The sequence below is a fragment of the Pocillopora verrucosa genome, chromosome 14 (genome assembly GCF_036669915.1).
Source record: "Pocillopora verrucosa isolate sample1 chromosome 14, ASM3666991v2, whole genome shotgun sequence".
Taxonomy (NCBI): domain Eukaryota; kingdom Metazoa; phylum Cnidaria; class Anthozoa; order Scleractinia; family Pocilloporidae; genus Pocillopora; species Pocillopora verrucosa.
The window spans coordinates 17,936,935-18,009,023 of NC_089325.1; the positions used below are offsets into that span (position 1 = coordinate 17,936,935).

Consider the following 72,089-nt stretch of genomic DNA (forward strand, 5'->3'; position numbering starts at 1 on the left):
AATTGTCAGATCTTTGGACCGGGCAGTTAAGTGAAAACATCGAGTGCCTCATGACGAATACATCAGTAAGGAATTTCCCTGATTAAAGAGAGATGTACCTCTCCTTAGAATACATTTTGACATAAAAACAACAACAGAGAAATGCGAGCAATTAGTCGTCATTTACACTCTTACTGGCAGCCACTTGTACCCGACGTCCGCGCTACAAAATGGTTACGTGACTCTGATACGAATTAAAAAATTTCCTTTCAGCGGTAAAAGTAGTCTTCCAGCTGGGTTAAAAATGGTCAATTAAAATTTTAAGACCCAAGAGTACAACATGGAACTCAATTAATCACAAGAAATGGCTATTTTAGTGTTTTAATTTCGCAGTTTAAATCAGTGGTGAACCTTCCAGACGAGAAAGGGCGTGATAACGTAACTTCAACTTTATCATATACAGTTATCGACTTTACTAGAAGAGAAACCATATTGTGTTTCCTCTTTAGAAGTGTGCTTTTAGCTAAAGTACGTTGTCAGGTGACCTAAACTTCCGATACTTTAGACAAGAACTTCCATACTGCTAAGCTTCATTCACGACATTAACAACTGTCTACCACAGAAGATATAAATCACGCAAATATGTCAGCTCTATTAAAATATAGAAAAGCTTTACCTCAAGACATAATAATTCTCATAAAAGTTTCTTTGGCCAAACTGAAGTGTAAACTCTAAGCTGCCTTCTATAAATGTCATTTTCTTTGCTGATAACCGGAATCTATGATTATTAAATCTATTAAGTTCCTTTCTTATCCTTGCTCAAGAACTTTAACTTCCGTCATTTTTGTATGCAAATGTCGCCCGTTGAATGGCCAGTGTCGATTTTCTATTAATTATTTCTCGGCGCTTTTGTTCAAAGGAGCAATTATGAACTCACTTTGAATAGGAAATTTTCTATAAAACCTGGCGTGCAAGGATGTAAGACGCCCTAAAATCAGTCACCGAGTGAGAGGTAATTGCAGCAGAGAGCTCCTTTATAAGTTGTGCTTTCTGATGTTCATCTCATATCGTTGATTTATTAGCTAACCACTAAGCAGAACTTTCTATTTTCTTCTCCTTGCAGGCACAAGAGCTACAGTACTGTACAATTAAGACCTCGAATTTTCTCGTCATTAAAGGTAAGTAAAATTTGAATTGTATTTGCGTCTATGACATGAGCTGTTCGTGACTCATTTCAGAAAACACATTGATATTGAACGATAGCACTGAAAATGACTGTCCGTATCCACAAGTTATTCCTAAAACCCCGATTTGTTTTTGTATCTTTTAATCGTATACAGAACCGAATGTGGCTCCACGCGTCTTTCACGTCAATTTAAACAGAAATTTCCTCGAATGCGTTTCAATCTTACTTACTTTTATATAAATGTCGTACAGTGCATATTAGATTTTAACAAAGCCTCGGGCTAGAGTCTTTGAACATATTCAAATAAACAATTGAGTACAACTTCAACATCAGTTTTGCAGTTCGCATGGTAAAACTGGCTTTAGGTAAAATGATGGTTTGTCGCTCCCAATCTTCCTCTCTCTCTCTCTATCTTTCTTTCCTTAAAAACAATGATGCGAGGAAAATGTTCATATAAATCATTTGAGACCTTTAATTGGATCTTCCTCGTGGTTTGCTAATCAATACCTATCAGCACTCACGAAAGTCTGTTTTAAAGTAGACCATCCATATTCGAATTGGTCCTTGCTTTAACTTGTGGGCTGCTATAGGCGTTTTTCTCAGTCTTTCCGGTTAAAATATACAAGGAGAAAGTGGACATAATTTTCAAGCGTTCTCTTACTGGAACATGAAAAGTGACCTTCATTAATACATTTTGGATCTTGATATCCACTGAGGTCGGCTTTCATTCTTGTTCCACGCCAAAATTACTTTTAAGTTCTAAATATTTCAAAATATTTCATCTGTTTAAAGGAGATCGATGTAGTTCTTTTTAATTCCTCCAAATTGCATGTGTATTAAAAAATGACTGACGAGCTTTTACTTGCTTTTCAACACAGTCTACAATATAAACAAGTACCCACTTCATGAGAGAAAAGTCATCAGTTGTGCAAATAGGAAATTTTTTCCTCCGGCAAAATTCAACAGCAGATTCTACCAACTGAATCTTATTGTTCTTTTACGCTTTGGTGAAACTTATCGCGGGCCCTGTTAGGGCTTTTTTTACAAGAGAGGGATATGGGATGACATTTTTCAGGATTATGAGCTTTAGTGATTAAATTCAACCAAGCAATCTCTTGATTCATCCCCGTATTTGTAAGAATCTGATGTACCGAGCAGCATTTTCCGATTGAAAATTAACGATCGAACTGTTTTGAAGTCACGTTCGAATTTTAATTCCAATCATCAGCTTGACGTAAAAATTTTAGGTTGATTTATTTGTTTGTTGAAAACCAAGCTTTTATTGGTCTCTCACGGTTATGACTGACATTTCGAGATGAAACAAATTCCACATTTAGCCTCCCAGCTGTGTCCGTCACTTTGTTAAGAAATAAAAAACAAAGTGCTCTATAGTTTCATTCGTATTAATCCTTCACTAGCTTTTCTGTCAAATTTCGATCCGTCAATTTTTTGCTCTATTGGTAGTTCAAGGTTTGCGCGTTTGTTTGAGTATTTTATCAGAGAAATTTTTGTTTAAAACTGTAGTAACGTTATCACTGCGCAGGAAATATTTCTTTTTAGTTCAAGTCATTTGCCGCGATTTATTTTTACGTTCGATTTGTTAGTAGATTCTTGTTCTGTTGAGGAAATACTTGTCTTATTGACCAGAGCTTAGTACTTGCCAAGTCAATTTCTAATCGGTTTTTCACCACTGACCTGACCTTTTGGTACAGGATCGTACGAAGCCTAATTGAGGATACAAGTTGTATCACACATTGGTATTTTTCCCATTCGGCGCTGCTAAGTGTGATATTGATAAAATACAATGAGAAAGAAAAATCACTTGAAACTGCTTGATTGAAAAAAAAACAGTTTTTCCTGCTAAAAATCATTTCTTTCCTTATACATCTGATGCCAATAAGGGTTTTATTCTTACCTGGAAGGTTTTTCTTATTCATTAAGACATCAAATAGATAGATTTTGGATATAGGGACTAAAAGACATATTTCTCGAGGGACAAGTAATGAAAAGCTACACATCCAAGTGATAATAATCCAATTCATGTATCCATTATATTTCAGATGAAATCCGAAACAATTCTTTTGGTGATGGCGTTTTTAGTGGCGGCTGCTACCTTATCATCAGCGGATGATTGTTTAGACTGCACCACTACTTTCACCATGTGTTTTGATGCGTGCCAAAATCCGACCATTTGCTCTCAGTGCATCGATGCGAAAGACAACTGTCAGAGTACATATTGCGGTAAAAAAAGGAGCTTTCGACCAAGACTTCGTTCCTTCAATGACTTTATGAAACAAAAGTGAGTTTAAGAGATACCAAAATTAAGAAGAGTACCTTCAAAAGAATCGCCCATATAGTACTGAAATCATTGTATTAGAATACTTGGAGTAGTAAGAGTATCTACTATTGTAACCCTACTCCATTCATTTAGAAAGTTGTAAAAAAAAACAATCCGCTCTCTCACAACTGTTGTAGCACTCTTCTTTCTGATGCCTTTTCTGGTAAGTCAAACGACGGAAGAAAAATCTCTCTGGTAGGGAGGTTTGTCGTTCAGGGCTTGTCTCACCTTTAGCGCCTGTAAAACCCCTTTTTTTGTTGTTTTATTTTTCGGTTTGCCTTGTATGGGGGTGGGGGTTCCTTTTCAGTTTTTTTCCCCTTTTTTTCAGTGCAGTCTCAAAACAGTGCACCCGAGTCGGATACACTGTTTTTAGAGTACACCTTTAACTGCTCTTTAGCATAAGCAATAAAATTCAATGGCATTAAAAGACAAGTATCTATATCATTTGACATTTATTATGATAATCAACTTCATTATAAGTGAATGTATAAACAATTCGGTACGGTTTCGCATGAAGAGCCACATTCAATTGCAATCATGCGTAGACACAATTGTTTTCATAAACGCGTTAGATGGACGCCATGATAAATCTTCATTTGGAACATCCCCTAGAAACCATATCAAGATTCGGGTGTGAAGAGAAATAAGTAATTTTAAATTGACATATCTTGGCAATAATTTTTGAAAATGATCTACAAACGAACAGCACATCCCTAGACACAAACTTTTCGCGCAGTACCTTTCCCATTCCGATTGAGTTACACTACTGGAGATAAAGCAACCACGCAGCTTAAAGAGGTTTCGTTTCTTGGTGCTATTTTGACAATCTTAGGATGGAGAATTGTTATTTGCGGAGTCGAGGCTAACATTTGATCGGTTCACACTGTGCAGTAAGTAATCAGTTTGTGCAGCTCGGCTAGAAGGAGAGTGATACTTAAAATTAACAAACCGTGGAGCGAATTTTGAAAAGCTGACGTTTGGGGTGTTAGTCCTTGATTAGGGCCTTTCGTGCCTGTGTCACTTTTCGAGATTCGCCAAGGTGATTTATCTTCATTTATCTACTTCAGTTGATAATCAACCAGGTATTTAACTCGCCCTCTGAAGCGGTATGACTTTTTCCCCAGAGCCTCATAACCGCCGCGTTCATCGGAAAAAAGCCTCTAGAAGAAATGGCTGTCTTGGGGAGGAGAATTTCATACCATTGTTCCCTGTACGTTTAAAAAATCAACTACGGTAGATTTGTATTTATCTTGCATCACCACGATAGGGTAGAGAATGTTGAACTTTAGTAATGGCCCAAGCTACGAATTTGACAAATTAAAGACAATTCGCCTGCACATCATAGATGACATCAAAACACCATTGACGTACGATGTGATCTATAATTATGTAACAAGGCAGAGTCATAGGGAAAAGTTTATAAGTACAGCTAATTCTTGATATGACGCAACCTCGATTTTTTTTTTCGTCTATGGCTGCAAAATCGAAGCAGAGCGTAGGCCTACGTTCTGGTCTTTGAGAAAATCTACGTAGCTGATTTAAGCTCTTTCATTAAAACATGATGAAATTGATCGAGGTTCGTTTGGCACTGCCTCAGTTGTGATGAATCTGGTAGCAATTTAAGTAAGATGTCCATTTCAAGTGCCCGAACAGAAAAAAAAGTAAAAAAGCTTTTCTGCAATACTATAGCTGCATTAAGTAATTCCAACCATCAAATGGGCTTTCTTTGAAAAAACTGTCGGAAATCAGCCAACTGAAGAGCCTGTAAATTAGTGTTCTATTTAAAGATGTGACATCTTTCTTTTTTTCGGTAATTTTTCTTTGAGTTTATTATGAGACTTTGGCCCGGAGCCTACCGAAAGCAAGCATACTCGATGTTTACTAAAGAATTGGTTAATGCTTAGCGTATAAATATCGAGTTATGGGACGAAGACAACTCGAGTCGAGAATTAGATGATTTCATCGCCGCCGAAAGCTTGTCAAACACAGTGAAAAAGACGAAATACGAGTGGATAAAGTTTGAAGGGTTTTACGAACGGCAGACTTCGATAGCAGTTTTAATGAAATGAACATACCTGCTGCTACTCTCGACAAGCTCCTTGGAAAGTTCTTTAAAGATGTCCGCATGTAAAATAGCGGCGGGTACGTACCGGAAAGTATTTCAAGCTTTCAAAAAGGAAACTCAATTTATCTTTGTCTTGTTCGTCTTCCTCTATATGCCGCTTGTCTTCCTCCAATAGCTCTGCTGAGCAGGCTCAGCTCCCAAGCAATGCCATGCACATCCTTCTTTCTTCGCATCAAGAACATTGGCTCAATTTCCAGCTGTCATAAGTCTTGTTCAGTCTACACCGAGTGATTCCATGAAAACGCCGCAAATACCAAAAATTGGATACTGCTCGTTAAGAGTATTCATAAATTCATTCATTTATTCAACGTTGACATTGAACAAAGTTAGCCGTTCGCACTTTCTAAGAAGAAACACGTTGTGCCCTGCAGATTTAGGGCATTTTGAATATGTAGAACGTTACATCACTGTTCCTTTCAGAAATCCGTTGTATGCTTGAAGTGTTCGATTCATGTAGGTTTGCATTATCTATAACTATGGATATTGAACAAATATTTTGAGCTTTTGACGACTCAAAGTCCTGTTTTTTCGGAAGCCAATAAAACGCTCACGGCGTACTTAGGATTTGACGCGCGTCAATCATGCTTTGGTGAAACTTATCGCGGGCCTTGTTAGGGCTTTTTCTATAAGGGAGGGACATGGGATATGATTAAATTCAACCCAAGCAATCTCTTGATTCATCCCCGTATTTGTAAGAATCTGATGCACCGAGTAGCATTTTCCGGTTGAAAATGAACGAATGAACTGTTCTGAAGGCACGTTCGAATTTTTCATCCATTCATCAGCTTAACGTAAAAATTTTAAACCAGCAAGTTACGTACCAGGTTGATGTATTTGTTTGTTGAAAACCAAGCTTTTTTTGGTCTCTCACGGTTATGACTGACATTTCGAGATGAAACAAATTCCACATTTAGCCTCCCAGCTGTGTCTGTCACTTTGTTAAGAAATAAAAAACAAAGTGCTCTATAGTTTCATTCGTATTAATCCTTCACTGGCTTTTCTATCAAATTTCGATCCGTCAATTTTTTGCTCTATTGGTAGTTCAAGGTTTGCGCGTTTGTTTGAGTATTTCATCAGAGAAATTTCTTTAAAACTGTAGTAACGTTATCATTGTGCAGGAAATATATCTTTTTAGTTCAAGTCATTTGCCGTGATTTATTTTTACGTTCGAATTGTTAGTAGTAGTGAAATGTTTTCCCCCTCTATTTGAACCAAGCAATAATATAGATTTAGCTAAGCCTAAAAGCGGAGCTCGCATTTTTTTCCCGCACGTCTTAGTGGCGTTGGCGTGCCCGCGGCACAGTTGACCACGCATGTTAAAAGTAGCACCTTGTACGAACGCCCGTACGGTGTCAAGTCCAAATTTTTTCGGCTTGATTGGTTACTCAATAGCTCACTCGTGAGTTATCGAGTTAAATACCAAGTATACCGAAATACTTGGTCTTTACCGACAGAAAATCTTTCAGATACATGGTCAAAATCGGTCAATGGCAAATCTTCCAGTTGTCGATTTTCGTTCTCAGCCGTGGGAAATACTATTACCAAAGCCACTGAATACGTAACTTTCGGTTTTTCTTTCCGTCTTTTGTTTTTCTTCTCCTTCTAGGGAAGTTTGAACGTAAGCGATACGGATTTTTCAGTGTTGTAGTAGCCATAATCCGATAAAAAATTCCGACAAACGAGCTTGGATTGAGAATGGTGAGGGCTTTGCTGTTCATTCATCAAGCAGACCGTGAGGCGCGAAAGGCGAGTGATGTGTCAACAGCTAAATACGATATTCCTTCACGTGTGTTGTCACGGCTTTTCGCAACTCCTCAATACTTTAACTCCATTTGTACCAATGGGCAATGTAATCAAATTAAACAATTCCTTGAAAACCACTTTCCACATTGTCGGTATTCTACTTAGGGCAAGAACGAGAAAATTCTAAGAACCTCACCGTACCCAGTAGGATACGGTGGGGTAGCGGCCTTGGTAACGCGAAGTATTGCAATAGCAACTACACCTTTTCACAACCACAACAAGGTTTATTTTCTACAACAGTTTCACGCGACAGTCACTTATAAATCAGTTATAATGCTTGTGATTTCATCGAATGATCATTTATTATTATTATTATTATTATTATTATTATTAACATTGTAAATTATCTATAATTGCAAATGCTGTAATTAAACAGAGAAGAGCCATCCCGTGGATCTGTTAAATAAACCATTGTTATCATCATTATTATTATTGTTATTATTATATCTGGTGAAATCGCAAGATATGCTCAATGCAGTTTCATATTATAAGAGAAAGTCGCAGACCGGGTATGATTCAGAGACATATAACGTCAAATTATGAGTGTTTCAAAGAGGCTATACCGTTCTGAAGGTGAACTTTTATTCCAGAGGAAATGGCAAAAGTTTGTTATAGCTAACTGGCATTTTTTCAAATCAATTTTAAGGAAGTCAAAACAAACCTGGTGGGGGCTATTAAGTAAATATATCTTATAAGACGTTTTTGTGTGTAGTAGTATCCCAGAGTATCTTTACGAGTTCTGCTGTATTTTGACGAGCCCGCAGGGCGAGTCCAAATACAAACAACGAGCAAACATGCTCAGAGATAGTACACACCAAAACGTCTAATAAGTTATTTATTATCCAACTGCTTCAGTTTTTATGCACTTCTTCAAAAGCGGGAAAAGTGAAGCAGTGGTTTGTGACAGGTCTTGCGCAATGCCCGCGTCGAATTGGCTCATGAGACGTCAACTTGTCACTTAAAGGTTTCAAAACGATTCAAGATTGACTTTTATTTTCGATCGTTATTTCAAATGCTACACATCTGAAACTACTACAAGTACCGAAGTGTTTTTCTATCAATGAACAGTGATGAATAATTTATCGCCAGTAAGAAAGCTTTAAAACTACAGGGAGACAAACTCTCAAAGACATGGATGAGCTCTAAGTACATAAAAAAGAATTTCCAAAACTATATTTCATTTCTATCATCCGACTCAATCACATGGCGACGACGCTTCGCAAGAATTGCTGGAGGAGCTGAAGGCTGTGAACTAAGAACAATGAAACAGTTGTTAAATACGGCACAGAGAAGGCAAGTGTAAGCAACTGTCCAAATAACCGTACAATATCGCAGGATATTTGTACTCAATTCGCGTGTTATTTATACTCTACTTTGTGCAGTTGGACAATGACTAGATTTTATTAATATTATGAAACCTAGTGCAATAGCGGGACTGTTAACGTTAAAAATTACGAAAAAAACAACTTCCGACTTCTCACACGCTAAAAAAAGGAAAAAAACAGACAAGTTTCCACAATTGTGTTAATATTATTGTTGTCTGAGGGATTTCATCTCAGAGCATCCAGCTGCAAGACCACTGCCTTCATAGCTACTGCTTAACGTTTAAGCCATCGACTATCATTTAATGGATGAATAGAAGAAATTAACTTGTTTGAAAATGCAACAAACTCATCACCTAACGGCTCCAGTATGGATACAGCGGGAGCCAGGTTATTATATTTCGAGTCAATCCAGATGTGTACAAACATCCGCACAAGGACGAGGTGAGAAAGAGGAAAGACTGCCACCAACTTTGTGTGAACAGACATCCTACTATGAACAGGCTAAAATAGCGCGCAAATCAAATCCAAAAGCTCGCACAAATCTGACGACTTTCCGCGCGATAGTTGAACCGTTATACTAACGCATTTACAATTGCGCGCTGAACTTGAACTTCACTAAAAAGGCATGTTTAAGAAACTGCAATTTGTGTTGCTGTTAGCCTTATAGCTTTTAACGGCAAAACATGGCAAAGCGACGTAGAGAAGAGATGGGAAAACTACAGCAGGAACAAAGGCTTCGGAAATCGGAAAGTTGTGTCTCAGGTAATAACGTGAAACATCAACACTCAGATGAGCCTTACGCATATGACACAGATATGCGTGAAGATAGCAGCAGGTATGTTCAAATAACTGTATAGAGGAAGAAAATATCTCCTTTTTGGGTTATTTTCAGAATTTGAACGCCCGTGTGTAACACAAGTCACTTAGATGTCTTCGTGCGAGTTGGTCACAAGGAACAAAGCGAGGAGCAACAGGGTGGAGACATTTCGCTCCCTCCCACCTCCTCACACACAGCGTTTGCGATTTTATTTGGGCACCTGTATGTTAACAGTCCTTTTTTATTAAAACGAACATGCGTTTTATTGTAGAGGCTCTTGTTCTTAAGTTAACCCACCAGCAGACCACAAAAGTTCACTATCAGCAATTCAAGTGCTAATTCCAATTTTTCTAGCTCACGTCCAGTCTCCATCTACGACTTTAAACAATTCTTCTGGTCTTATCCTAAAGGGAAAATGAAGATGACTGGCTTATGCAGACATTGTATGGATGCAATTATGAGTTACAATATGAACATGACACCTGCATACATAGCTGGGAACACAACACACAGACTCAGAAAGAGGAAAGCAATATACTGGAGGGAACCAAGTTAACTGAGGGAATAGTTGAAGAGGGTAAACTGAGTGATACCAAAACCCAGACAAGAGAGGAGCGAATAAAGAGTCTGAAAGCTCTCCTTTTCAAGCACAAGGAAGATATTGAGAAGTTATGGCCTGATGCAAACAACGACAAGCAGAAAAAATGTTCTGTGATTGCCAGAAATAGGAAAATGATTGCAACAAGAAGCAATGTCTTCACTGAAGCAAAGGATTACTCCATAAAAAGAAGAATTTGTAGAAGAAAAAGAAAGAGAGCTGAGCCTCATACAAGTGGGGTAGTTAATACCAGAGATGTTGATATTTTGATGAGTAAAGGAAACCTTATGACTAAGGATGAGTTCCTAGCTGTGCTAGGCCTGGTCCGAGTCACAAAACTTTATTCATTATGACTAACTTCAACATATTCATTTATTTATATTTAATCTGACTGTAGAACTTGGCTTTACAGAAAATAGATTGTCTAGCTAGTGCATAATGGTGAGGAGTTTATCCACTTCAATAAAGGTTTTATGGCTATTTCAAATCATTTTCAGAAATAAAATTAACAACATAGATTTCCCTCCTGTTATGGTAAGGCTTTTTTTTATTAATAAAGTGCTTTGAGGGCCATTCTTAATCATTTTCAATCAGCTGTTAAATTGAATTCAAACCATTTGCATATCATTATAGACTTAAATACATCATGATCAATACATAAGAAAAGTCAATATCATCATGACAACTGAAACACACGCATACCAAAAAAAAACTTCAAAACAATTAAATTTTATGTGATTCAGATGTCATTCATTGAAGGTATTTTTATACACATAGTAAACTGTAGTATATGATATATAAAATGTCAACTCTACTGAAAAAGATACGTTTTATTTGAAATGAAATGGAAGGAAAATTTTCAAATAATTCAATATCTAAAACATTTTAGTTATGATTAATCTACACAATTTCCACATTATGTTACCCTAGAATTTTCCATGTTACCTACTGATGTGCTTGTCTGTATATAAGGCCTGTTTTTTCCCTTGCAAACATCAATCAATGTGAAAATAATGTGAATATGTGACTTAATGGCCATGCGGGATGCTCCTGACTAATCCTGTTTCAGTGACAAATACTGGTATGGACCCCTTTGCATGACTCTGCAAGGTGGCTTTATATTGGACCCAGTTTGAATCACCACAAAGGGTAATCGAATTATGCTTTCAAATTTTGACATATCATTTACATTAAAACAGTAGTAAAAGCTCATCAGTTACCATCCAGTTGTTACTAGGATCCCTTTTCTATTTCTTTCTAGTTGGTTTAATTGTATTGGATTTTCTCAAATTGTCTGGGCACTAGGCTTTACTTGACTGCTTTAAAAATATTAGCCAAAAGAATAGCACATACAGTATTGTCCAATTTTTCATTATCTGCCTTCTTAAAAATTAACATATACCAAATTACATAATGTAGAGGTTTAAGGATAAGTAGACTATGTGCTTGCATTAGAAAATTAATTTGTCTGTTGATTGATACAAAAACTCACAATTCATTTATCTACAGAAATGGTACCTTTAGTGTATGCAAGGGTGCCAAATCCAGTTGCTGTACAGTTCCATGCAAACTTAAATGAATTACCTGTGAATTACAGGGAAAATAATAGTTTTCAAACTACATTGTTTTCAAAACATATGGCTGTATACCCAAATATTTTTGTCATCTAAAGATAGAACTGGCAGTTATTGGCAGATCATTAATTTGATTGACAGGTCAATTGTGAACTGAGTAATCAGAGCTATGAATCCATAGATAGTGAAGTTTTCAATAGAAACAATGGCAAACTTCAAAACAGCAAACTTAAATTACAGTTTTTACCCTTTGGTTCTTTTATGTCTTTAAAATAGCTATTTCTATTAAAAAAAAAAAAACATTCAATCAATATTTTATGTCTACTCAATCATGTGAGTTTCACAGCAAGCTAACAGCTGCTCCATATGTGGCCCTGTAGAAAGACAGTACTTTGTCATGAAATTAGTGTTTTGCTGCCAACCTTATGAGATAGAGGTTCCTTTCTCTTTGTGTCTGGGTACTAACACGAATACAAAAAGACAAAAAGATCTTTCATATTGGTTTCTGTTAAATGAGTTCAAGACTCAACGAGAATTCCCTCGTGAAAAGGTCAGAAAGAGGGTTCCCATATACTATTTTGTAAAACTCAGTCACATTAAGATATTTGGCCCTTTTGCGCATCACAGATGATATCATTTGAGACTTTTCTTAAAATTAACAACCAGGATTCACAAACTTCACAAATTTAATTTTTTCTTTGTCTAGTCTTGACCAGTCTTATGAGACAAATGGTGACATGATGTCTCATCTTATCTGTTCAAAGACCATAGGTTAAGTCTATTTTATGACTTTTATCGATCTATATGAAGTTCATATCCTGTCAAAACGCTTGTAAATTCTTACATTTTCAAAACCATTATAAAGCCGCGAATTCGTCACGCAAAACAAAATGGTTCCCGGATCCCGTGTAATTCAGATCTTCATTTACGAGTCACATTTGAGTAAAACAAGTTCACTTCCACGCGGAAAGATCTTACAATCTTTAATCACGATTCACGAATGAGGAAAAAAATTAAATCATGATTCACGGGGGAAAATATCGTCCAATCACGTTTCATCTAAAAAGTATAGGGGACGGGGCGGAAGGAGGTCCTGGTACATCGTGATACAAATTTTTATTTATTTAATGTAATTTCGCGGAAAGCGAGGCATGTTGCTGCGATGGCCGAGTGGTTAAGGCGTTGGACTCGAAATCCAATGGGATCTTCCCGCGCAGGTTCGAATCCTGCTCGCAGCGGGTTTACTTTTTCCTTTTTACTTTTTACACAAAGTTTTACGTCTTTACGTCAAAGTTTTAATACGTACGATGAGAGGGATTTTTGCTCAATTCCAGAAAAAGATGCTGTAAATGCTGCTTTTTTTTAAGCTGTGTTCTTCGCAAAATTTTAACCTAGTGCCCACGGACCGCACAGGTATCCAAACGCGAAACCCAGTTAAGTGCTGAAAAATTCTTCTTATTAACCATGAAAAGTTGACAATACGAGATAATTGTGTAAATTATATTTGTGTAAAAACTATATGGGGGAAAAAAAGGATGACTAATGCTTTGAGCAAAATGAATCCTGCGTTGGCCGGGAATCGAACCCGGGTCAACTGCTTGGAAGGCAGCTATGCTCACCACTATACCACCAACGCGCTTATGGTAAAGCATGGGTAAATTTGTGTAATTATTATATGGTACAAAAGCCCGCCTCCGACATAATAGAAATTCGGAAGCAAAACGCTTTTCAACATGCTATCTTATTTCTGAAACAATCCAGTTACATTGACATTGACATATTATTGTTAGATTATGACTAGCGCGCTCATTGGGATTAGTTCATGAGTACAAGTGTATGTTCGTAGCTTGTATATAGAGCCTGCATACTTTCAACAGTATTTCGTCACAAAAGAGATTGCACAAACCACATTACAATCATACTGACATGTTGAACTGTGATGATAATTACCTACCATCTTCAGTTGTAAGATAAATGATCCAAACAATGTTGCAATAGGATAGATAATAGATAAAAAAAGAATGGAAATTAGATAGATATGATGTGAAATACGTTAAAAAGGAAGGTGATACCAAAAAAATATTTCAGTGGAAACTAAATCAGGAAAAAAAACCCCGAAATGACAATATTTAATTTACATATTAAATCGAGGTTCACATGGTTGATTGAAGAACATAAAAGACCCTGAAAGCAATCTCTAGGGAAGGGAACCATTTTCGAAACTCATGGGGCGTTGAAGAGTGTTTGCGCAAAAAGATAGATATTCGCGAACGTAGGCAAGTTGTGTTTTGAGGTCTTTTGATGTCACCAACATAGGGATAACAAGAACTGCGGCTTCAGCGAGTGAAGTTAAGACTTTTCAAGAATATCAGCTTGTCTTTTGTGCTGCCGAAAGCTCCATTGACTGAGTTACAGTAAACGCCTTGGATAGTATGCCACAGACACGGTTCTCATTCGGCAAACTTCTTACAGAGATGCCATTGCAAACTTTCGAGGAATGTGAATTTATACAGACTCAACAAGTTCGTACAGGCCTTGTGTCGGAATAGGCGGTAGAGTTCCCTCGCATTTCTATTTTTAATTTTCAATTAATTTAATTTTTTTTGTTGTTTTTTTGCTTCATTTGTATTCCATTTGAATTTGTTTACAATTCTTGAGATGAAAATATACTAGAGCAGCTTATATGAATAAATTTACATTCAAAACAGTGAGCGGGGTATAAAAGGCAGAAGCCCACTTCTAGCAGTTTTTCTTTTATTTTATTTTTTTTTTGTTCAGTATTTCCGCTAATTGAGGCCCTAATTTGAAGCTCTTCGATAATGTTTTAAATTCTGGCTTGCGCATTGCTCCCATACCGTTATAAACTACCCAGGATATTAGCTTGCAACTCAGTTGGTATTACACTGAGCTATCCCTCAATCAATATCATTTCAGGCTGAGAATACTAACTATGTTTCTCCGTTTCTCCGATGAAAAAAAATAAGATAGCAGAGATAGGATCGGTTATTAACAAACTGAATATCACGGCATACGTAATCAGTTCATGTCATCTAACCCAGGACCTTCAGTATAAATACTTGGAATTTGACTTAACTGTATCTGTAACTACTTTTCCTTACGCAAAGCATCGTTCTATTTTTATTAAAGTAAATAGTAAAAATTAAAGTATTATATTTTATTGTAGTAATGCTTTATCCCTAACCAAAGTTCATCAGACGAGAACGATTTAGAATTCTTTATTGAACCCGACGACCGATAAAACCCTATTGAGGAACTTGTTTACTAGCACCTGCGCTAAGCAAACATTTATCTCGGCCAATCCGTAAACACGGTGCTGGCTCTGTCCGTTTGTATTATCTATCCGGCACATCCAACAGATCACCTAGCGACAGGGGCGGTGGAAGCGAACCATAAGTTATGAACTGAACGGTTTTGTCAAAGCTCTCGTATTTCAAACCACCGTCTAGTTTCATCTGCCTTGAAAAGTCATCTTCCAGCCTTCTGTGGCGATGCATTACAGGTTCTGGATAGTACGTTCTTTCACGCAGTTCAATGTCTAAATATTTTTCAAGCGATAGAAGTTCTTGCCGTTCTTTTTCAAGCATTTCTAGTATTTCATCCATCTCGGCCAAAAGCTGTAGCTCTTCACTAGATAATGACGAATCTTCCATAAACGATTTTATATCGGAGCTTGTAAAGCTTTTAATGTCTGTTTGCAGGATTTGTTCTAATTCTGACACACGTCTGCTGAGAATAACCCTACCAATTTGTAGTCGTTCGTGTTGTCGCTTTATTTCCGAAAGTTCCTTAAGGAATATATCATGCATTTCGTCCATCTTAGAATCGAAACCTTCCATTTCTTCTTTATTGGAGAATTTAACTCCATGAGAAACAAGCTGACAATCAATCACATCGTCAGTTTTTCGTTCGGCGCCCAGATATTCCCTCCTTGCACCTTTCAGCTCCACTTGTCGGTCGCTGATATCATTTTTTGTTTTCTGCGATTTGCAAGAGTTCAACTTCTCTTCTTTCTGAACCCACAAACCGTTGAATAAAAGTAACCAAAACTGCTTGAATCTATAGCAAAGAGACATATCGTAGACTCCTAACCTCTCGTGTCGCTCGCACAGGAAGTGTCATAGTAGCAAAGAGAGTTTATATTCAAGCTGTTCTTCTTTAGGATGTTCTTGCCAGGCGGGCTTCGTAAGGTAGCGCGTCTTCTCGTGCATCTGTCCGTTCTTCTTGCTCTTAGGGTGGTAGAACCCCCGAATGGGCTAAAACATTCTTCTTTTCCCAAGGTCGACCTCCTAAAGTTAGGAGAGTCGCCCTAAAACGCAAACAAAAATACCCGTCAAACCACTTCTCTTGTCTTCCACCCACGCGTCGCAGACAGAACAGGTGATTCGGTGGTTTTTCCCTGTGAGCGTCGCCTGTGATGAGCTGTGTTGGTTTATTAAACTAGCCAATCAAATTACAGCATATCACTCAGGTACCTGTTAATCCTACGCTCATTATCTTTATAAACACATGACTTGAAATTCTCAGTTCTACAGTTCCCAACGACGATATTAAAACAGAGCCAAGTACAAGTATCATTATAAAAAAAATTCTAGTTTTGCAATAAAAGCATAAGAGCCGTCGAAGATTGAGTTTTTTTTCCGAAACGCCCTTGAATATTGTTTCTCGCTGTCTGGAATGGGAGACATTTTACATCTAAACGCCAAGAAAACGGGTTCTTTGTTTTAAATAAAGCTTGTCAAATTGACTATCCTATCATAAAAAGTGTTCTGTTGTCAAGAATACTTAGACGTGTAGTATTCTTAGGACTCTATGATCTAGTCAAGAAAACTCATGGTGGAAAGGGTAACGCCCATTTAACAAGGTGTATCACTTTCACTGGAATTGTAGGATTGACATCTCCATGATTGCGATGCTCACTTCTTAGCCCCCTTCAAGTGGTGAATAGACAGAAAAAGGAGGATACAAGGAAACCAGGGTTTAATTTGAGTAAAAAGATAAAAAGTGAAATTCGATGATAATAAATTCGAATTTGAAACTCCGCGTAAAAGCTCTGTAAAGTGTTCTTGACTTTAATTATATTCCTTTCCTTTAGTTCATCCTATTGGTGTACAACTGGAAACACCAATGACCTGATCTTTTTATTGTCATGTACTGATACCGTTACCGTCTGATCTGGTCACTTGCTGGTTCTAAAGCCTGAGTGAATGGTAATAGCGGGTTACTGATGGCAGCGGGGGTCAGTAGTGTGTTATGCTGAAATTACTGACTACCGAGAATTCAAAGTCTTCTCCATCTTTTTAAACGCCTTGTAGCTCAGTATATACCATAAACAGGCATAACTTTTGCTTTCAACAATCTTATAAGTTGTGAGCTGTTTGCAATACAGTTGCCTTGAGGAACTGAAAATCTCTTTTTTCAGATTTTCTCATGCCAAAGTGGTAACTAGCTTCTTATGGAGTTCGGCTGATAATATTTCGAACTTTTCATCAAACATTTCACCAACATAGCATTGTCTATGCTGTCCACATAACATTATGATAACAAATATTAATCTCTTAAACAACCCAAGAACTCCTCCACTTCGAGCAAAACCCGTTTGCTGGAGGGTCTCTGTTTATCGACTATTCTGAGCCTGTAATCTTTTAGCTCAGCGGCTCTTCGGAGTTTATAACTGATCGAATTTGGAACAAATGATCCATGAGACCTACACCTGTTGTTTTTCATTAAATCATTTTCATAACCTGCTCTTAGATTCAATAGCGCTTTGAATCACGTTCGTACAACGATTGCCTGAGCCAAGTACAAGGCTCAGTTTAATTTTAGTTTATTTCTACAGAGTTTAATGAGAAGGATAGAAGTGCATGACCAGGCATCTCAGTAACCATGGCGGACTAAGGATTTACTTGACGGGAGATGTTTTTCAAATTGTTTATCTGAAAAATGGTATCCCGTGATCTTTGAAGACAAACAAGACAGCTATCTAAACAAACCATTAGTTGTTGAAGAAATTATCGCATCTCACGCCACACAGAAATTAAGCGAGATGCGGTATCCGTGAGCAGGGCTTTGAAAGGAAAACCACATCACTTGTTCATCTCATCAAGATTTTGAATCTATAGATTTACACCCAGGTCAGCAACTTCTATTAAGATACTCTTCTGGACGGGAGATATTTATTTTTAAAGTCAACAATTCGCACAGGTGGGAGCTCAATTCCTCCACAAAGAAGCTCTTGAATGAAATTAACTTCTATTTGAAATTTTCAAATCGATCCACTTGCTTATGAGACACGTGGTAAACAAGTAACTGGTATTACAAGGTGCTCGGGTGCAGTGGTGGCTGTTACAAGGTGAAAAGAAAATGAAAGAAAACAGCAAGGAAACGGAAATTACGTTAGAGAAAAGTGCAGACTTTCCAGACTCTCCAGACACCAAACCAGACACCCAACCGGGTGAAGACAAACTTGTCTCGTCATTTGCAACTTTTTGGAACATTTGCAACACGATTCAAGGTTTACCAATCTTGGTCATACCTTACGCCGTTAGAAATGGTGGCTACTTAGCAATACTTACTCTTTTGTTAGTCGCCGCTACCTCTAATTACACCGGAAAAACAATTGTTCGGTGCCTCTATGAAATGGATCTAAAGAGCGGTAAACGAAAAAGGGTTCGTAATTCCTACGCAGATGTCGGCGACGCTTTTTTGCCGAACTTAGGAGGTCATCTTGTCCTTGCTACTCAGTTTATAGAGTTGCTGTTTGTAGCTTCATTTTACCCTCTATTAGTTGGACGATTATTGGCCAAATCGTTTCTCCATGTTGCTGTTCCTTGCTGGCTCTGGACACTCATTGGCGGTATAATTTTCGTTCCAAATGTTTTTCTCAAAAACCTTTCCCAAGTGGCATGGACCAGCATCTTGACGGTACTTTCTGCCAAAATTATCTTCATTACAGTGTTTGCGTACAGCTTATTTCGGTTTCACAAATGGGAGCTAAATTCTCTAACACATTTTGACGCCAGTACATTTCCTTCAGCTTTAGGAATCCTTGTAGCGAGTTATCTGTCGCAGCCCTTTGTATCACTCATCGAAGGCAGCATGCGCTACAAAGACAAATTCAATTTGTTGATGAACGTTGCTTACGGAGTAATGACATTGCTCAATGTTATCATTGGAGTAGTTGCTTACATCTCATTTCATCCCAACACAGCTGAAGTCATAACAAACAACCTACCAGAAGGTTCATTCCGTCGAGCGGTAAATGTAATGGCAGCTGTGTTGTCTTTCACGTCCTATACATTACCAATGTTTACTCTATTTAACATCGTTGAAAAATCTAACCTTCCATGTTTACCAGAGGATCTCGATAAATCCATTTTGAAACCATCCGTTATCTTCCTTCGTTTGTCAATGGTATCTACGAGTGTAATTTTCGCTGCTACTTTTCCTGCCTACACCTATTTATTAGCATTTGTCGGCAGTATCGCTGGCATCAGTTTGGAGTTCATATTCCCACCTTTGTTTCACCTAAAGATGTACTGCCATGACATGACATGGGGTAACATTATATTAGACGCAGTTGTTCTTGTTGTGGGTATTTCTGTGTCAGTGACCGGAGCGTTCTTTTCTGGGCGTTCAATGATTAGTACTTACAGTCAACCAATAATCGATCACTGCTTGTGACACTTGGATCCTGGCCTCTCGATAGCCCAAAATAAGTTTAAATCGATAACATAATGCTGGGGGGGGGACGTATTAAAAAGGCACTCAAAACAGAACATTTCATCTCCTCTTGTGGATCCAAAGGAAAAACTATACTGGCATGTTTGTGTCCATTCGTAGTTCCTTAGTTTCGTAGTTAAATAGTTTCTAGTTACATGTATCACTTTTGATTTGGGATTTGTTCCAGTGATTTTTCTTTTCCAACAAATGGTGCGTTTTTGCAAGAAGAGTTTTTTCGAAACAACGAAATTTGATAATTATCCAAATGAATAAATTTAAATTCAAAGAAATAAAGGATTTGCAAGTCGCTGGGTTGATGTTCTACTAGCTCTCCTCAAAACCGCAGAGATCAGCGTCAATTGCTGATAGATTGACTTCTCTGATAGAAACAAACATAATTTTCTGAATACGTCAATCAGAAGCTTTAGATAGCTTTTCCATTCAAAGCAGCGTCAAAAGAAGACTTGAGCCGAAGTGAGACCGTGAACTTCTGTCTTCTTCAAAGCGTTAAAATTATAAAAACTATCACCAGTCAGTCAATAGTTATTGCAAATGCGCCAAAGGGAACCCTGACTGGTAGTAAACCAGCTCGAATGCGACGACAGCATTAATTGTTCATAACTGGTGAGGCAGCAAATTTGAAGGTGACCTCTAAATTAGAGAAGAATGGACCAAAATTAAGTTGGGTTTCAGAAGGGGAAAGTTCAACTTTCACGCAAGGGTTTTGGATGATGAAAGATTTGCGAGCTCTTAATGCATCCTTGGTTGGAATCAGCGAGACGCAAAATCTTACTATGGATGAGTGTATTCTTAAAAGTCATGATGTTTTTACTCCTAGGGTACTTGAGGGGTTTGCAATGATGTGACATGTCCTTAGATTTTAACATTTTCAGCGAAATGTCAGCATGTAAATTTCCTTTGCAGAAAGTCAGGCGCAAACGTCCTTTTCAGGCTTTAGCGTTTTAAATAGCTGTCTTTTATATTACAACTCGCGGGTTCGGTGAGATGAAGCGAAACAAAAGCTTCCTTGGTTGAATCAGCGAGACGTAAAATCGTACTGTGGATCAGTATATTCTTAAAAGTCATAATGCTTTTAATAAAAGATATACGAGCTCTTAATGTGTCCTTGGTTGATTCAGCGAGATGCAAAATCGCATTATTCTATCTATTGTTGTGTTAAGAGGAGAATAAGAGAACAAATAATGATTGAAAAGATCTGCGGCTATGATTATGATTTAGGGAAATAGCGTACTTTCAAAAAGTAATTCTGACTCCGCTATAAACCTGCACTAACTCTCTTTTCACCGCTGCTCGATAAATACTCGTGAATTCAGGCATCTAAATCACGTTACCCGAAGCTGCGTCCTCAGCTGAAGCAAAGTCGAGGAGTGAGAGTTCGAGACTTGTCAGAGATGCTTCTCTTTTTCCCATCATATGGCTCAGAAATAAATCTGCATGGAACTTTTAAAATTTCGTCTCAATTAAAAATGGAGGAGCATTTAACTATTAACTATTTTAAGTCTGATAATTTTCTCAATTCTTTTAATGAGGTTTTGGGATGGGAGTTGGTCTGCCTGAAGCGTACTCGGACAGCTCGGTGTCTAGTAAACACCTTTCCGAACATTAGCGCATTGTTGAAGATGCTGCTATTTTTTTCATTTGCCAGAATATATGAATGCGTGATATTAGAAATGCATTCAGTATGCGGCTCTTGCCAAACACTGAAGGTGCATAACCACTTACTGATAACTAATTTACCTTGATATAGTTTTCTTCCTGCTTTGAAGCGGTAGTTTTTTTTATCATTTTATCATATATGGCAGCTTAAACTAAACGTTTAAAAAAAAGTTAGAGATCTTTCACCTCCGACGGGACTCGAACCCGCAATCTTCGGCTACACTCCGTTCTCAGGTAGATACCCGTGATTTAGGAGGCCGACGCGTTATCCATTACGCTACAGAGGCCACTGAATAGCTTTAGATTTCAAAATATTATTTGAAAGCCAGTAGTGCATTTTATTTTCGGAAAAGTTATTTCTGGCTCATTATCATTTGTTATGATCATTTGTTATGATATTAATCTGCTGGTGCTGTAATAGTACCCGCTCAACGAACTATTACAGAACATTGGTGCGATCTCTTAGCTTCTGAGGGCCAGAAATTGCCTTTGCCATTTTATTTCAACACACCTGCCTATCATGCATTTTCGTAAATTGAAAAGTTTCGTATATACAACAAAGACAGTACGAACAACAGTTACTATAGCATTTCTAAGAACGGATGGGAGCGTTAGGAAGGCGAACCCCTGAAAGACTCATTTTTAATTGTTGTGGAAATTTTTCAGTAAAGTTACGAACATTTTTCACCCGTCTAAAATGCTAAGGAAGACAGAATCAAGGTGTCTTCAAACAACTTATATTCACCATTAGACTTGCTGGTGCAACGGAGTCTCGACTTCGTCATTAATTTTTTTTCATATTGTACTGCTTTCACTTTTGACCATATCATGTTTCTGTAGATTATTAAATTTTAATCTATCGATTTAGTTTGAGTTTAATAATACTGCCCCTAGGAACAAAACAATAACGTTATTTGTTTATAGAGCTAAAAAATCAATGACTTGTAAAGAGACCACGAAATAAGCTCTGGAACAGCGGTAAAACAAATATTAAGGGGATTGGGGAATTATCACAAGTGGTAGAGCGCCCGCCGAACATACGGGAGGTACCGGGATCCATTCCCGGATTTTCCATGTTTCTTTTTTTCTTACATAAAAAAAAATTACTGAATGCTGATTGGCTTAGACAGAGGGCATTTTTTTTCTTTGCCCTTTCATGCGTGTTGCCAAGCATCATTTCTCTCTCTTTTTTTACTTAAAAAATCAATTGTAGTAAATTAAGCACAAAAGCGCTGCCAACAAAAAATTTTGGATTAAATTATTAGATCCATTAGCTTAGACGGTAGAGCGTGATGCTATTAACGCCAAGGTCGTGAGTTACACCCTCACACAGACCATAAAACTTTTTCCTTTTTTTCAAAAATTTTTTTCTTTTCTAGCATCTTCCAAATTCCGTTACAAAGCACTTCATCAGTACTTTTCTCTTCCTGCAAAAAAAGGTCGCAGGTGTTTCATCGTCGTCATCATCATCAGGTCGAGCTTGCTCGGTATCCCATGAATGACCCTCCCTCCACCTGTCTCTGTCTTTCATTGCAATTGGTAGTTCTTCAAGTCTGCTTCCTCTGTCATCCATCAATTGGTCAGTGTAGGTTTTTTTTGGGCGTCCTCTCGGCTGATGTCCATGTGTTGGCCTCCAGAGTAATACATCCCCTGCTCCTTTACTGCGCCAACAATGCCCAGCGAATCTCATCCTTTGTTGCTGTAGCGATTTACTAATTGGCGGGATGTGGCCGTAGAGCTCTTCGTTTGTGGGGTAGTCCATCCACGATCTGTTTCAGGCAATGCATAGCATTCTAGTGTATGCTCCGTCGATTTTCTTTTCCAGATGCGTTGTTAAGGTCCAGGAGACTGAAAAGACGGTCTCCACTGCTGCTCGAAAGAAGTTTCTTTTCAGGTTGTCTGGAAGGTTTGATTTCCATATCTTGTCCATTTCATTTAGAGCATCCCACGCTTTTCCTAGTCTGATGTTCACATCATGTTCAGTAGAGGCGATGTAGCTTCCCAGGTGTTTAAAATCTTCCACTTGCTTTCTTTTCTCACCATCGAGACTCTTCATCCCTTCTGACGCATCTTGATTGAAGCAGATGAACTCTGTTTTATCTGCACTGAGGTTGAGCCCTATCTCCTTTGCTGTTCTTTCAATGCTGTGTAGCAGGAATGTTGCATCTTTTAGGACGTCAGCCAGCACTGCTAAGTCGTCAGCATAGTCTGTATCTGTTACTTTCATAGTTGGGAAGCATTTGCTCTTCCGCTTTGCGAGGGTAAAGCCAAGTTCATTGTTCTTGTCTAGAGCTTTACGCAGTACATAGTCAAGACATATAATGAATATGTATGGGGCTAGTGTATTACCTTGGAGGACTCCAGCACTGATATCGAAGAAGTCTGTGTCTCCATCAGGGGAGCGAACCATAGATTGGGTGTCCTGATACATTATCATGATGGCATCTACTGTTTCCTTGGTATTCCATAGGCGGATAAGATCTCTTTCATCTCTCCGCGGTGGATCGAATCAAAGGCTTTTGAAAAGTCGATGAAAAGGAGAGTAGCTGGAAGGTTTTTAGATTTTATGCCTTCCAAGATACGTCTGATGGTGAGTATTTGTCTTGAGGTTGATCGGTTTGTGCGGAACCCGTTTTGGTTTTTTCATGCATCATGTTTCTTTGCATGCTAATTCAAAAAGGTTGTATCTTGTGTTAGTACTTTTTGTCAGAGTTGTGTCTTGTAGAGCAGCAAATCTATTTTTTACTCTGGTAATGAAGGTGTTGCGTATTTCAGAGTTGTCTTTTAGATGTGTCCAGTCGTATGGAGAAATGTTGCTGTTCTTCTTTTTGTTTGCTCGAAGACTCAGACGTATTTGGGTGGAGACGACACGATGGTCTGATGCTACGCTGACAAAGGAGTTAAATGCTCTACAATTCTTTGCACTGTTTTTCCACTTCCGATTGTTGATCACGTAGTCTAACTGTGCCTTGCTCCCATTTGGTGATATGTGTATCCATAGCTGACCTGTTCTTTTCTGGTATTTCGTGTTGAGACATAAGAGATTGTTGTCATTGATGTAGTCTTTTAGCTTGGAGCCATTTCTGTTGGTTTGAGTGTGATATGCATATTTGAAGCCATCAAGTTGCCCAAGATGTGCATTTAAGTCGCCTGCAATAATTAATATATTGTGTTTGGGAACTTGTCTGGTGACTGATATTAGGTCCTCGTAAAATGTTTCGACTTTTGTTTCGTCGCTTACGTTGGTGTGGCTGTAGCAGGAGATAATAGTGGTCTGAGGATTTCCATTGAAGGTAGCTATCATAATTCTAGGTGTTATCATTTCAGCACTGATAAGAGCATTGTAGGCTTGTGGGCTAAATAGCATTCTGATTCCTCCAGTGGCCTCATTCACACTTTTCTTCCATGCAGAGCAGGTGATAAGTCTCCAGCTGCCAAAGATGTGTTCTTTTGTTGCAAATTCCTCGTGTATAAATCTGTGTTCTTGTATACAGATGATGTCATGTTTTGTAGAATCAGCTGAGGCGATTAGTTCAGGTATCTTTCCTTCTTTCTGGAGTGTTTGGACATTGAAGGCCGCAATGAAGATGTCTTTCTTTCCCTTCATCAGTCTGGAATTGATTTTTTTTGTTTGGATCGCTTTGGTTTTAGCAGTTGATTTTTCGACTGCAACCTGAAACGTCATTGCAGGACGCGCTCCATGGTTGACCGCGCAACGAGCGATGCGGGATGAACGTCTTGGGTTTTGTGTCATTTCATACTTTCAAAGGCTGGATTGACACTTGTGGTCGCTACTCCATACAAGTGTGAGCAATACTCTGTATCAGAGCGTTTGTGCTAAGCCGAAACAATCAACATTGGTTGTAGTGAATTGCCTCGCCACAAGTAGCTTGAACCAACTTTTCAATATCTCGATCATTGCTTCATCTACTATCCAACATCCTGCCTCCCGATGTTTTCACCTTTATCACGGGTAGAGTGGCTGACATGTGTTTCACCTTGCTAAAGGGCGACCTGTGATTTTGTCCGGCACCGCTTATTGGTTATTCGCAGCTAACCTCTATATCTAGAGGCTGTTCCCCTATCTGCAACCTGGGGAGCCGGTGGATGGGAGTTCGCACCTCCACACCACTAACGCAGGTGTTTGATTCTTCTAAAAAGGTACTTAATTAACACAGGCGAGAAGAAAAGTGGAAGAAAACTAATTATGTACGTACACAACCTGTCAAAATCAATGAAATCCTAATTGCAGAAGTTATGAATGAAAGGACAAGTTTTGCATTGTGCTCGAGGGCATTCAAACTACTCAACTAGTAGTGAAAATAAGCCTCCCAGTTGGCTTGTTAGCTCAGTTGATAGAGCACTGCTCCGGTATTGCAGAGGTCATGGGTTTAAGTCCCGTAAGGGCTTGAATTTTTTCAGGCATTATTTTCGCTACTAGTTGAGTAGTATTCATAACTGCGAGGATCGTTTTCATTCGAATCGTGAAACTTATCACATCAGTTTCCTGGATCTACGTTTCCAGCTGAAGCAAACCCGAAGAGTCCTTCGGGTTCGAGTCCTGTCAGAGATGCTCCTCTTTTCTTCCATTATATTGTTGAGAAATAAATTTGCATTGAATTTTTAAATTTTTTTTCCAAGTAAAAATGGAGGAGTATTCAACTATTACTTACAAGTCTCTGATAAGTTTTTCGATTCTTTTTATGAGGTTTTGGGATGGGAGTTGGTCTGCCTGAAGCGAACTAGGACAGCTCGGTGTCTAGTAAACACCTTTCCGCAGAACAAGTACATTATTATTAGCGCACTATTGAAGATGCTCCTATTTTTTCATTTGCCAGAATATATGAATGCATGATACTAGGAATGTATTCAGTATGTGGCCTTCGCAATAAAATGAATGTATATAACCAGCAGATAAAGATAGGCAAGAGGTGATTACAGACCACTTCTTTATAACTCCTAAGTCTAAGAGAAAAGTTAAAAAGACTAACTCGAATGTGAAGGTGTGACTGGAGCCAGAAAACAGAAAGCGTCCATTGCCAACCACTTTTTAAGGTACTCGATCCATACGAAGTCGTGGTTCCAATTTTAGCCCAGTTTTCTCTACTATGATATCGTTTTCTTCCTGCTTTGAGATGATAGTTCTTTATCGTCCTATCAAATATGGCAACTTATCCTAAAAATTTTAAAAAAAGTAAGAAGCTGCACCTCCGACGGGACTCGAACCCGCAATCTTCGGCTACGCTCTGTTCACAAGTGGACACCCGTGATTTAGGAGGCCGACGCGTTATCCATTACGCTACAGAGGCCACTTAATAACAGAAGTAAAGATTTTAAAATATTATTTGAAAGTCAGTAGTGGATTTTATTTTTTAAACAGTCATTTCTGGTTAGTAATTGGCTCATTATCATTTGTTATGATATTAATCTGCTGGTGCTGCAATAGTACCCGCTCAGGTCGTGAGTTCAACCCTCGCAAGGACCGAAAAACTCTTCCTTTTTTTCTTCACCTAGAAATGCTTTTAAAAATTTTTTTTTCTTGTATCCTGTAAAATTCCATTACAAAGTACTTCATATTCTCTTCCTGCATAAGTAAATAGTCACAAAAAAGTCCGCAGGTGTTTGATTCCACTGACAAGGTGCTTAATTAACACAGGCGAGAAGAAAAGTGGAGAAAACTAATTATTAACGTACACAATCTGTCAAAATCAATGACATCCTAATTTCAGAAGTTATGAATGAAAGGACAAGTTTTACATTGTGCACGAGGGTATTGGAAAGTGCCAGGTTGGTCGTTAGTTTGTAGTGAACTTCTAAACAAAAGAGTGCCTATATTTTTTTCGGGTTTAAATGAAATAAGTTGAGGTTGCGAAAAGACAATACCAGTCTCTGAATATCTTTTAGGTAATTCAGAGTTTCTAAGTGGAGGGTAAGTTCTTTATGACGTGTAGCAGTTATCGAGAGAAAGATAACACCATTACTTTTCTCGACGCAGCAATTACAGGGAATTCAGATGGTCTTCTCACTACCACTGTCTACAGAAAGCCTACCCACACTGTTCAGTACCTAGCCTATGATTCACACCACCCTCAGTCAGTAAAGCGTGGTATTGTTGAGTGTCTATACGACCGAGGCAAACACTTCATCACAAAACCGTCAGTTATGCCTGAGGAAAGAAACACTTGTCATCAGTACTTGGTTATCCTTCTTCATTTGTACGAAAACCCGCAAAGACAACAAGGGTAACAGCCAACAAAGAATCCGCGTAGGAATTTTAATCTACTGCCGTTCTCCCTTACGTAAAAGGTGTATCAGAGGTTCTTTGCCGCTCCCTACGACATCAAGGCATACCAATCGTTTTCAAGTCGGACACAACACTTAGGTCTCACTTAGTACGACCTAAAGACGCCCTAGAACCATCAAACAAGACGGTGTCGTTTACAAGATCCCATGCGAATGCGGCAAAGTGTATATCGGTAAAACTGGGAGATCAATGCGAAAAAGGATATAAGAACACGACAGAGACATACCGTTTGCTCGTACTCTGACCTCAGCGGTTTCGGAGCACGCGAACGAAACGGGGCATATTCCTATTTGGAGCAAGGTTTAGTTTATTGATCGTGACCCTCGCTGGTACACACGTAGGGTCAAAGAGGCTATCCATGTAAAAAACAACAGCACGAACAATGACTTAGTTGCTCAACTCCGCCCTGACATGTTAATGAACAAAAGCAGAATTTTCTTTGGACGAAGGGGAACAATGTACACTAATATTGCTGAACTACAATTTTTTCGCTACTGCAAGTAAATATTGCGAGAATAACTGGCATTCTGTCCGAGGTTGTGCTAAGATAAAATATAAAAGAACATCAAAGGATTGAAAAGATCTGCATCTAAAAATATGATTTAAAGAAATAGCGTACTTTCAAACAAGTACGTCTGGCTCCAAAAAAAGCTTCTGCTATAAACCTAAACTGACTCTCTTTTCACCGCTGCTCGACGAACAGTTCATATAGTAATCGTGAAACTTGTTACATCAGTTTCCTGGATCTGTGTCCCAGCTGAAGCAAACCCGAAGAGTCCTTCGGGTTCGAGTCCTGTCAGAGATGCTCCTCTTTTTTCTATTAAATAGCTCAGAAATAAATTTGCATTGAGTTTTCAAAAGTTTTTTTCAAGTAAAAATGGATTAGCATTAAACTATTAATTATAAGTCTCTGTAAGTTTCTCAATTCTTTTTATGAGGTATTAAGATGGGAGTTGGTCCGCCTGAAGCGAACTCGGACAGCTCGGTGCCTAGTAAACACCTTTCCGCAGAACATTAGCGCACTGTTGAAGATGCTGCTTTTTTTCATTTTCCAGAATATATGAATGCGGAATACTAGGGATACATTCAGTATGCGGCTCTTGCCAAATAATGAAGGTGCATAAACAGCAGATAAAGATAAGCAAGGGGTGATTACAGACCACTTCTTTATAAGTCCTAAGTCTAAGAGAAAAGTTAAAAAGATTAACTCGGATGTGAAGGTGTGACCGGAGTCAGAAAACAGAAAGCGTCCATTGCCAACCACTTTTAAAGTACTTAATCCATACGAAGTCGTGGTTCCAATTTTAGCCCAGTTTTCTCTACTATGATATCGTTTTCTTCCTGCTTTGAGATAATAGTTCTTTATCATCCTATCAAATATGGCAACTTATCCTAAAAATTTTAAAAAAAGTAAGAAGCTACACCTACACCAACAGAAACTGTCCATTGCGAACCACCTCTAAACGTACTTAAATCCATATGAAGTCGTAGTTCCAATGTTACCATAGTGTTTTTTACCCTGATATAGTTTTCTTCCTGCTTTGAAACAGTAGTATTTTTTTAAATCATTTTATCATATATGGCAGCCTAACCTAGACATGTAAAAAAAGTAGAAAACCTATAGCAATCTTCGGCTATACTCAGTTCATAGGTAATGACCCATGATTTAGGAGGCCGACGCGTTATCCATTACGCTACAGAGGCCACGGCAAGATACAAGATTTTAAAATATTATTTGTAAGGCAGCAGTGGATTTTATGTTCTAATCTTTCATTTCTGTTTAGTAATTGGTTCATTATCATTTGTTATGAAATTAATATGCTGGTGCTCAACGAAGTGTTACGAAGCATTGGTGCGATCTCTTAGCTTCTAAGGACCGCGTGACGAAATACTGCTAGAAGTATGCAGGCATAAATTACCTGGCTCTATAGAAGTGGCGCACATGGGCACGTGCAATTGAACTTATCACAATAAGCGTGCCACTAATGATTATATAACGAGAGGCGCATTCGGAATGTAGTCAGTTATTTCTTCGGTCTTTTGAACATGTAACTGCTCGGCTTATGTTGAAGTAATAAATAGGCTTTTTAACCCAAACTTATCGTTACAGACCGGTAATTGCCTTTGCCATTTTATTTCAACACACCTTCCTATCATGCATTTTCGCAAATTGAAACATTTCATATTTACAACAAAGATATTTAAAACCTATAAATAATCGATTAACTCGTCTCTCACTTATAGGCCATTATAGAAATTAGTTGATTAAACAAAGGCGGATAGTGACAGCTGAGTTTTTCTCCAACTGCACTTTTGTTTCCCTCGATAATTAACCACCTATACAATCGTCTCGCTTTCATTTATAAAATATTACAGTCGAATACAATTATGGAGATAATTACTTGTGGAATTTTGATCGCCATTCGGATTTGGATTGACTAAAAGGTACGCAACTTTAAATTCAAATGATTATAATAACAGTTACTATAGCATTACTAAGAACGGATGGAGCGTAAGGAAAGCGAACCTCGGAGTGTCGACTTCGTCATCGCTTCTCTCATATTGTACTGCTTTCAATTTTGACCTTATCATGTTTCTGTAGATTATTAAAATTTAATCTATCGATTTAGTTTGAGATTAATAATGTTGCCCCTAGGAACAAAACGATAACGTTACTTGTTTACAAAGCTCAAAAAAATATCAATGACTTGTAAAAATCCCATCAAATATCTTCTGGAACAGTGGTAAAATAATTATTAAATGGATTGGGGAAGTAGCTCAAGTAGTAGAGCGCCCACTTGACATGTGGGAGGTACCGGGATCGATACCCAGATTCTCAACATTTACGTTTCTTTTTCTAATTGTTTGCAATAGGATGAGTCCTTCTAAAGTTGTTTGCAAATTTCCTTGGTTATTGTCGGAGATCCAACTTTTTTACTCGTTCTTTTTTTAATTTCTTGTCAGTCGTGTTGTTTTTGTTTTTCTTTAGTGAGCTCGATTTCAAATCCAGATTTATCAGAAATCGAGGCTGCTACTCTTAAAAGTAGAAATAGAAGCCATTACTATGGCCTACAGTTCAAACACTAACAATAGCTGACCAGTAGCTTACTTGGCCTCTTAACTCCCTGGGGCCCGCGGTAAAGTGGATGCGAAAACTGAAACGGAAACGATCCGACTAGTTTTATAAAAGGGACTAAATCAGATCGACCCACTATTACTGTTCGAATCTTTTTCTTGATAGAGGGGAAGTCTCATCTGCCGTTATTATCTGAGTTCTGGACCGTAAAAGGGAGGTTTGAACTTTGTACCTTTTGACAAAAAGTTGCTCTAACCAACTGAGTACCCAATATTGACAAAATAGTAGGGCAACAGATATTCCCATAGAGCACGCGTATCTTATCAGAAAAAATGACAACAACCACCTTCAATAACAAACTTGCCTAGTACGGTCTGAGAGTCTTAAGAGACAGCATTAGGAGGTAAGGTGAGGGCAGCTTTTTTGATTGTATGTAGAAAACTTCACGCTTTGCAAATGGGCAAAGCTATCTCAAGGTGATCATTTGACAACACAATTTATAAATTATAGTCATAAAAACAAGAGATTAACTTGAAGTTGGCTTGTTGGTCCAGTGGCATGATTCTCGCTTAGGGTGCGAGAGGTCCCGAGTTCGACTCACGAATAGGCCCGTTTTGGCCTGGAATATGGAAGAGTTTTGTTCCTTCACCAACCTAGTTTAAGATAAAAGAAGACCAAATCAGTCAAAATCAGTCATCTGTAGTGGCAACCCGACATGATTTCTACTCAGAGTTCAGAGTTTTTTCGGGCAGGTTTTTTCTGGCAAACGTTCTAATCGCGCGTCTATTTTGAACGGCTTCTCAGCTCCGTTAACAAGAAGATTCCAACGTTTTTGTTTTGTGCGCGTGAAAAGGTTTGTCTGTAATTTCACTGAATACAGTTCAAGAGGGTTCCCAATAGGGTTCTTCAATCCCGCGATCCCGCCAAAATTTTTAGTCAATCCCGTTATCCCAACAGTTTCTACCTGCCAATCCCGATCCCGATCATGCAATTTTGTTTTGGTCCATTTCCTAAATGTAAGAGGGCCTCTTCGTTAGATGATGATTTGCTAAACCAGCATTGGTCCGTTCAATTCTATGATCACCGTAAGGCATGAGTTTATCTCTTTTCACCAAAATGATGATATCGTTCATTTAAGAAGCTTTCAAATTTTTGCACAAATAAGGTACGCTAGTCACGGTAACGACTTCCTTCCGTTTGATCTCGATCACGGACAAACGTATCAGTAAAGACAGGTCAGTTTTATTGAAACGAAAAGCAATGTGAACAAGCATAAAAGACAGAAGGTGACGGCAATCCCATTGTTCCATAACAAGGTCAATAAAGAAAAATGAAATGAACACAATTCTGCTGTTGAAGCGACCTCTTCTTCTGAAGCGGGAACCTCTCCCGAGGAGAGAGTTAGCCTCTCGTTCCAACGATGGAATGTCTCCATCATCACTCGGGGAATTGTACTCTAATATTCCATCTTCCTCTTCGTCTTGTTTCTCGCTGTTTTCCTGCTGCTCGACAAATGGCCGACAAATGGGTTCCCCTTTTTAAGCCTTCTTTTGCATTTCCAAAGTTTCTTGCGTAATCTAACACCGTAAGAAGTTTATCTTTGTGATACGCAACCGAGTGAATATTTCCCCGTCTAGTGTCAAGCAACTACGAGTGTCATACTGGAATAATTCTGAGACTTGCTGGAGGTTTTCAAGACCGTTAAGCATTTAAATTGACGCAGCAGTCTTAGATACCACGTTACCCTGAGGGCCATTGAGTATTTTTGGTAAACTGGCAACTTCGCTTCCGATAGAATTTTCATTCCTGCGCAATAATTGAAGAGCGTCGCTGACCAACCCGACCGCCTCTTGAATGCTAGAGAGCCTGTGCGCCTGGTGCTGTTCATGGACTGATAAGATCAATTTCTTCAGACATTCTCGTCAACGTACATCCCGGTTCTCGGTTCGTTTGAAGTGATTATTTCCAGAATCCCGCTCCTCAAAATCGCGGATTCCCGCGTTCCGTTCATAATAACAATCCCACATCTCACTCCCCTCCTACTCTAAATTCCCGGATCTCGGCCTTTAAATAGGCCTATACCGGATCCCGAAAAACCTATTGGGGACCCTCTTCATAGAACTGACTGGTAAAGTTCTATGATCCCGCGATGTGCCTTTTTGCCTAGTGTAAAAGTCAGGGATTCTACGATGTTTATTGCCACGGCCCACACTGGCTGCGTATCACACGTGCTGAAATAACCCCGCTCCTGCAACGATTTCGCGACAGAACAATATTTTACGTGTCAAATTGGTTAAGTCATGCCACCTTCTGTTCGAAAAGGAAACATAGGGAACGATTTTCCCATGAAAATCGAGGAAAATGAAGTTGAAATATTTCACCTACAGGGAGGTGTTAGGAAAGTTAGAACGGGATGTGACTGACGAATAAAAAAAAAAAAAGAAAAAAAAAACCATCATTCTCTTCTTGCGACAACAGTCATTCTCCGGACTACTCTCATCTGGGAGATCAGACCACAGGATCAAATGTTGCTCCCGGGTACAAACGTCAGTCAATTGGGGAATTAGCTCAAATGGTAGAGCGCCCGCTTAGCATGCGGGAGGTACCGGGATCAATACCCAGATTCTCCATGCGTGAACTTGTTTTTTTCCTCTTAGTTTACAATGGGAGATTACGCCTGGTCACCAGCAGTGTATTATTCCAAAATGAAAAGGAAATTTGCACAGCATGTTTTCCTAAACGGAACTTTTTTAAATGATGAACTAGTGAGCAGCATTGCAGAAACTGAAATTATAACAACTTCTTTTATTCTCGTCTGACAGTAGCAGACTTCATCAGGGAGATTTTTCAAGTAGGGAAAATACGGTTGCTTATAAACATATAGTTAATTAGATGTCTGTTTCTTTCCTTTACGCACAGTGTGAAAAAAGTGGAAAGTATCCGCAAGGTGTGACAAAAGGGTTGTACAGACTCAGTGTCTCTGGAAGTGACCCTCACTTCATTACAATTAACTCTATCACTCCCATTGTGACTTTCATTGTCTCTGTTACTGTCATTGTCAGTTTATTGACACTATCTCTGCCACTTCACATGTCACTGTCTGAAAGTGACAGAGACTACAAGAGTGAAAAAAATTAAAAAAGGTGAGCGACGATAACAATGTCTCTGCCTCTGGGCACAATTTTAAAATGGATGTGACAATGTAAGGTTAATATCAGTATCTGGGGATAGGAGACACAATGTATGTAAGATTTTATGATAAATATTAACATCTGGGCACACATCCCTGATTGGTAGATTTTATGATAAATATCAACATTTGTGCACAGACTGCATGGAAGACATTTATATAAGCACATTAGAATCAGCTAAAATATGCTATCTGTGTGTTTGTTCTGGAGGTAAATAACGGAAATTTTTCCTAAAGGCCGTTACCCGAGGAGGCGCTTAAGAAACATGTGATCAACAAAAGGCGGGAAAACCTCGATTTGTCGTGAAAGAGGCGCAGCAAAAAAGGGCCGCAAAGGATCAACGAAAGAGAATTGCATAGTCAACTGGGGCTAAGGTGTTCATGCTAAGGCCATACGACGTCTCCTACAAAAGACATCCACATATAATGAGCCCCATGTTTGGTTTACGATATTTCCTAGTTAACTCTATTCCACCGCATACACCCGCATCTACCTTTACTTACCCTTGTTCTGTCATTTAAACACTCATCCCCAATTTAGCCTTGTTTAACCTTGTAGATGCCCATCTACCTTCAGCTAACCGTGATATACCATATTAACCCACACCTGACCGAAGTTAATTACCCTCGACCAAATTAACCTGCATCCATTAATGAGATTAAAAACAGGATTGTCAAGCGGCAAATTTTAGATTAAAAAACGAAGCTAAGTTAGGGTAGATGGGGGATAGCTCAGTAGATCATGGTTAACCTAGGTTAGATGAGGTTTAACGTGATAGAACTAAAGTGGCTAACTTAGGGTGGAAGTGAGTTAAAGTGGAAAAAATGGTTAGGTGATACGTCAGAAAAAATAGTAATCGAAGAATCTTATTTTAAACTTTCCTTACATGATTTTCTCCAATGTTTGCTTCGAAAAATACAATGAAAAAGACTGGTTACCGTGCTTTTTAAAGCGATATGACGGGCCACACTTACCCCACCTATGCCTGTACTGGCACTAATCACGCGCGTCATTTTATCGGTTCACGGTACATTTTGCGGTAGCTGGAAGCAAGGGGTTTTGAAAATGACATTTGGAAGAAACTTGATTGGTAGAAAGTCTCGAGCGTATGAAACAATTCGATATGTAATTTGTGGAAAAATCACGCAATTTTTGACGGCATCGATTCAGTAGATTTCTTGAGTAGTTCCTTTCAAGGTCATAATGTGCATGCTCGAGTAATGGGCTTCGTGCACGCTTTTAGCTACATCTGTTTCCCTTCGATAATTTTTTAAAATTTCTTCAATTTAAAGGGGATACTTTATACAGCAGTACTATGCAATAAAAAATATAGGGAACCGTGCTCGTTCAAGACCTAAAGACCATCGTACCTCTTTACCTGGTCCGTCGATTGAAAATAATACCGTGTTCCCGGAATGCGCGCGCTTATTCGCCAGATTCGCATTACAGGAGTTGAGGAATCACTTTAACTTAGGGAGATATGGATCAGTTTGGTAGAACACGGCATACTTTTGGTAGGTGTTGATTAACTTGGAAGAACATGGTGGTCGTGCAAGAACGTGCCCAACATTGGATTCATGAGGGTTAACGGGTAAAACAAGGGTTACTTGAAGGAAAACACGGTAGAACGTGGCGAACTTCGAGTAGATGTGGGTTAACGTGTGAGAAGAAGGTTAATTTGGTCATAAGACAATTGAATCAAATCAATCAGCCAATGAACTTTAACTGTTCGCGCGGCCCATGTGAGTCCTTTCCCTTAGACATAAAGTTTTGATCAACAAACATCATCGTATAATATCACGCAAACACAGACCAATTATTTAGGTTAAGACCAGGATTGCTTAGCAGCAACTTTTACATGGCTAAGGAGATTAAAAGCCTGAAATGTCCAGATATTTCTAACGTCGTTGTTAAGAGTCCACTGATTTGTCTCATGGTTTTCGTTGCTTTATAATGTACATTCGCTATTTGATAGGCAGAGAACATGTTTTCAAGGATTAAGAAGGTAGAAAGGGCAACGATTTTAAGAATTTCCAATTTCTTCTCTTAATAATTCGTGTGATACTATTTTAATCGTTTCGTTTACGCTTGTTTTCCTTTAATCAGGTATAAATTATTATTCAGGCCAAATCGTGATTTGTTCTCGAAGCACGCGAAACGAACATTGCTTGCACTTTTGATGTTCTCGAATAATCGTACAGAGAGTTTTTAATCGACTTCTTGTCAGTCGAGCTCTTAGGTGAATTTCGAGCTGAGGGAATTTGCAAAAGTTTTCAAAATTCAAAGGGGCAAATAGGAAAATGTGCATTTTTTTCTCATTTCTGAAAAAAAGTTCAAAAGCTAGAAAAACATAAGTCGAGTCAGAGGGACAGACAGATAAAACAGTCCGCTTTATCTTGTTATAAGTAAAAATTGAAATATTGTAAAAGAATTCAATTGGGGGGCAGTCAAAAATGCATATCATTTCAGTCGTAAAAAAATTATTTCAAAAAAATCAAATTGACAATACAATACAGCACAAATTTATTCGCCATATATTAAGAGAAGATGGTTTACAACACAAAATTCATAATACCATTAAGCTTACAATACTTGTTAAAATAATACTTTGATAGATGGTAAGGGGCCTCTAGCAAACACAAGACTGACACGAGGGAGGCCTCCTTACTAAAAAAAACAAGAAAAACAAAAAACGTTAACATCTAGGCGATACGCGTTCATTGGGAACATTTCTTTTGCCAAACCACCAACCTTTATAGTCAGTTTATATATTGAGTTAGTAAAAAGATTCGAAGACGTCTTTCAAAGGGTAAGGGATTCCAAATTTTTGCCCCTTGAAAAAATACAGAAAAATATATAACATTTGGTTTGACATCTAATAATATACATGGAAAAATTACTTAGTTCTGATTGGTTAAGATAAATGCAGTTTTCAGGTAATTCAGTGCAGAAGAGAGTTAATTCAATGCAGAAGAGGGTTAACTCTTTCAGTGCAAAGAAAGAAACAAATCAGACATTCTGATTGGTCAATAATCAAAGAAACTCATAGATAGCCAATCAAAAGCGAGCCTTGGATGTCGCAACAAAATTTGAAAATTTGAAAATTTTCGAGCGAAACAATGGCCGGCGTTTTAAGTAGGTTTTCTTTCGCCACCGCAGCTGAAAAACAGCTTAAACAATGAAAACACTGTAAAAGGCGCTGCATTTTGGTTGTCGGTTTGGAAAAAGTGATGTTTAGAGGAGGGAATTGCCGAAGAAATCGAAAATTACGAGCCGACCCGGCTTAACACTTTGCTCGAGCGATCCAACGCCGAAATTAAAAACAAACATGGTTAAACCTCGGAAACGACGATTCCATTTCACAGACTGAACAATTCCTTGAACTGTTTAGCCGGACTTTGAACTTTTTTGCACCTTAAAGATGCGAAGATATCATTGCATAGTATTGTTTTGATCGTACGCAGTTGTTTTGGCGGAACGCACGGTTTGAATAAATTATTTTTTGCACTTGATGCGCGCGCTTTGCTTATGTTTAAATGATAGACCATCTCGTATTTTTCCATGTATATTATTAACAGGTAATCACATGATTTTTCTCTTGCAATTTGGAATAAACCAGCACTTGTTAATTTTTTCAAAGACCACAAATTGCACTCGCCCTACGGGCTCGTGCAATTTTGTTAGTCTTTGAAAAAATTTACTCGTGCTTATTTATTCCAAATTTCACTCGAAATCATGTGATTACCTATACAAAGATGCACGCAAAAAAAAAAATGTTTCTGCAAGTTAAAAATTATTCCCGATGAACGCGTATCGCTTACATATTCATGTTTTTTCTCTTTTCTCTTATTAAAGAGGGCCTCCCTCGTATAAGTCCAATGGTTTCTATAGCCCCCCTGGCCATTTATCACCCCATGCGAGGTAAACGGGGAGGGGGGAGGGGGGAGGGGGGATGGTAAAGCGGCAAGGCAGAAATTTCCCCTTGCTACTTAGCCGCTTGTTATATTTGAGGATAAAAAACAAAGGGTATTCAAATAATAGCCCCAACAGTCTCTCTACTCTTAGGTACACGGGTAATTAAGATCATATTTCATCATGTTTCTTACAGCAAGGGGATAACGCAAAACAGCCGCGGCAAATAGTCTGATGGCACCCATGACACTCTTAAATCTCTCCCTTACACATAGTGTAATAAACTTTGACAAAAGATTGAAAAATAACGTAACCTCATTTTTTCTTTAGATTTAAATAAAGAACTTGAATCATAGAAATTGTCATTTCTTGTCGACATTTTCGAAGGTCTGAAAATGTAAAAAAAAAAAAAAAAAATCCCGATTGTTGTATCTAGACCTAACCTATTGGACACCTGTGCGATCTAACGTTTCGATCGAATACAAAAACACCGAATTCTTCATACAAGTCATTTCATTTCCTTTGCAATTAATCTCCTCCAAACTAGTTAAAATTCAAACTATAAAAAGAGAAACATGGGACAGTGAACAGTGATTCTCATGGGTATGCATGGGTACACATAGGTGTAGATGTCTAAAGCGACCTTTAACCTCAATCCCTGGTGATCGACAAGTTGACCCAAGTCTACAGCAATGCTGATATTTTCCCCTTCATTTACAGTTGCTGGAAGGATTGTTTGTAACGTTTCATGCGCTTTCCTATCTTTGTTTAAGTGATGCAATTCTGAAAAAAAAGAGGTTTAACGTCAGTTTTTAACATTAATTTTCGATTTTTTTCAAATCATTGAGTCATACTCACCGTCACCGTCTCTGCCACTTTCTCTAGCGCACTGGCATTCAATGTTTCTATCACTGCCACTGTCTGTCTCGATGATTGTCCATGTCACTATCAGTCACTTCTCCGTGTCTCTCACTTTTACTCTCGCTTAAGTGACACCATCAGTGTCACCCTCGCTGTCATAGCCACTCTTTCTGTCTTTGTCACTGTCACTCTCCCTGCTCCGTCACTGTCTCTGTCACGCACACCAAGGTGGTCGAGGGCATATTAATCCCTTTGAATGAAATTAATTACTACTTATATTACTGCTTACGAGCAGCACACGATATTGGGAGCTCCGCATGTTTTTGCCGATTTCTCATTAATTCTCGATCGGACTCTCCTCCATCTTCAAGCCACAGCCCTATTTACGTCCTGCTATGGCTTTTTGCTATTCTAGACAAACTTTACAGTCTATTTCGTTGCCTACCGCTCTCTTAAGACTGAACCCCGGTGTATGGCGGCGATTAATTCATTTTGGCATCTCGAGGGTGAAACTTACTCGGCACGGAACTCGTGGTGGTCGAAGGAGATCATGCACTCCTCCTTCCTCTACCACTTTTCTGCATCGTACTAATAATTTCTGCGCCACTCCTTCTCTGGAATCAACATTTTGTTCACCAACGGTTGGAAATTTACCGGAAAGACGTGTTTTGCATATTCCTCCTCCGTCTCAATTAAATATTCAACTTGATACCTTTCCCATCGGTTCGATAAACAATCAACCTGTCACGGCAATCGGATCGCAAAATCGCCATCGCACCTCAAGTACGGCACCCCGAGGCCGTAATTCGTCCAAAATCTCCGTGATAAACTGTCGAGCGCGACGAGAGGAACACGAGTTTGGCATGAACATCTTACTAGCAAACACATAGTCGTTAGCGCCTTAAATCGACGAAGTGCGATCTATGATGTTGAACGTAAAGCCTGATTTAGGTTTCTTTACAGAAACTTGGTTACGTGAAACCATCAGTGACAGCCAAGTTAATATTCCTGGTTACTCGTTTATCGCAAGAAATCGTTGTGTGGATATCCATGGTGGTGTAGGACTTTACATCCATGATTCCATCAAATTTAAACCACTCGATGAATTTTCGGACCCTGATTTTGAGTCATTTTGGGTGTGGCTTAGGCCAAGGAGGCTGCCTAGAGGATTTCCCTGCCTGGTTGCTGGTACCGTCTACCACCCACAGTTAGGCGTTAACAATAGTGGTATGCTTAACCACCTTACTACTACACTGACTGACATTGTGGGCCAGTATCCCGGTTGTGGTATATTCGTGTGCGGCGATTTTAATCGGTTGAGCCTTAGCCGCCTCACGTCGCAGTTCAAGTTGAAGCAAAGTATTGATAAGCCAACGAGAGGCGATAAGATACTGGACCTCGTTTTGACCAACTTGTCACATACGTATGACGAGAACGCTGTTTACATCCTGCCACCGTTTGGTCTTTCAGATCATAACGTGGTCATCGTCCGCACTAAAAAGAGGCCATCCCGCGCTAGGCCTAGCAGAAAGTTAATTTCGAGGCGTGACACACGTGCCAGTAGGAAAGCCGAACTAGGACGGTTCTTTTCAGCCGTTGATTGGTCCATTTTGGATTCTGCCCCTAATATTGATGATCGCTCTAGACAACTGTGTGACATCATCACCGCAGGTCTGGACGCTATCATGCCCGCAGTGAAATCTAAGGTTCATCTTAATGACCCTTCGTGGATTACACCTGAATTTAAGACTCTAATCGCCAAGCGTCAGCAAGCTTTTATGTCAGGGGATTTAGCCAGCTTCCGTCAGCTTCGAAATACTGTTAACCTGGAGCGGAAAGCTCTTCGTGAGAGGTTTTTTGCCTCTAAAGTTAAACATCTAAAGAACACCAAGCCCTCCCAATGGTGGGGGGAGGTCAAGCGTATCGCTGGGATGTCTCCTGCATCAGGTTCTGACAATCTGCGTTCGCTACTCCACGTTGAGGGACTGGATCACCAACTTCCAGACCGTGATGTTGCAAATGCCATCAATTCTGCCTTTCTGGACCAAATGAAGTCTTTCTCGTCACTCGATGCTACTCCACCCTTCGAAGCGAACTCAGCGGTGGTAACCATTTCTGAGGTCGATGTTTTGACCGCAATCAGAAAGTTGAACCCCCGCAAGGCTGCAGGTCCCGATGGGATACCTAGTTGGGTGTTTAGGGAATATGCTGACTTTATAGCTAAGTCAGTGACTTCCATCCTTAATTGTAGCTTTGCTGAGAAACAACTTCCGCCATCTTGGAAGCTGGCGGATGTGGTACCCATTCCCAAACAGAAACCTGTCGAAGACATCAACAAGCACTTACGACCCATTTCCCTCACACCAATAATTTCCAAATTAGCCGAAGACTTCGTGGTATCTGCGTTCATCGGTCCCGCTGTGTTGAAAATTATCGATCCCGACTAGTTTGGAGCCTTACCGAAATCCTCCACGGCCCTAGCTCTGACGTCCATGCTCCATCACTGGAGCATGGACGCGCAACTGATGGCACGGGATCTGCAGTCAGGGTGGTCCTGTTTGACTACCGCAAAGCTTTTGACTACATTGACCATCAACTGCTCACACACAAAATTTACAGTCTTGATATCCCTCGGGGAGTAGCACGTTGGGTAGTCGACTTCTTAGTGAATCGCTACCAACGCGTAAAATTATCTGCTGATTGTTTCTCTGAGTGGGGCCCCGTACCAGCTGGTGTACCTCAGGGGACAAAATTGGGGCCATGGCTCTTCTTGCTAATGATAAACGATCTAAGAATTTCCCAGGTTCAAACTTGGAAGTACGTTGATGATACGACGTTGGCAGAGATCGTCCCGCGTAACGCATTAGGTGACGCCCAAACCGCTGTCAAAGTGGTGGAGGATTGGTCCAAAGCACAGAAGATGCAGCTTAACGCTGACAAATGCAAAGTTATGGTCATCGACTACAAAAGGCAGAAACACCATTTCACTCCCCTCTTGGTCGATGGCAAAGTATTAGAGACGGTAGAGTCGGCTAGGATCCTAGGCGTGACTATTTCGTGTAACCTTAAGTGGAATAACCACGTCAATGATGTTATAAAAAGAGCAAACAAACTATTATACTTTTTAGTCCTCCTAAAGAGAGACCGCGTTCCAGCGGATGACATAATTAATTTTTATTGTACAACTATTCGTCCTGTTCTGGAATACTGCGCACAAATATTTCATCATACGTTACCTGCGTATCTTAGTGATGACATTGAAAGGGTCCAAAGACGCGCATTATCCATCATTTCACCAGAACTGTCATACCATGACTCCTTAGACAGGCACGGTTTAGCTTCGCTCTATGACAGACGCATGAAATTATGTACGGATCTGTTTTTGTCTGTCTCAAATCCATCTCACAAATTATATAATTTGCTGCCAGATAGGCATTTTTCAGCTTACAATACTAGACACCGGTGCGTTTTTAACATGCCGCGCTTTCGCACTGACCGTTTTAAATTTTCATTTATCCCGGCTATGTGCGCGTGTGCTAACCTAGATTCTTAGCTATTCCACTGCTGTATATTAGCTATATTAGTTATGTGAAAAGATAGAGGGGCCGCAGCCAGGATAAAACATCTTGTAAAATTTAAAAAACGATCTCTGGCTAAAACTTTTAAAATACGAGCTTTCGGCTGTTTGCGCTACAGCCTTCAACGGGTAAAATGATAAAAAGGTAAGAAATACTAGGTGTGAAGTACAAAGTAAAAAATTAAAAATGCTGATAACTAAGAATGTTTGTTAAAAAGAATGTTGTATTGTCCGGGCAAAGGACAGGAATTGTTGTCCGCATTGGGAGTTAACTTCCCAATGCGGACAACAATTCCTGTCCTTTGCCCGGACAATACAACATTCTTTTTAACAAACATTCTTAGTTATCAGCATTTTTAATTTTTTACTTTGTACTTCACACCTAGTATTTCTTACCTTTTTATCATTTTACCCGTTGAAGGCTGTAGCGCAAACAGCCGAAAGCTCGTATTTTAAAAGTTTTAGCCAGAGATCGTTTTTTAAATTTTACAAGATATATTAGTTATATTAGTAATTTTATTTAGGTCTCAGCATTTTTGTAATAGGTAGTCTTATATAGCCTTATATAATCAATGATTATGAAAAGCACACAATTCAGCCTATGGCTGCAATGTATTTTATTTGATAATAAACTATATATCTATCTACATAAACTATCTATCTGCCGAAAAACAAAACTCCTGAAGAACAATTTTGATACTTACTTAGCCTATATCAGGGAGTAACCACCTCCCTCGCCCCATAGGCCACACAGTCAACTTCGCATTTTCTGCTCAAGAGACTAAGATTTTTTCCTCTGAAGGAAAATGCCATCTCTACAGATACCGAGCACTTCTCAGAAGGTGAGAGTGTAATCAAGAAACTTACCAAGATATATTGGTCGAAGCCTGTATATAAGATAGAATTTGAGCACAAACCATCAATACATGTCATCACATTATGTGCAGCAAGCGTAGTAGCTCATGCATCTTTAGGATGTACCACGAGTCTAACAATTTCGTTATTTCAGTTTTGCGCTCAATGGATTAACGAACACATTGTTATTGCTATCATTTTAAACGAAAATGATACAATTTTTAGAATGGCTTTTTCAAATATTGCTTCCATTCTGACATTCTCCTGCTCTGGTCTTAACGGTGGTATGCTATGCCAAAGCTTACATCCGGGACATGACGGAAGAAGAAGATGATAACAAACTGACAAGAAGTAGTTTCTAATCCTGAGGAATCCAGTCATGCGCACCTTTATGAACTTTGTCAAATTTTGTTTCGATGTAGGGTGCAATTGTGAAGAGTGTAGGGTCGAAAAGGAAGAAGAAAAATGTAGCGTTTTGAATAAGGATGAAGAGAAGAGAGAAGGAAAAGAGTGAGACTTTTGTTACACCACTCTTTTTTTATTCTTCCGTTTTTCACAATGTTAATGAAACCAAAAATTCAGCAACGGTCTAGTTTCCAACTGAATGGTTCTCTGAAATAAATTGTGTAATTCTTGTGTCATTTGAAGAATGATGCGTCTGCTTCCCACGATGGTAGTGTTTTGGGGGTGTAGGTAGGGTGGGTGACATGGGACAAATCTCTGTTGAGGGTAGTCAAATTGGTACCACTGGTCTGTGTAGACGCACCCGGGTTTCTGTTGCTCCAATGCCATTTGCACGCTCCAACAGGTTCCTCCCAGTAACGTGTGGGGTTTGGTTGTGTTTCTCTGTAACAGTCCCGTCTTTAACACATTGTTGGGTAGAGGGCATTGCAACGTCTTGTTGGCGCGTAACACGTGCTGCAAACCCTCGTGCAACATGCTTTCCGTCAAAGGCGTGATACAAACGGTGCAGGAGTGAGTGGGCAGAATGATGATGCAAACGCTCATGTCATACCTTCTGGCCGATTCCTCGGCGAGAGCATCCACACCTCACAGGACACGCCCATTTGTGTATTTGATGTATAAAGCGAGAGGTAAAAGTACGGAAGATTTTCTCAAGTTATTTTCTAAGCATGATCTTGCAAGTAACGATGACAAAGTAGGGGACATCTTGGAAGATATTGTAGAGAACGAAATAAAAGCTTTTGAATAAAACACATGTGTTTCATTTGAATCATGAGTTGTGTAGAGCAAGGTTTTACGTTTAAATCTCCTTTGAGCATTTTGGTCGTGGGACCCTCCAACTGTGGAAAGACCACCTTCCTAAAACGTCTCTTTTTGGAAAATGAGGACCTTCTTGTGACGCCCCCCAGAAGGATCATCTACTGTTACGGGTCTTGGCAACCGACCTTTGACATCCTAAAAAGGAAAGGTGTGACGTTCCACGAAGGAAGTACCCACCCATGAACAATTGAAAGAATGGTTTGGGGACAAAAAAGGGGGTCTCTTGATCTTGGACGATCTCATTGCCAAAGTAGGAGACGACAAAGATATCCTAAATCTCTCCACTCAGTATTCGCATCACATGAACGTCACCATGTTTTACCTATGTCAAGACATGTTCCCTCACGGAAAATACGCCAAGACCATCTCTAGGAATGCTCAATACATAATGGCATTCAAAAATCCTAGGGACCAGGTGGCCTTGTGCATGCTCTTACCTCAAATGCATCCCATGACTTGAGTTATTTATTATTAGATGTACATCCTGCCACTCCAGACAATAGAAGATTACTGAGTCACTTATTGAAACACGAAGGTTGTATCTGTTGTTACAGATAGAGATAAATGGATTCCAGTCCCATTTGAACATCCAATGCAAATTTGTCCAATTTGGAAAAACTCTTGCATGCCAATAAAGATCAGATCAATGCCATGAGTGAATTCACCATTAACATGTTGAAGAATAACTTCCCCTTACCACCACACGTCGTGGCAAAGTACGAAAGCACAAACATAATCTCAGGGAAGTATCAAAACACAAGAATTCCTTAAAGATACGTCATCAAGTGCTCATGAATCAAAAGGGTGGTAGCCTTTGGAGTGGTCTGAATGAAGCGCTTTGTTGTTGCATAAAATGAAAAGAGGTAGAGGTTCATTCCATTTTTGAGGAGGGAACTGCGATATAGACAAATGGGGTGACATGTAACCCACATTTCAAACAGTGGTTTTTGTCGTCTGTGGAAGAAACATATCGCCGTTCCTCTTCAACGCTTAAGGAAACGTACATGATGATAAAACCCGATGAATTTCGTACCTTGATAGACTATTACAAAGGAAAGATTTTAGAAAGTACCTTACTGGACAAGGCAGAGCGAGTGGCAGCCAAAGCTCAGATTTTGATAGATGATCCTAATACCCCTGCTGCCTTGAAAGAACTTGTGTTGAAAGAGATGTTGAAGGAAAAAAATAAGTTAAATGATAAACTACGACAAGGACCATCGGTAGCCATGACTGCCCCTGGAGTCCCTCAACCCCCCCATCAACGACAACAAGATGGATGGGTTACAAGAAAGACTGTTGAAAGAATTGGTAAAATCCATAAATGCCAACACACAATCCATTGTCCCCCAAATCACCGAAACACCTTTGACGGTAAAAAAGGAGTCCCGTATCAACTGCTCTTGACAGGAATGTATTCGTACGACGCTCCCATCATTCAATACGTAAAATTACGTAATCCACATATCGAGGAGATAGAAACGGAGATAAGTGAGACGGATACGATTCAATTGGTTCAGTTCTCACAAGGTGCAACGATACTCACAGTTCACTTCAGAAAGGCTGAACGTCATGTGCAATAGAGAGGAAAGGGGTCCCGCTGAACTTAACTATGTTCTCATCCGAACTACAAGTTCTACGTAGACGAGCGTGAAAAGACCCTTTGACCATCCATTCTCTTCTTTCACATCTTGGGTTTCGAATCTGGATGTGGATTCTGCGAAGAACTAAGGCACAGGGTCGTTTCCAAGGTCAGAGAATACAAGGACATCTGGTTATTTCTAAACGTATTACAGCAGGTGTACAAAAGAAAAAAAGATATTCCCCCGCATTATTATGGGGATCCTCAAAGCACTAGCAACTACCTGATGGTTTGCGATGAGGAAATCCAAGACCCCATATCGGAGCAACTAAAACACTATGCCTCCCCAAAGGGAGCCCACAAACAACTTCATCTTTTCACTCATTGGTTCGAGTACATGGATTTGGGAAAGTAATTACAAGCCAAGGCACACACTGTAATGGACGTCATGGATACTTACACGAAGTGGAGAGAACAATACCAAAAAACTGTCCCGTTATTAGTTGGTGACATGGAGGCTTGGACGCATGGGAAATATTCTCCCACGTGGTACAGTCTAGTAGATAAAAACAGACGCATAAAACGCGATGTTCGAGATTCTTAGAGCCATGATGGAATGGGAATGTTTGGATCCTGTAGCAAGAATACATGATTTAGAGTATTTCAATGCCAAGAGCAAACATGATAGATGGAAGATTTGAATGCATCCCAAGGACCCACCTGGGACCGATTCAAGTGCATACAAGACAAATACAAAAAGAAATATCAAGCCTATCGTGAGAGATGGGGTAAGATGAATAGAAACGATTGGGCACACACTACGCACGCAACAGTAAGACCAGACCCGTGTTGCATCATGTAACTTTTATTACACTGATTTTACACGTCCATTCTTCTAATTGTATCTCGATAATGTACTCCCCCTTCTCATCGATATTGTTCAATAACCTGGTTTTTAGGAATAAAAAATTTGACATTAAAAATGGCGTTATGATTTTTGTGTAAAATTAAATAAATGATAATCACCGTTGCATCAAATCTTGCAATCTCGTTTCCATGACTTCCATGGTCGTTTTCACAATGGAATGAAGTACCACACAGAAATGATTGTTCAGGGAGTCCACAAATAACACATAAAGTGTAACCATCTGTAAAGATAAAAAACATACCTCTTTCATTTTCAATAGTTTTTTCAAGTGTCTCTTTGTCTCGCGACTACATCTCTTGTTTTCACAGACCTTTTCACGTTTCCGTTCTTCGTTCAAGAGTGTCGCCTGTCTCGCTCCTTTCTTCTTTTCCTGCAAGCGGTGTACCGGTTCCATGACGTTCGTGGTAATGGGACGTTCCAGGTGCTTTTCGCCTTCTGCCAATAATGTAAGGGTTTCTTCTACCATGTCCTGATCGTAACCCAAAAGATAGTACGTGTTCTCGTTCTCCATGATCAGTGTAAACAAATTTTGGCAAGGGGTGCACGCCATGTATTTTTTTATAATCTATGACACATCATTCTCTTAGGGGGTACCCACGTCACCAGAGAGAACAATACCCTTCCTATTTTTACATGGCGTCGTATCAAAGGTAGTTTCCCATATATGGTAAGATGTGGAGAGAACAATACCGTTCCTATTTTTATATGGCTTCATATCAAAGGTCGTTTGCCATATATGGTAGGATGCACAGAGAACAATACCCTTCCTATTTTTAGATGGCGTCATATCAAAGGTCATTTCCCATATATGGTAGGTCGATGCGTTGTTCTATCCCGTATATGGTAGGCTAGTCCGTCATATGTGCTCTTCCCATGACCATATTTGGTCATGCGTCGAAGTGTACATGATGTCCCACCCTCCCTCCCCCTCCCCTCCTACCAGTACCAGGTCTCCTCATGTCACTACTATAAAAAAGGACTATTGCACGTCCATTGGATCTCATTTGAGTCTTTCCCTTCTTCGCGTAAGGATGGTTGTCAGCTTACCGTTTCCAGTCCTTTCCAAAGTGGAGATCCGGCTACGGATGAACCTTGAAAGATGTCCATTGGAAATAAAATTGATCATCTTGCTCCAAGTCATACAAGACAAGATTAATATGTTTCAAACATGGGACAACGTGAGTGCTTTTTTATCTAAAGGTATTTTTTCCCAAGTAAATCATTGGTTTGTTTTTTTCAGTTGACCTATTTCACTGATGCGTTACCATCCAAAGAACGAAACTTCCTAATCCACAAGTGGACCAATCACATGATTGACAAAAAATCCAAGCAGTGCGAAAAAGTACACAGGCATTTGGTAAGTTTTTTGTTTTGTTGTTTTTCATTTAACATTAAATAGTACCTTCTAAGACTTGGCTTTTTTTTTGCATCCCCTAAGACGTGTTCCTGCGAAGCGCATACATGGCATAAAATGATTGATAATTTCCTAGCCGGATCTTGTTTCTTTCTTACCTAAGGTAGGTTTTTTTTTCTTTTTTGTTTTTTAAGTCCGTAACGTGTGCAAGATTGAATCTTGTTCACGGGCTATGGAGATATTGTTATCCCATAGAATATTATCCTTGCCACATTCCTCATTGGGTATTCAGGTCAGTTTTTTAAATCTATAGTTCAATTGGGTTGTTCACTTCCGTGATCTCTATGGGTGCGCCTCTCTTCACAGAAACCATTGTATATGTAGAGGTTGTAAACATTATCGGGACTATGATATGGTACCTCCTTGGTGGCTTTTCCTCACGAATTGGTGATTTTTTATTTTCACAGGAACATTCCATAAGGTATCATTTTTTCTCTTCCTGCAGCATACAAGAAATGCAGATTACGGCATTTATCCCCATTGTACTTGTTTCTTGTGCAAGTATGTTGAAATTCACGGGTGTAGGCCAATCCACTGTTATCTCTTAAAACCCAATCAAAACCAACAGGTAGTTTTTAAACATTTTTTTTAGAAATATGTATCAGGATCATGGTTCTTCTGTGAATGCATGTCGTGCTGTGTCTCTAGAGCCCACTTAATACATTGGACACCTTAGGGTGAGTGTTTGGTTTTTTTTCCCCAGTTAGGAATTAATAGATGTCCCTGTCAAACATGTAACACTCGTAGACTAGAAGGAAAGTTTTTACCTCCCTCGTGGTTCGTAGAGATTTACTGAGGGTGAGTTTAGAAGAACCATGATCCTTATCGTGTCACATACATCGTTTTAAAATGAATTTTTTACTCTCTTTCGAAAATTGTGTTTTTAATAACCAGTTGCATTTGTGGAGAGATTACCCAAGAAGAGTTATTGCAAGCCATACTACAAATTATATCAGTGGTCTCTTTTTACTTTGCTAGGCATTAAGTTTTTAATTAGGGTTTTCCTCGTCATTACCTAGAAAAAGATTCTCATCATAAGGAGCTATTACTGATTTTGACACATCCATGTTATTGGCGTTCATGTTATCCACGCAGCGTTCTTTTCTTACCATAAACATTGTAATTAATATTTTAATAAATATTATTTGATCTTGCATGCATGCATAAAGAATTACATGTGTCATACATACCACAACCCCCGAAACTAGTTACCACTCCCCTTTCAAGTCAAGACAAAAAAAACACAAAAAAAATGTAAATAGTGTAAATAGTCCCAGCAACAATGAGTCGAGATGACTACTTGATGATACCCACCCGCATCTTTCATAGCAATCAGGGAATCATGACACAAGTCGAAGGTAACCAACCCCTCAAGACATGCCCCATTACCACGGAAGATATGGTTTTAATGCTCTCACACGAGAGGGGGACTGGGAAGTCATTTTTAAGAACTACACATGCGCATTTTTTTTAGGTTACCACATGGATTGGAAAGATCGAAGCGTGACAGATTCTCCTAACTACAATTGATGACGTCATCATTTACCTCATAGGTCAGGTTGTAAAGGTGATAGTAGTGACGTCATAGGGTCAAAAAATCAATTCTCCTAGCTAGAATAGATGACGTCATCATTTACGTCATAGGTTAAGTTGGGAGAATTCGAAAAAATCAGCCCTGAGTGAGTGGATACTACTACTGTGAGCTGTTAAAAGTAAGCTGTCTCACTGATTGCACCATCTAGTGACATCTTTTCAAATGTGATACTCAAAGCCTCAACAAATTTCAGTCCTTTCATTTCAAAACAATAGTTTTATCAGTTTCGATTTGCCAAGCTTTTAAGATTAGACTTATTCAACATATTATTTGATTTGATAATTTTCATATGTAATACTACACAAAGATAATTTTTGAGCATTCTTGAAGGTGTGTTTAAGTATATTGAAACTTTCAGATTATGATTATTTCAACAGTTTGAAAAAATGGATTTAATTATGCATATTACGTTGACACTTTTTGCTTTTGATGAGTCCACTTTTCACAAACGGTATAATTATGGTTATTGTTGTAAACATCACAATACCACTATTTAGCGTATACTTTGTTTTGAAATTTGGGTTAGCGTCTTTCCGCTCTTTACCAGTTGTTTATATGATTATGCAATCTTTTTTAATTTCATCAACTACATTCCTATATCGTGCTTCATGTTTAAATATCTTCATTCTTCTTTTGGTTTTTTATGAAAATGCTTCAAATGGTTAGATAAAGAATGGTTAGATTTGTTTCCTTATTCCATTTATTGAGATTTTGCATATCAACATGGCCTGTACTCCATATTTCATCAATGTGATTCACAATAACACCCAGTAGAGTAAAATCCCTCTTTGAAGGTTTGAGTAATTCCTCTAATTTTTGTTGCCAACTTATTTCTTTAGACGAGGGCCTTTTCTGTTTTTTGAAACACCAAGACCAAGTTTCTGTTTAGCTTTGACCATTTTTCGATCTGCTTAATTTTTGCACTTTTTGTCATCTTTGCATACAGAATAGTCCACATCATCCTGCATCGCAATGACATCTGTTTCTAGTTAGTTTGTCAAAAATCTCAAGTATTTGTCACGGTTCAATTGTTTGTCAAGTGAGTTGTATGGTCCTGTGTACTTATATCCAAAAAGTGTGAACCTGATTTTGGTATTGATAATTTACCAATTACTTTGTGGATGTCAAGACCTTCATATGATGGATTTGTTGGATCATAGACACCTTGAGATGAATACATGCTTATTGGATACCATTGTAAAAACCAATTTGGCCACCATGATGAGAAGGATCTAATTTGTTTGATACATCGGAAGTGATACTATCAATTAACGGCTTGACCAATATATTTATCAATCATTCCACTTGTCTTCTTTTGGGCAAAATTAGATTTGATAGCGTTTGAAGCAACAAGTTGACCAAGATTATACAAACCTTTCACACCAGCTTTCAATGCCATTTCACTAAGACAATGGCTGTTTGCAACATCAAGAAAACCTGCCCCCTGCTTATGAGGACTCTTCTAGTTTCCCTGGTTGACAAACTTCGTTTTAGCAGCACCACAGGAAGCACAGGTACATTTTAAAATCAGTCTGTTGTGTTTGGTCTTCTCATACTTTTGACTACCTGGAGCACAATCAGTTTGCTGTTTTTCTCTCACACCGTAAGATTTTGTCACTCTATAATATGATTACATATTTTCATCAAAATTCTTCATTACGCTTTTATTCTTTTTGTTTCAAAACAGGAATTCATATGGTCCCAATCTCTTGAATAGATAGATAGTTTATTTATCCACATGACGCCTAGGAGCATTCCGCATACTCGTTTACAATGCACACAAGCAATTACAAAATACTGAAAATAATGACAACTACAGAAGTACAAAAGACTATAAACAATCATGTGCAAGGTACATTCACAAATTCCTATTATTGTGCTTAGCAATAAATAAACGGTACAAGGTTTAATCTGTCTATGATATTTCTAAAAGTATTCACATTACCAGCAATTCTAGCAGTGCATGGTAAAGTATTCCAAAGGTGGCTGGCTATGGATGCAAAGGAATTAAGGCGCCACTTGCTAATAAAAGAATTTTGCTCAATCTAAGTGCCTGAGCCTCTATGATTACAGTTGACTGTACGAAGATGAAGGAAATCTTTAATGTAACTAGGACCATTCCCATTGAACCTTTTAAAAAGTAGGATCAAAACATTAAAAAACCTCCTTTGTTCTTGTGTACGCATGTTAATTAATCTAAGAATGCTATCATACGAAGTGGACTTAGGTAGACCTAATAACGTTCTGATAATATAGTTATTTGCATCTTCTACTTTATTAGATAAAGATTTAGTTATTCCAATAAGTATTGGGCCACAATACATTAGACGAGGAGGAATAAAAGCCTTATATAATTGAATCATTACATACGTTGGAATAAAACATCTTATTCTACATAAAGCGTTTGTCTTAGCATATGCCTTATTAAGCTGGGTTTTAAATGCTCCTAAAAGGTCAGGTTCGAATCAATGACTACTCCTAGTACCTTTAGAGAGTCTTGTATTTCTAAAGGAGTATCACCTAGCCAAAGTTCGTACTTGTAAGTATTTGTTCCAATGACAAAAGCTCGAGTTTTCACAGTAGTTATTGATAGATGGTTTACTGTAACCCATTCTTTGATAGTGTTCAGTTCCTTGTTAATGGTACAATTAAAACCAGGGGCAAGTGATCTGTGTATTATTCCGTTGTGTCATCAGCATAGAAGCGGAGAGCCACAGTGGAGATGAAATCGTTCAAATCATTGATAAAAATATTGATTAGGAGGGGTCCGAGTAGAGATCCTTGAGGTACACCAGCTGTGATTGGTTTCCACTCAGAAAAAGCGTTGTCGAGTCGAACTCTTTGGTGACGACCAAGCAAATAAGACTTTATAAGATTAATGGCATCTGTGTGAAACCCATAATCTTTAAGCTTTGCTATAAGCAAATTATGGGAAATAGAGTTGAAGGCCTTGATAAGGTCGATGGCTATGGCAACAATACCCTTTCTGTCATTTCTGTGATTTCAATTAGAGCCATACAGCAAGAGTGACCCTTCAAAAAGCCAGACAGGTTGGAAGAAAAATGCGGAGATATGGCAGTGTATATCTGGTCAAACAAAACGTTCTCGTATACTTTGGATATAACTGGAAGGATAGAAATGGGACGATGATTTAACTTCTCATTCTCATGTGCTTTTTTATGAAGGGGTGTCACGTTGCTTGATTTCCATACCAACAGACATGACTGGGTATTAATGAAGTCATTAATAACACGTGTAATTTCACAGGACAAAACTGGTGAGGACAAGCTGGTAGCTCTTGATGAGATCTTCTCAATACCAACTGACTTCTTGGGATTAAGATTGTCTGTATGAAATTTGAAGGCAAGGTTGTAATTTTTTATCTTGATACAATGAACACTTGGATGATCGCCAAATTCCTCTGAAGTGGAATCCTTAGAACCAGCAACATTGACAAAATAATCGTTCAAGGTCTCTGCGTTTTGTTGCAATATAAAAACTTTTTAATAAGTGTATATTGTCCCAACCGTAAGATATGCAGAAATGCTACCAAGTACATAAACTCGTGAGTTTAGTTCTAGATAGGATTATTACTTTGATTAGTGTGTGTATGAATAAAAGACTTTTGCAGAACCAAGTAGTTAACAGCAACATGTTTTGAGTCAGTTATTAAAACATTATTTTCTATCAAATTGACTTTATTCATTGCGTCAGATTTACAGTTGGACATTAAAGGTTTCATCTTTTCCAGAATTCACCAGGATTCTTAGTGTTTGTAGAGGCCATAAAGAAAAAGGCTTTCAATTCCTTGAGTTTAAGAGATCTAACTTTTTCCTATTGTTTATGATAAGACTGCCAGGAGTCTGACATTGACTTTTTTCTTGTACTGCTTAAAAAGGCGATTCTGTGGAGATATTTCACACGTTATTTCATTTGTTATCCATGGCAGTTGCTCTGACCTTATTTGTTTCTTCTTCAAAGGGCATGCAACTTGAGTAAATCATTAAAAAGTTTCGACCAGTGTTCTCAGATGTCATGGGAATCTTCCTAGAGATAGGTGGCATACCAAGGAACGTTTTGTAAAGCAGCAATGAAATCCTCCTCTTTGAAATGTTTGAAGCTACGATATTCAATATTACGAGGTTTAGGTCTTGTTAATTTGCATTTTCTGATAGTGTAAATGAGATCGTGATCACCAATCCCAAGAGAAAGGGTACCACTTGTTGCAAAACTTTCCACATGACTGGATAGAATGACATCATTAAAGTTTTGGATTTTTCAGCCACTCAAGTTGGCTCAGTAATAAGGTTAACAAAAGAAAACTTTCGGCAGAAATCAACTAGTGTTTTGTTGGGTTTCCTTCCTTTCATCTCATTCTGGTACATGTCCAGGCTGAAGTCTCCCACCAGGAGAATTTCATTCCTTAATTTGTAGGTCTCTTCAGTAACCAAAGAAAGAGATTTTAAGAAGTCAGAAATCTTACATTTACTCAGAGATCTGTAGCAAGCGAGTACAATAAATCGGGAGTTGTTGGAGTCCTTTAAATCCAGACATAGACACTCCAGGTAGCTTGGTTCAAATTTATTTTTTCTGTGAGCAGAAGACATAAAGTCATCATGTACGTATGCTACAACGCCAGCGCCATCTTTTTTACGGTCATGTCACAATCTGCAAAAACTAGGATGTTTAAGTTCAATCTCATATGGTATTATCAATTTTAGTCTCACTAATAAATAACATGTCAAATAATTTGCAGTTAAGAATTTGTTTAACTTCATCAGGTTTGTTGCGTAGACCATTGATGTTAATGTGGGCCAGTTTAAGGTTGTATTTATAGTAGCTGTTTATATTTGGTTCACACCATTTGATGGAGTCTTCCCCAGCTTCTCGGCCAGTATTCGACTGATCAGTGTACTCATCTTCGCTCCGAGAGTCAATCAGACTATCGATAAAGGAGCTGTTAACAAAGGTAAAATATCAAAGAAACATGTGTTACAGGTCAAATCGAATAATCGAGTAATTTGGGATCGATCACGTTCTCTTTTACAATCAAATTACAGTGATTTTTTGTCACAGGAGGATAGAGTATCACATGAGAACAGTTTAATCTCAGTTTCTGGGGTACATCAGAATAAGATTGAATGAGATAGATTGGTGAAAAATCATGATGTCTTCCATCTTTGAAATGACATGCTATCTTTGATTGGATTTTATCTAGTGCACTGACAAGATCATCAAAAACAACTATTTTTTTGTTTCCTTTAGGGTATTCACATGTGTCCATGATGTCATCCTGTCCTTTTATTTCCATAACATAATAACTAACTTTGTCAGATATGTGACTCATTATTTTACTCAGAGTTTTACTTTTGGCTTAATGTCCATTGTGTGTGTACAAATACATTTTATCAAAATAAACAAGTGGCTTACGTAACATATGCATCACAGTATTTGTCTTCCCACAAACTGATTGCCTACAAACAAAATGCGTTACTCTTCATTCAAAAACTTATTCAAATTTCTATTTTTACTTTGTTTGTTGTCACATTGTCATTGTCATGGTTGGGAATCTTCATATTATATGGGTATATTAAAATATCTGCTTTTTGACAGATATCTTAAGGAATAACTGTCATTTAACATTTCGTTATGTAATCCTATTATATATGGGCATAAACAGACGGAGAAAGAATGCTGAAAGGCGTACGAAAGCTGATTTTCTGAGACATAATATATCAAAAGGAATTCAGGATTACCGTGATGGAAGAGATATGTATCAATAGAAACCAGAGCAACACTCAAACCAGTTATCGACACACAAAAAGAGGTAAAAGAGACTATTGATAAGAAACAGGATTAGCTAATTGAAAAACTACAGGAAAACCAACAAAAATTATTAATTCACTTGATGTACTTTCTGACATTATGTCTCGACATAATGTCTCAACAAGGGTCTCATTAGGGGTCAATTTATAGAGTTAATTGATGGTTATCAGACTTACCATCATGTTTGGTTCCATTGGACACTATTGAAGAGAGTGATGGTGATGATGAAGATGAAAATGAAAATACAAATGATGACATTTTTACAAAGAATGACAAAGAAGTCAAAAAAATACGCTTTTGATCCGACTTTGAAAATTCATCAATTCAGAAAGAAATCAGATCCAAAAATAAGCTACTTGAGTGAAAGAAGAAAGACTAAAGACAAGATTTTAAAAGATGTTTTAAAAAAGCAAAATCAGGTGAGGGAATCAGAAAATACAAGCAACCAAAACGAAATGTATACAAGATCAACAATGGTCGGTAGGGTGGTCGTTTAATCAATGTGCCCCAGTTGATGAATGAGATGATTGTGGAAGCTCACAAAGGGGGAAAGGTTGTGTTTGAAGCCCATGGTGACAAGAGTTTCATTCAGTTGTTTCAATCCAAAGACGAGATATTCGAGCAAAGCCATTCAAATATTCAATGATCTGCATATGCTGTCAGGCATACCAAAACACACAAAGATGTCGCTACAAAGGCAGCTACAGAAGCCATTGAAAAAGTTCCAAAACATGTTCGGAGCAAAACAGGCCAGCTAATCAGAGAGAAAATTTACGACAAACTCCATACTCCCAAGCCATTAAAACACCAGAGACAGGACACAAGAGATGTTAAACAGCACAAACAAGGCACTGGTTTTCATATCAGTCCACAAGAGGATAAAGGAGAGGAAATCATCAAATTTTTGCACACACAAACAGAGAACAAGAAAATTACAATCAAAAGAGCCTGTGAATATGACCCAAAATAAACATTTTCTGCTGTCACAAGACTGTCACAATGCCTGCAAATGGTTAATCTCAGAAAAAAAATGGCTAAAAGTTTGTTGTTGATTCCAGCAATGAATCTCTTCCATTTGATTGGTATAATGTATATTTTGAATTGGACTTCCAGATCACAGAAACAACAGATAACACCAATTATGCAGCAGAGAATGCAGTGGCAGTTGTAAACGGGGCTTTTCCTCTTATCAATCAACTCAAAGTGGATTTCATTGGTGCGAATGTGTTAGACACTCCTGGTATCAATCATGCCTTCAATGTCAAAAATTTGACTGAGTTTTCCAAAGACTATAGCGAGAGAGGTGGACCTTGTCTTTTCACAATGTGGATACAACTATCCATGCTGATTTTAATCACTATACAATGAGACGAGTTGAACACGTTTGCAATGTTGTTCATGGTGTTAATGCAAATTACAATGACAAATTTGCTAAGAGAAAGGTGTCTCTCTCTACTGGTGCTGAAGCAAGTAATAATGTGATCTTACCGCTTCATAGATTTTATTTTTTCAATTCTTTTTTCGATCAAATAGCACCAAACGGTGAAGTAAGTTTTGATATGAATTTCGAATCGGATGCTAATGTGCTTTTTACAGCAGCTGGTCTTGATGTGGGCAGATGTGGGCAGATTCGTTTTTTTTTGCCTAAAATGATTTTCAACGCACTGAGTGAACAGATTTCTCTTGATCAATATTTGAAACCTCATATCTCAAAGAAAGAATCAAGATTTCACTAAGCACACGGCAAAGACAGAGAAGTTTTAAGCTTACAAGCAGCATCAGAAAACCAGGACGTCTATCCATTTGGGCTCGAAATAATGATAAATTGAATAATGAAGAAAAAAACATGTTTCTGTTCAATACTTACAACACTGCTAATGGTCGAACAATCACACCTGCTCAACTTGAAATGTCAAATAGTGTCCTTCATCCACAAGAAAGAATTAATCTAAAATTTGAAGTAGCGAAAACATACAGAACATTGATATCGTATGCAAAAGGATTCAATGTTTATCTCTCAGAATCTACCGTCAGTTTGAAGTCTTTTCAGGATCCGTATGGAATTTTGTATTTCAATTTGACAAACCAAAAAGAGAAACTTAAAAGAGGATCAGCCAAACTTGAACTCTGTCTGGTGGTTCAAATGCTGGATTTAGTCTGTATGCTCTTACTTTGCATGAGGGAGAAATCAGTTTTGAGGTTATGAGTGGAAAATAGTATTCTGACAATTGAGTCTGCAAAATAAATAAATAAATACAGTAAATATTTTTTTGGCACTAGATACCACAACGCCTGGGCCTTAGGCCCAAGCATCATGGCTAATGATGCAGTGGTGTATATAAGAGGGAGTATAGCACATGATGTCCATCTAGGCTTCAGAACCAACCTTGCACCTTTGGCTGATGCCAAATTAAGTGGTTTTTTCTGGTCATTTCTTCTCGCTGTTGCCATGCCAATCGAGGGAGAAGAAGTGAAAGCTCTAATCAAGGCTAACAATGACAATCTTCTCAATTCTTTCGAAGGCCTCTTAGAGCAGATCATTTCTCAGATCAAACGGTCAAACAAAGAATAGGCGGAAAGCCAGATGAAAGAGATGGATTCCCTCAAATTCAACAAATGTCGTTAGTTTAAGAAAAAGGCAAACAAGGAGCGATTCAGGTTTAACCAGAAGCTTAGCAAGACGCTTGACCACACCAAATCCGCCACAGAAAATTCACAGCTTGAGAAGGTCAAAACGAGCCTAGAAGAAGGTGCTACATTCATTTCTGAGCGACAGAAACACACTTTTCTGGCCAACAAGTCAGACTACAGATGGGCTAAGGTCCTTGAATATAAGCTACTGTGTCAAGCCAACCACGGGCTATTCCCGCACTTGTGCCTGGTTTTTCGCCTCGACCTTAACCTGGGACATATTTTTGCGTGTGGTAAATCTGGCCACTGGTGTGTATCCTGTCTAACAACTGCCCAGAAAAATACATCAACAAAAAGACTAGAGGACCGCCACAACTCAGGTGTAGTTCTTTCCTCTGTTAGCATTGAAGTCAGCAGTTTGTCTTTGCAACCGCAATTAGACAGTGCTACTGACTTGGATCCTAGCGTTGCTGCTTGTGCTGATTCTTTCATGTTAGATTCCTTCAAAGATTCAGACTCTCTTGCAGTTGATTTAACTTATTCATCTATATGTGGAAGACTTAGAAAAATTGTGGATTTTTGGTGTTCTTTTGAAGTTTTGCAATTCATCTTGAAAGCTATTGTGCAGGGTTAAAAAATTCCCTTCTTTAAACTTACAACACCTTTTGTTAAGAGAAACAACACTTCTACTCGTGAGGATAGTGATTTTGTTTCGCAAGCTGTCAGTGATTTACCTTGTTTGGACCTTATTGAAGAACTTGCTTGTAAGCCCGGTATCATTAACACACTTTCAGTTTCTACCTGTAGTTCAGGAAAGCAAAGGCTCATTTTGGATCTTTGACAACCAGTTTATATACAGGCAGAAGTTTAAATTGAAAGATCTGGGCGTTGCTACACAGTTATTTGATTGTTATTATTACCTGTTTAAATTTGACTTTAAGTCTGGTTATCACCACATTGATATTTTCCCAGGCCACAGAAAATTTCTCACTTTTGTTTGGGATTTTGGCAACTGGATTTCCAATACATTTTCAGTTCTGTGTGATCCCTTTCGAGCTCTGCATATTTTTACATCAATCTTGAGGCCATTACAGAAATTGTGGAGGGGCCAGGGCATCCTTAAAGCTATTTTCCTGATGATGGTTTGGGAAGGGCAACAGATTTTGTCTCTGCTAAAGTTAACAGTTTTAGTCGTCCGTTCAGATTTGCTCAAGTCCGGATTTTTTCCTAATGAGGAAAAGTCCCTTTAGGAGCCTGTCCAAGTTATCACCTGATCGGGGTGTGATTCTCGACACTATTAATGGACTATAAAAGCAACTGACGGATGCATTGAAAAGTTAAATGCTGGTGTGATTCTTCTGGTTTGAAAATTGATATAAATAATGCGCGGCATGCTGATAATAAGCCAATAACTCATTTAAGAAGAGGTCAAAATGATGATGATGCTGTTATGTTATCACAGACGACTGACATAACTATCAAAAAAGTCGTAATGGATAACCTGCTTCCATAGACAATTAAGCAACTAATCCCACATCATCATTAAGCAGATTACAGGAATCAAGACTTTGTTAACAAACAGTTTGTTGACAGTAAAGCCGTCACTCTTGATCCATCAAAAGGTCTCAACATGAAGGGAAATAAGCTAGATAATCTTGCTGACCCAGCAAATGCAACAGACAGTTCCAACAAACAGTTTTTGATATAAAAACAAGTAATTTTTTTAAATTGATGTTTCAAGAATAACGACAGGTGATTTCAATATGATTACAAGAAGTATAATCAATCTCAAAGAGGCACAACTACATAAAAGCACTCTTTCTGCTAACAATAATTTTCTCAATATGACAGTCTGACAATAATGCAATCATTAAGGCCTATTATGAGAAGTATGTTGATGACAGATTAAATCATTCTGAGTCAAATACAAATGAGAAAAAACACACTTCAATATCTCATGGGAAACCCTTTTTCTGAATTCAGTGATGAAGATGTGACTGGTGTCCTGATTACCAATAAAGATTTTCACAAAGTCAAAACCAAAACATATGAGATGAATCTTCATCTTGACTCAAACAAAAGGTATTACAGCAGTTGCATAGGTCTTAATAGGTACCCTTTTGCAACCGGTAAATATACTGTCTTTTTTTAACTGTATTTTCCTTATCAATTGACATTTCATCAGTCTAGATATCTGCTACCAGTAGTATGGAGGTAGTATTAAGAACATTGGCTAAGACGTTTAGTGATCAATGCTGAAGTATAATTCATTTTCATAAATACAATAATGTGACTTCCAATTATCTCATGATTGAAATGATTTTGAAAAATAAATCTGTCATCAGTTATACACAAGATTTACATTTTATGTCATAACGTATGGTGTTATAAGGTATCACAATGATGTCTCAAATGTTTGGAATAAGATACCACGGTGTCATCAATTTCAATGACAAGATGAAAATGGATGTAGTTGGTCTTGTCAGCTATCAAAATTCTGTGTCTAACAAGATACATGATGCTGATAGAAATAGATTTTATAACTCTATTACAAATTGAAACAAATACTATTATAACAATGAAAAAACTGTTAAACTTAGAGACTTATCTCATGCAAATACAGTAATGTCAGATGCATCACATTTCCGTTTTTTAAGAGAGGTCAATCGATTTTCAAAGAAACAGGTGTTTTATCAGATTTTTTTTAAAGATGGCCCCAGGGCATCTGCAACTTCGTAAAATCTCAAGGTAACAAATCAAAATATTACAAACTGTTCTAGAACTGTTAATTTTGAAGATACACGGGGTAGTTGGATTGATATATCTACGTCTCATGTTGTCAACTTACCAAAGGGAGCAATCATAACACTAGATTTTAGCACTGGTTTGCTAGATGGAGGAAGTTATTGATCATTTTTATTGTTAAACCATAAAATTATGATTTTCCACTGATTGATTAAAACAATCGTAACATATATGTATATGGAAGGAAATAGAACAATTTTTGATTGTAATCGTATCAACAAAAATATTGATAAAATCAGATGGATGAAATCAAAACCTTACATCAATTTTACTATGAAGTAGACGCATATTCGCGTTCACCCGGGCTTTCTGTTGGAAGTAAACTTTGTTTTTCGTGCCTGCATTTTCCTATACAATTATTCATTTCTCCTGTAAGTGTTTTTTCTCTTGATATGCCAGAGATGCAAGTTTCTCATATGTATACTAAGCTGAAAACAGCATTTGTTATGTGGTGTAAAGACTCTTTTCTGAGGTGGGGTGAGGGCAGGTAGTGCCATATATAATTGGCTACTATTTCAATACTTACTACAATACAATTACCGGTACTATTACAATTATTACAATAATTATTATTAATTATAATTTTTTTTTTGAGTATTGAATTTATTAAATTTTGTTTTACAGGTTAAGAGTTGTAGCAGGGTAAGTCTTTTGCCTAACAGACTGTCTTCTTACGTTTTCTTTTTCTTGGTTACAAAAGTTTCGGGCTGAGATAGCTTTTAATTATGAACAGGGCAAGTGCTAGGGTGATGACTCAACCAAAAGAAAACAAAAAGTCACCACCAGAGGTTATTACCAGATGAACTACTAATCTTATGGGGTTGTTGGAATGGTTCTCATGAATGTGTGAAATACACTTTAGCATATTTTGTACTATTACCTACCAATTTGTTTGTCTCCATTTGGAGATACTGGGCTGGTATCCTTTAGTTAATACATTTGGTTTATTGGTTAGAGTGGTTTTACTGAACCTAGTGAGTATTATTTAACAGTTAGTGTTTAGAGTAATTTTCATTTTCTGTGAAAGAATGGGGTCATTAATAGTTGGTGGTTTAATATTAATTTTTTTGTTTTCTTTTGTTCTTTATCAACTACTACAAACTAAATAGTCATTTCTTTATTTCATGGGCAAATGAATATCACTCTAAAAGATGTAAAGAAACAAAAGGTCACATGGCATTTAACATCTAATGACGTTGATGTAATTCATCAGCAGTACCCAGGGCTTAATAAAATCACTCTAATCAAAACCATAATTTTCATTTGCCCTCGAATGAAAAATGACTATTTATTTTGTAGAAGTTGATAATGTAGAAAAAAATTCAGTCTACTAATTACAGTAATTGCAAATTTTCATATGCATATGAAAATTAACTAACTTTTTTCATTCTGTATATATGCAGTGAGGAAAAAGACACTAAGATTATAATAGTTTTAATATTTTTTCATGACTTTATATCTACTAATTACAATGATAATATTTCAAGGGTATAATAGTAGAAATAGTCATCCAACAAGAACAATACAGATCTCTAGCATGAGAATAAAATATTTTGAACCCATATTACTACTAAAATAGGTTGCAACAGAAATACACCCAACTGTTAATATGAAATTGGTGTAGCTTTCAGATATGAGTGCCTCAAAGGCTCTTTGTAAAGACCTACAGAACTGATATCCCCCTATGGCAATTTCTTGGTGAACAGTACCAGAACAGCTTTCACTGTATTCCAGTTGATGATCAACCACAAACACATTTAATGCTGTTGGTAATTCTGACTGCATTAAACATGCCTGCCTGGCTAATCATGACAAACTTGAATAAAGCTGATTTCTAATATCCATTTTTTGTATAAGATCATTTGCAGAGCTGATCCCTTGTGTGTTATTGTAAAACAAAGAACACAAACTCATTGCAACACATTGTTGTCCCGCATTCTGTTCAAAAACTAACTCGTTACCTTGACTATATGGAGCCACTTTTGTTTTGTTAGGGTCAACATATATTGAAGGGCAAGGATGTCTCTACTTAATCTATAGTTGCAATAATTTGCTACATGAGCCTCATTCTTGCAAGAACACATAAGTTTGTTGTCACTACAGCAGTACTGTAGTAAGCGATTAGTAAGGTCAGCGGTTGTCACCAATTTGCCAAGTGACCGCTCGACCACAAGGGCGGCCCTGTTTTTGTCTCATCACATGTGTGATGCGTAGTTTTCCATCAATGCAAACCTCTGGCCATTTGCATTTGTAAAGGAGAACTTAAGTTCTTATCTGAAGATTAGAGTATCGATCTTGTGAATAACAACGGTAGTATTTTTATCGTCGAAACTCCTTCAGACCTAGCAAGTGCAACATTCCGAGGCAGCCACATTGTTACAAGAAAACAATGTGTAATAACAACTGGAATGATATTTTACTTTTCTGATACTTTGACGAATTCTTTCAGAACAGTTTAACTTAAACGTCCTTTTATTCAATAGTTTTTTGGCATTGACAAAACAGTACAACGAAGATGACATGAGGATACACGAGAGAATACATGCATAAACAAATTTTCTAACCTTTCTGCTCATTCCTTAATCTTTTCAAAATTTGTATTGGTATTCGGCTTGGTTCACAATCAGGTCTACACAAACGATGAGATTTGTTTTTATGCTTCTCTCAACTAAAATTTGATAGCTCAGTTGATATAGCATGTTTCTCGATGAAAGGTTCCCTTATAAACGTTTGCTCATAAAGAGATCTCCCATAATGTTCGCAGACCAACCCGTTCCAAGAACGCTTGACATCTTTTAGTGTGAGTCTACCATTAATGATGTGTGCATATTTTGTATGCGTTTTGAGCATATTATACAGTGTCTGTGCTGATTTTGCACTGCAAAAGCTTCTCATCATCCACCATCACACCATGCCTTGTGCCCATTACTCAAAATGTTGCACATGGTTCAGTCAAAAGGTTGTGCATGCGTGATGAGGACTTAACTGTGATTTGTGACCATACAAAAAGAAAAATGAAGCCAGAATTTCAACTCGGGCGTTTCCTCTGGAAAAAAAATTTTGGTTGCACAGGAGCATATTGTGACATGTACATGATTTCTATCAATGATCAACTGGACTGGGATCGAGTTACATCTGTATGTCTTATCACAATGTATCTTAATGAAACAGTTGATTAAACTGATCTTGAAACATGGTGGCAATGAAATAGGATAAAGAATCCATGGCATCCCACTTCCAGTGACGCAAAGTACAGTTCAAATCATCCTATAGCCATAACTGACAAAGAAGTGGCGCCTTATGCACCACCACCTGGTTCTTTGCAACAGTCGCAAGCACAACAAGGAATTATGCCACACCTGTCTCTCAACACAATGGCCAGGATAAGATAACAGTGGAGCCTCACTCTGTCAAGGTGTATCGATCTTTTCATGAATTCTGAAGCAACGAATTTGCAATTGAAAACAATCTCTGTCACCCAGAATGAAGACATTCATGCTGTGAAAGATAAATCATCAAGCTGCCATGATGACAAGTCCAAGAAAAGCACCATAGTGAAAGCAAAGACATGTACATTCTTTAGTAAAGCACATCCTTTTGAAAAAGGCAAGTGTCCAGTATGGGGAGTGAAATGTACAAGGTGCGGTGGCCAAAATCATTTTGCAACAACCATCACAAGCATTGCTGCACAACTGGAAATGATACATGCCCACACGCAAGCTCATGATTACCCAGCAGTAATCTACACTGAAATGTTTGTAGACAAGAAAGAAACAAGGTTTCAAGTAGACAGCAGTACCTCTATGAATGTCATTCCTGTCAAGTTTGTGGCTGACAAGAAGCCTGAGTCCATCACAAAGATGCTACAAATGTGGAGCGACACGACACTTAAGCCATGGGGTTCCTGTCGATCAACTCTCCACAATCCAAAGAACAAGGAGAAGTTCTCAGTGGTATTCCTTGTCGTTGACTGACAACTGACCCCACTTATAGGAGCAAAGGCAGCCCAATAGATGGGCCTAATTACTCTCGACACACTAACCTTCAAGATGGCAGAACCACCTGAACGACTGAGGACAGAGGCTATAAGAGTGTACAAACAGCTGATGAAATAGCAGCAGGTTACCCAGAAGTGTTTCAGAGAGAGTAAGGAGCACTACCAGAAACAGTTCATCTTGAAGTGGAACCGTGCAACTCCCGTTGTTGCACTGCCTTGCCGTGTCCCAACATCACTGAAAAAGAAACTGAAAGAAGAATTGGATCCAGTACAGCACTTAGAGGCCATCGCTCCAATCAATGAGCCCACTCCATGGGTAAGCAGTCTTGCTGCAGCAGTGAAGAAGTCTAAAGCACCAAGATTCTGTATCGATCCCAGGCCACTTAACAATGCCCACAACAAGAGAGAAAGGTATCAGCTGCCTGTACTTGATGACGTACTCCGGGAGCTCTCAAAAGCTAGAGTACTCTTGACAGTTGACCTCAAGTTGGAATACTAGCACTCTGTCCTTGCCCCTGAATCCAGAGTACTCACGACCTTTGCAACCCCCTATGGAAGGTACAGATGGATTTATTTGCCCTTCAGTCTCTCCACCTTATTTTAGATATTCCAGAAACACCTAACTCATGCTCTGGAAAACCTACCTAGTGTTCTGGGTATTGTGGACGACATCCTCATCTATGTCACTAGAGAAACCAATAAACAAGCAACTGCGAACCACAGCAGGAGTTTACAAGATCAGGGACTGGGACAAGAAGGTCATGATGTACAGACGTGGTTCTTTCCAGTGCGCCCTTTCACCTCCTGTCGGCATCATTTTTGACAATACTATGACTATGGTGCCTCACATCAACTCTACCTGCAAGAGTGCTTTTTTATCATTTAAGGAACATTGCACGAATTAGGAAATTTATTTCTCTGAAGACTACTGAAACTCTAGTTCATGCTTTTGTTAATTCAAAGCTGGACTACTGCAACTCCCTAGCATATGGCTTGCCTAAATATCTCCTACAAAAGCTTCAGTATGTTCAAAACGCCGCCGCGCGCCTTATTACTGGTATACGGAAACACGACCACATTAACCCTATCCTGATGGATCTGCACTGGCTCCCTGTTAATCAGCGCATTCAATTCAAGATTCTTCTTTTCACATTTAAATCTCTAAATGGCCTTGCCCCTGTCTACATTGATGAAATGGTCCAACGTTATGTACCAAATAGAAAGCTTCGTTTGTCTTCTGCATTTCTTTCATTAAAACAAAACAAATGGAACCTTAAGTCTTATGGTTTTAGAACTTTTACAGTAGCTGCTCCCTTTTTATGGAACTCCTTACCTTTAGAAGTCAAGTCTTCGCCCAGTTTGAATATTTTTAAATCTAAACTGAAAACAAACCTTTTTAAATGTACTTTTAATCTACATTAAATAACTTAATCTTTTGTTTTTATATTTCTAAGTCATACTGTAATACAATGGACGTAAAGCGCTTAGAACGCATGCAGATAAGCGCTATATAAGTGTTAAATGTTAAATGTTAAAATGTCAACGCCATGAGTTCTAACACCCCAGCAATCATGGTGGCGGTGGAAGAAGAACCCAGCATAAGCCAAATCTGGCAAGTTCTAATTAAGATGCAAGCTGACGTTACAAAGATTTTAAGTGACAATCAGGAACTAAGAAAAGACGTTGAAAGTTTGAAGACCTCGATGCAATGTCATGCTACAGAAGTAGATGCACTTAAGACACAAAATGGGAAACTAGTTCAATCAAACTGTGCTTTACAAAGTGAACTAAATGAGCTAGGAAAGAGAGTGCAGGCCCTCGAATATGAGCACGATGCTCTAGAACAGTACACGCGTAAATTTAATGCCGAAATTCACAGCGTTCTGGAACACGAAGGTGAAAACCTGCAGGACATTGTTATGAAAATAGGCCTAAAGATGTCGGTAGATGTAACAACCCAAGATATTGACATTGTACATCGATTGTTCCGAAAGTCACAAGCCATAAAACCCATAATAGTTCGTTTCACTTTAGATAAGAAGAGACGAAAATTCTACAAAGGCAGATTCCATTTGAAAGAAACGAATATTACGGAGATCACTGGAATTGCACAAGGTTATGCGGATGGAAGGATCTTTGTCACCAAGAACCTTACACAGTATAGACAAGAAGTCCTGGCCAAGGGAAGGAAAATGAAGAAAGCGAACAAGATCTTCCGGGTTTGGACTGTAGATGGAAAAATTTTTGTCCAGAAAACCGAGGATTCCAGACCAGTTAGAATCAGCGAAATCTGGGAATTGGATGAGCCAGCTACCTGATGTTTATACTATGACTGACTGCTTCATATCCTTTAATATCTCACCAGCCATTGGTGCAAGCAAATACGAACAGACCTAGATATATTGAATCTAATGGTTAATAGCTTATTAATATTTCCTGAAGATTAACAGGTATTAGAGAGGGTTTGTACCAAATGCATCATTTAATCATTATCAGTTATTTATTAAATTAGATGACCAGTTTCAGGAGGCAAATACACCATTATTATGCTTGTTCGATCGCTCATCAAACCTATTTTGTTTACTTACTTTTTAACAATGCCCACAACAAGAGAGAAAGGCGTACTCCTGGAGCTCTCAAAAGCTAGAGTACTCTTGACAGTTGACCTCAAGTTGGAATACTAGCACTGTGTCCTTACCCCTGAATCCAGAGTACTCATGACCTTTGCAACCCCCTATGGAAGGTACAGATGGATTTATTTGCCCTTCAGACTCTCCACCTTATTTTAGATATTCCAGAAACACCTAACTCATGCTCTGGAAAACCTACCTAGTGTTCTGGGTATTGTGGACAACATCCTCATCTATGTCACTAGAGAAACCAATAAACAAGCAACTGCAAACCACAGCAGGAGTTTACAAGATCTCCTTCAAAGGTGGAAGGACAACAGCATTGTTGCTAACCCAGACAAGATGAGGATGAGGATGAGGATGTGAAAAGTAGATTTCATGAGACATCTCCTGACAAACAAGGGCCTGAAGCCTGATCCTGCTAAAGTGGAGGCAATCACATAGAGTCCCTAGCCACAAGACGTGGAAGGCATTCAGCGCCTCAATGGATCCACCAATTATCTAGCCAAGTTCCTTCCAAAACTGTCTGAATTCATGGAACCGATTTGTCGCCTGACTTAGAAGGATACTTCATGGAACTGATTCCTCAGAACAAGACCAGGCAATAGCAAATGTGCAGTGGCTAGTAACCAAGGCCCCTGTTCTATGTTTCTATGATCCCTCAAAGAACCTTACCATACAGTGTGGTGCCAGCCAGAGTGGCCTTGGCACAGTGATGCTTCAGAATGGCAGGCCTATGGAGCATGTAAATCATTCCTTCACTGCTACAGAAACACGGTATGCTCAAATATAGAAGGAGATGCTGGCAATTGTCTTCACTTTTGAGCATTTAAACCAGTACACATTTGGTTGACATGAATACATCAAAAGAGACCACAAGCCACTAGAAATGATTCTACAGAAACCACTCACCCGAGCACCTCAGTGCCTCCAGTAATGATGATGATGCTACAGAAATACAATGTAACCATGCACTATAAGCACAGCAAAAACATGCACGCCGACATGCTTTCAAGGGTGTACCTGCCCCCACAAAGGCAGAGAAGTAGACAACATTGAATCAGTCAAAATGGTCCGTTATCTGCCCATATCTGACCAGCGACTAGACAAAATAAGAGCAGAGACCCGGAAGGACCAGTTTCTGCGAGAGTTGTCAGAGGCTATTCTCGTAAGATGGCCTGATAACAAGGAAGATGCTCCAGCACTGACACACTCTTACTTCAGCATGTGCGATGAACTAACCACACAAGATGGCCTGGTCTTCAAATTCCATCATGATATCTAAAAGCCTTCATGCAGATATGAAGCTGAAGATTCACTCATCCCACCTCCGAATATAGACATGTTTCAGGTGTGCATGCAAATGTATTATTGGCCAGGCATGTCTGCAGAAATGAAAGAGCACATATCCACATGTGAAACGTGTAGAAAACTCAAGAGGAGATAAAGGAGACACTGATGTCCCAGGAAGTCCCATCTCGTCCTTGGGAGAAGATAACCACAGACATCGTTACCCTTGATGGCAAGGATTACCTGATCATGATAGATTACTACAGCAATTTCTGGGAGGTGGACAGGTTACCAAGCACTAAAGCCAGCACCACCATACTGAAGCTGAGGAGTCATTTTGCCCACTAAGGCATACCTGATCAAGTAATCAGTGACTAGTGACAACGGACCACCATTTATGTCTGACGAGTTTACCAACTTCTCCACAACATGGGATCTTCAGCATCTTACTAATAGCCCTGGTAAGAGCAAGGCCAATGGCAAGGCAGAGTCTGGGGTAAAGATAGCTAAGTGCACGCTAAAGAAATCAATCAGGGCTGGAACCGACCCATACCTTGTCATAGTCAACTATAGAAACACGCCCATGCAAGGAATGATAACCAGCCCAGCACAACGTCTGTTGAGCCAGAGGACCAATACTCTCCTTCCTACAATTCAGAGCCTACTACTGCCCAAGACTACAAACCTGGAAAGGGGAAAGAGAAAGCTGCAACAGCACCAGCAGGCCCAAGCCAAATAGTACAACTGGTCAGCAAAGGATCTACCCAGCCTGTCCTAAGGTGACATTGTTAGGATGAAGCCATTCAAGCTTGGTGAAGTCTACGCGTGAGGCCCAAGTCACAGCAAGGCTTGTCCAATCATGCACCATTGAGACAAACAGCGGAGTAGTCTACTGCAGAAACTGACAGCATCTGCAAAAACATCCGAACCACCCGTTCAACCCACCACCACAGAGCCAGAACTGAATATAACTAGTACAGATGAAAAGGCAGCTAAAATCTACCTACCGACCGTTGATCAGAGTAGTGCCCCTCATAAATCCCACCCTGAAGTGGTGACTGTCCCGGAACAGTGTTGAAGGTCAGAGTGAGTCAGGAAGAGTCCAGTATACCTAAGGACTATGTCTGTGACTAGACTTTATATCTTTTGTTGCCATTATCATGGTGATTATTGCTTATCATTTATTGATCCTTGTATGTTCAACTGATCAGCTGATAGATTTGTCATGTGGACCCATTGATTCTGAACTAAAGTAACATTAACATTTTTTGGTTTTTTTTTTATTTTTCAAAAAGGAGAATGTTACAATATGCACTTGATTTCTATCAATAACTAGCTAGCCTAAGATCACAAAAATTTATTCCTGTACGATCTCCTTTATTCTATCACCATTTATTGAATTAACATCATTTCAATATTGTTTATAAAATCTGAACGTTTTTTTTCTATTAAGTTACTGGAATGTCTTTATAAGGCAACCTCATAAGTTTAAACACCTAACCCAAAACAAATCTTATATTAATCATTCGCTTACGGTTTTTATTAATTTGAGGAATGACAGTCTCTATTTCAGCAAAAGTTCTCTTTATCCTATTCTTATTGTCAACCTATACATTTATATTAAATTCACAGATCCATAAGGACATTCTCAATATGATACTTTCTATGGTAGACTAATTTACATACAATCCTGAAGCGATTATTGTAATAATCAACAAATTCAATTGCCTCTCCATACCTATTAACCTTACCACAATTCTCACAAACATGCACCATCAACATTTTCTTCTCTAATCATCACACAACATGGTTCATTTTTCAACACTCATTATTGTCATTACTTATCACAAAGGGGACAAACTATATTTCCCAAATCTTTGAATTTGTCATGAATTTCAAAATCACAAACCATTCGATATCATTATATAATATTTACTTTTAATTAAAAACCACATAATTATTTGTATGTCAATTTCTGTGAATAAAACTACCTTCCATTTCTCAGAATTCTTTCTCTTTCATACCCACCCGTTGTCATGGCATAATTCCATGAAATTATCTCCATCATATGGAAAGTAGTAAAGAGTTGGTGAGTTTGAGCTCATTTTGATGAAATGAGCTCGAACCACCAACTCCTATACTACTTATAAGAAATTACGAAAGGGAAAAAAGAGCGAAGAAGAAGAAGCAGAGGCCAAAGTTAGAGGCAAGAGAGGAAGGGAAGATTGCTTCCTTTTAGTAAGCCTAAACCAGACAAGTTATCCAGTGACAGTCAATATATTTCATTGTAAACTCAGAACTTTAAATGCTTACTTCAGGATGTCTTTGACCTATACTTGCTTTGAAACCTGTAACCTCTTCATTTTTTTCTTAAAATTACAAGAGATTATGGTAATGGCATGCATCTACCATAAATCAAGCACAACTCATTAGAGAATACTGTAGTTCCAAATTCCCTTACCAGCACAAGAGGTATTTAAATGATTAATATTATTAGCTGCCTTTTAAATTTTAAGAACCAATAAAAGATACTGTATATTTTTACTAGTATTATTTACGGTTAATCTACATAACTGCGATGTCTTAATTATCTTTTTATATCAAGTAGTTACTAACTATGCAGGGCCCTTAGTCATAGTGCTGAAGGGGCCACCCTGTCAATGTAAAAATGACATCAGTTAGAGTCTACCTTATCTCCCAAGTCAATAGCAGGACGCACTGCCACCAAACTAGGAATGCAATTTATAGTTAATCATTTCAAGTAGCTCTTGGTACATAATTAAGAGAATTTCAGTACAAAGTGTGAAATAGACATCTGGCATCCAGTAGCTTTCTGTGATAAATAAGAAAAGTAGACTCGCCTAAGTGTTTTTTCTGCGAAACTAGCACTTACATATACTTTCCACTAACACTAGGTTTTGTCAATTTCAAAGACTTTCTGAGAAAATTTTGGTTTGAATCTCTAACTATCTTATCATAGATCTGCAATTCCACCGTGAATATTCAGGCTCTTTTTTCAGTGATGGATTGTAGAAATCCAGGAATCAGTTGAAATAGGTGAATTTCACTACATTGTGTCAAAACGAAATCCAGCAGAAGCTCTCACTAAAGGAATTAAGCCTGGTGAACTTGAAGATTGGATGTCGCATCCATCCTTCCAAGGTTGCCAGAAT

At 38.5% G+C, this 72,089-nt stretch overlaps 5 protein-coding genes, 1 long non-coding RNA gene, 4 other non-coding genes and 1 pseudogene across 10 annotated transcripts; 5 read left to right on the forward strand and 6 right to left on the reverse strand.

Moving 5' to 3' along the window:
- Positions 1-1,018: 1,018 nt before the first annotated feature.
- On the forward strand, positions 1,019-3,631 carry LOC131787644 (uncharacterized). Its single transcript, XR_009340485.2, has 2 exons — positions 1,019-1,157; positions 3,226-3,631. It is a non-coding gene; the product is annotated as an uncharacterized lncRNA (long non-coding RNA).
- A 5,940-nt stretch (positions 3,632-9,571) lies between these two features.
- Positions 9,572-10,534, forward strand: LOC131787672 (uncharacterized). Its single transcript, XM_066160871.1, has 2 exons — positions 9,572-9,591; positions 9,984-10,534. Exons 1-2 carry the CDS (start codon positions 9,572-9,574, stop codon positions 10,522-10,524), a joined length of 561 nt encoding a protein of 186 aa, XP_066016968.1. The 3' UTR covers positions 10,525-10,534.
- Positions 10,535-12,901: 2,367 nt separating this feature from the next.
- On the forward strand, positions 12,902-12,983 carry Trnas-cga (transfer RNA serine (anticodon CGA)). The gene has a single exon. It is a non-coding gene; the product is annotated as a tRNA-Ser (tRNA).
- Positions 12,984-13,309: 326 nt separating this feature from the next.
- On the reverse strand, positions 13,310-13,381 carry Trnag-ucc (transfer RNA glycine (anticodon UCC)). The gene has a single exon. It is a non-coding gene; the product is annotated as a tRNA-Gly (tRNA).
- A 1,056-nt stretch (positions 13,382-14,437) lies between these two features.
- Positions 14,438-16,114, reverse strand: LOC131787710 (uncharacterized). Its single transcript, XM_059104796.2, has one exon. It carries the CDS (start codon positions 15,837-15,839, stop codon positions 15,099-15,101), a length of 741 nt encoding a protein of 246 aa, XP_058960779.1. The 5' UTR covers positions 15,840-16,114; the 3' UTR covers positions 14,438-15,098.
- A 2,012-nt stretch (positions 16,115-18,126) lies between these two features.
- On the forward strand, positions 18,127-20,254 carry LOC131787722 (vesicular inhibitory amino acid transporter-like). Its single transcript, XM_059104807.2, has one exon. It carries the CDS (start codon positions 18,127-18,129, stop codon positions 19,444-19,446), a length of 1,320 nt encoding a protein of 439 aa, XP_058960790.1. The 3' UTR covers positions 19,447-20,254.
- A 1,091-nt stretch (positions 20,255-21,345) lies between these two features.
- Trnar-ccu (transfer RNA arginine (anticodon CCU)) lies at positions 21,346-21,449 on the reverse strand. Its single transcript has 2 exons — positions 21,413-21,449; positions 21,346-21,381 (listed from the first exon to the last, which is right to left on the reverse strand). It is a non-coding gene; the product is annotated as a tRNA-Arg (tRNA).
- A 1,487-nt stretch (positions 21,450-22,936) lies between these two features.
- Positions 22,937-23,593, reverse strand: LOC136278301 (uncharacterized). The gene has a single exon (XM_066161813.1). It carries the CDS (start codon positions 23,591-23,593, stop codon positions 22,937-22,939), a length of 657 nt encoding a protein of 218 aa, XP_066017910.1.
- Positions 23,594-23,812: 219 nt separating this feature from the next.
- LOC131787673 (craniofacial development protein 2-like) lies at positions 23,813-24,847 on the reverse strand. Its single transcript, XM_059104761.2, has one exon. It carries the CDS (start codon positions 24,845-24,847, stop codon positions 23,813-23,815), a length of 1,035 nt encoding a protein of 344 aa, XP_058960744.2.
- Positions 24,848-26,367: 1,520 nt separating this feature from the next.
- Trnar-ccu (transfer RNA arginine (anticodon CCU)) lies at positions 26,368-26,471 on the reverse strand. The gene is made up of 2 exons: positions 26,435-26,471; positions 26,368-26,403 (listed from the first exon to the last, which is right to left on the reverse strand). It is a non-coding gene; the product is annotated as a tRNA-Arg (tRNA).
- A 12,961-nt stretch (positions 26,472-39,432) lies between these two features.
- LOC131787674 (uncharacterized) lies at positions 39,433-42,059 on the forward strand (annotated as a pseudogene).
- Positions 42,060-72,089: the final 30,030 nt, after the last annotated feature.

Coding starts and splice junctions, on each gene's coding strand:
- LOC131787672 (XM_066160871.1), top strand. CDS start 9,572: ATGCGTGAAGATAGCAGCAG. Junction 9,592..9,983: donor ATGCGTGAAGATAGCAGCAG/GTATGTTCAAAT, acceptor CTTATCCTAAAG/GGAAAATGAAGATGACTGGC.
- LOC131787710 (XM_059104796.2), bottom strand. CDS start 15,839: ATGTCTCTTTGCTATAGATTCAAGCAGTTTTGGTTACTTTTATTCAAC.
- LOC131787722 (XM_059104807.2), top strand. CDS start 18,127: ATGAAAGAAAACAGCAAGGAAACGGAAATTACGTTAGAGAAAAGTGCA.
- LOC136278301 (XM_066161813.1), bottom strand. CDS start 23,593: ATGTATCAGGACACCCAATCTATGGTTCGCTCCCCTGATGGAGACACA.
- LOC131787673 (XM_059104761.2), bottom strand. CDS start 24,847: ATGACGTTTCAGGTTGCAGTCGAAAAATCAACTGCTAAAACCAAAGCG.